Below are 62,106 nucleotides of genomic sequence, written 5' to 3' on the forward strand. Positions count from 1 at the left end.
AGTTTCCTCTTCTTCATTCTCCACTACTTCTTGCATATTTTCTAACATAATTGTTCCAAATTTACATTTCTAAAGAACTGGGAACCAAAGATGAATGTGTTCTTAATTATAATCAATAAAGAACAGCCCTTTGAAGAGTATGAAATAGCATTAATATGAGACATGACCTCCTCCTAAAATCCAAGGAAGTTAGGATATTGCACAATATACTATGCACTTGAGATTGTAGACAATCAAAGTAGATTTTAAGAATAAAAGAGAAATGCCCTGTGAGAGAAAAAAGAGGAAGATGAAATCTCTGAACATGGTAATGTACCTGTAGGAGAGATCCTCAAGACAGGTGCGAGGAAAAGAGAGAAGGAACCAACATCATCCTCCAGTTAATCCTCCACATTTTACCTAAGTTACCCACTCTCAAAAAAGCCTTCACTGCACTCAGTGTATTGGCTGATAACAGTCTCTCCAAAGACTTTCTAATTCTACTACACAGCTCTCTGTGTGTCTACCTAACGTCGGAGTTCCCACTGAATTGTAAGCTTCAGGCAGACTTGCAGAGGCCAGTGAGCACTTTTTCATCATTATTTCTGTAGCACAATATCTGACAGATAGCTGCCACTCAAAACATTCGTAAATGAAAGACAGGACAAGTAGGTAATTGTTAATTCCACTCCTCATCAAAAGTCCTCATGTTAGGAGGACAGGAACAGAAATCACACAGTTTATGTGGCAGTTAAGGATAGAGAAATGAGACTCAAACCCATGATCCTTATAAGGAAACTGTGAATGTATACATTAAGTCCTTGATCAGGCTTTCCTGACAAGCGGTCTATTAATGGGCCTCTGGTGCAGCATGGGGCCAATACAAGGCATTGTAGGGAAGGCTTAGCAAAAGCAGGTGGTACAACAATCAGAAATAGGCAGTAATATATCATCGATAGATTTATTTATGTATATCTTATTTTTCTCATGGAAACCCTTGACTCTTGTCCTGTTCTATGGTATTAATGAAATATCAATAGAAAAGTTTCATAGTAGTGCATGTTCCAAAATCTGAGTTATTTGATCTTTTACAATGCCAACTTGTTTTCACATAAAATCATTATTTACTCTATACTAGAGTGCCTAAATAAATAGAATCTTTCAAGGGCCAAAAGGATGAGGGCAGAGACTTGTGAAATCTGTAATCAAAGCCTTAGACTTGCAAGGGAATTTAGGAGGCCTCATGTAGGAAAAATAGACTAGGACAAGAGATAGAAAAGGAATGGCTTAAAGACAGCCTCATTCTGCATGCCCACCTATCCAAAAGACGCTCATGCCCTCTATCCAGATCTTTATCCATGCGGAGAATGAACAACAAAAGCTCAAGAACTGTATTAAAACCAAAACCACGTTCCATCAGGTATTCTGCAGTGCTGAGTAAAGGGAGAGCCCTCGCGGAGAGCAGAGTTCTTCCTTTGCGCACCACTGAGCAGGACTAGTTCAGGAGTAATGGCCATATGCCAGATTCATATCAACCCAAATGAGACCCACCCTCCCAATCCAGACCAAATAGGCAGGTGGAGAGCTAAATAAATACATACATGTTCATGATGTGGGGAAGGAAAGAAGATCATCTTAGTTTTACCAAACTAGGCCCTAGTATTAGGAAAAGAGTAAAAGACAGACTGGAAGAGTTAGAGTAATGAGTGAGTGAGTTCTGCTGATAGGAAAGTGATGTCTTTAAATAAATTTATCATTTTTTTCAATTGTTTTGCATTTTTATCTATAGCTTATATATGTAACGCTAAGAGTGCTTGATACTAGGGAAGACTAAAGCAAGAGTGAATATGTATATAAACATGTAGCCATATAGTATGCATAAATCAGAATGAAAGAGTCCTTTGTAATTTTAAGAGGCTGCATACGGTTTGGAAGCTGAAGGTATTAAACAATTGCTTTCTTTACCCTTAGTGACAATGAAATAAAAATAGAAAATGTATTAAATTGATTTGGAAAAAATTTGAGAATGTCAAATTTTTTGGATATTAAATACAAAAATTCTGAAGTAAGGAATCACATGATAAAGTTCGGTAGAATTAGGCTACAAGAGAGTTAGAAATGGGAAGAAACGGAAGAGAGAGAGAGGAGGAAAGACAGAATGGGGAGGGGGAGAGGGAGAGGGAAATGAGGCAAAACAGAACAGAGTGGGGAAAAAGAAAACAGAAGGGAGGGAAAGAAATGTAGTAATACCTCAACAAAATAAGTTGTTTGCTTAGGTTTTTTAAATTTTCCTTATCATTAAAGGAGGTGTGCTTGTTGTGAAAAAAAGTGATAAAACACTAAAATATGCAAAATTATCTGAAATTCTACCAATTAGAATTTTAATATAAAACATTTTAGTTTATGTCTTCCAAAATAATATTTGTATCATATATAAATGTGTATCATCAATTTAATGAGGGAATTTAATCAATAGACCAAGCTCAAACCTTCCCGGCCTATATGTTTAAACACATACAGCAGTCAAGCCTATACCCAACTTACCAGCTTCAGAAAGTGCCAATACTGAAAGGATCTACAATCCTGACCAATAACTGCTCCAAACATGTCTTAGCATTGAACTGGGGTTCAAGGAGAAAAGTTTATACTGAGATTGAAAATCCTTTCCCTGAAGGGGAGTACCTGCTCTTCTGGGGTCACATGGGACGAGGACATGAACAACAATGAATTCACAAGTTCTCACCATTGGTTTATGGGCAGAAAAAAGCGCAGGGGCAACAGAATCCCTTGGGACTTTCAAGTTTCTTCCCTTAGCTTCCCAATTTGAAAGAATTTCTCATTCTCTAACAACCCACTCTTTCTAATTATTCTCTTGCCATCAGTCCCACAAGAATAATATCTGAGCCAAACTATAATTTCTCCAACTCATTACCCATGACTGTTCTATACTCTAATGATTTTGACACTCTTTTCCAGAAAATATCATTTACTTGATCTAGAAATTAGGTTAGCCACTGAGCACTTATTTAAAATTATGTGGTCAATAATGTTTTGCATCTGTAAATCTTTACCCCAAGAAGCTTACATTCTGGTTGCATAGTTAATACTAACCACATATGAACATGCAAATAACTAAGTTTTAACATTTATGGGGCCAACTTCAGAACTACAGCAATTCAGGAAACCGGTGAGTTTTCTAGGCTTCCTAACTCAATTTTCTTTAGGAGAGGCTTAGAAGGTGGCACAATAAAAACTGAAAAGCAAAATAGAAACATACATCATTTGAGGACATCACAGAAAGGTTATGTATTGTGTTTAGCCTGGATATGTATAAAATCATGAGAGATTGGTTTTCTTCTGAGAGAGAAAAGAGCAGTTCTAATATCTGTCAGCTGATAGCTGTCCTGGCACAAACATCTTGATTGAGGATGTCCACTTAATATAAACAATTTCACTAAGCATGAGCATCTTGAGAGCATCTGCTCCTGAAAAATATCCCCTAACAAGTCCAAATCCAATATCCAGCCCTTCCTTGAGCACTCTTACTGAAACCCCTGACATTTCACCACTGCATGTGGTGTCTCCTGTTACAGCAGGTGATGAATCCTCCTTTTTTAAAAACTATAATCGTATTCCTGGTGGTTGTTGGCTAAAGAGCTTTGATACTCCCTGTGTATAAGACTGTCAGTTGGTCCACATGCTCACCAGTAATTGGCATTCTCAGGATTTTTTCATCTGAATAGGTTCTAGTGCTGCCTCACTGTGTTTTAGTGTACATTTCCCTGAAGTCCAGTGAAGCTGTGCATCTTTTTACGTATTTATTTGCCATCCATATAATTTTCTTTGGTGAAGTGCCTGTTCAAATCATTTGCCCATGTTTTAAATTTGGTCGTTTCCTTATTATTGAGTTTGGAAGTTCTTTATGTATTCTGGATACAAGTCTTTCACGACATATGTGTTTTGCACATGTTGTCTCCTGCTCTGTTACTTGTTTTTTCCTTCCCTAAACAGTGGCTTTTAAAGAACAACAACAACAAACAATTATTTATAAAGGTTTTGGTTTAATTTCAGTATAGTTAACATACAGTGTTATATTAGTGTCAGGTGTACAATATAGTGATTCAACATTTCCATACAATACCCAGTGCTCATTACAGCAAGTGCCCTCCTTAATCCCCATCACCTATTTCACTCATCCCCCCAACCACCTCCCCCCCGGTAACCATCAGTTTGTTCTCTACAGTTTAGAGTCTGTCTCTTGGTTTGTCTCTCTCTCTCTCTCTCTCTCTCTCTCTCTCTTTTTTTCCTTTGCTCATGTGTAATTTATTTCTTGAATTCCACATATGAGTGAAATTTATGGTATTTGTTTTTCTCTGACTAATTTCACTTAGCATAATACTCTCTAGCTTCATCTGTGTTGTTGCAAATGGCAAGATTTCATTATTTTTTATGGCTGAATAATAATCCATAGTATATATATTTACCACATCTTCTTTATCCGTTCATCTATCAGTGGACATTTGGGCTGCTTCCATAATTTGGCTGTTGTAGTTAATACTGCTATAAACATTAGGGTGCATGTATTCCTTTGAGTTAGTGTTTTTGTACTCTTTTCATAAATATTCATAGTGAGATTACTAGATCATAGGGTTGTTCTATTTTTAACTTTTTGAGGAACCTCCATCCTTTTTCCACAGTGGCCACCAAGTAGGTTTAGAGGGAACATACCTCAACATAATAAAGGCCTTAGATGAAAAACTCAGAGTGAACATCATACTCAATGGGGAAAAACTGAAAGCTTTTCCCCTAACGTCAGGAACAAAACAAGGATGTCCATTTTCACTACTTTTATTCAACATGGTACTGGAAGCCCTAGCCACAGCAATCACACAACAAAAAGAAATAAAAGGCATCCAAATTGGTAAGAAAGAAGTAATATTTTCATTATTTGCACATGATATAATACTATACATAGAGAACCCTAAAGACTCCACCAAAACCCTACTAGAACTGATCAGTGAATTCAGTAAGGTAGTAGGAAACAAAATCAGCATATGAAAATCTGTTGCATTTCTACATACTAATAATGAAGCAGCAGAGAGTGAAATTAAGAAAACAATCCCACTTAACAATTGTGCCAAAAATAATAAAGCACATAGGAATAAACCTAACCAAAGAGGTTAAAGAACTGTACTCTGAAAACTATGAAACACTGATGAAGGAAATTGAAGATGACACAAAGAAATGAAAAGACATTCCATGCTCACGGATTAGAAGAGCAAATATTGTTAAAATATCCATACTACTCAAAGTAATCTACAAATTTAATTCAATCTCTATCAAAATACCACGAACATTTTTCACAGAACTGGAACAGACAGTTCTAAAATTTGTATGGAACCACAAAAGACCCCAAATAGCTAAAGCAATCTTGAAAAAGAAAAACAAAGCTGGAGGCATCACAATTCCAGACTTCAAGTTATACTACAAAGCTATAGTAATCAAAACAATATGGTACTGGCACAAAAATATACACATAGATCAATAAAACTGAATAGAAAAACCAGAAATAAACCCACAATTATATGGTCAACTAATCTTCAACAAATGAGGAATGAATACACAATGGGAAAAAGAGTCTCATCAACGAAGGGTGTTGGGAAAACTGGAGAGCTACATGCAAAAGAATGAACCAGATCACTGTCTTTCACCATACACAAAAATAAATTCAAAATGGATTAAAGACCTAAATGTGAGGTGAGACCTGAAACCATAAATCCTAGAAAAGAGCATAGGCAGTAATTTCTCTGACATAGGGCATAGCAACGTTTTTCTGGATCTGTCTTCTGAAGCAAGAGAAACGAAAGCAAAAGTAACCACAATTCTGATTTCTAACACTTGCCTACAAGGAAGCAAAAGATTAGCAGCACACCTGAAACCATTTTTTCTCTTCCACCCTTTGTGGCCCAGGAAAAAAAATTGATCTAGCTAATTCCCTTTATAAGTATACTAATAACTAGACATCCTGGTAAGGATAAGTCATTGGTATTGGTTTATGTGAATCTGATTTGACACATCAGTCCTTGTGTTAGCACTCATTCTTGAAATTAAATCAACAAGTATATAGATGTAGATACATGTGTGTATGTTTTTTCTATCTGGCTCATTTGTTGTTTATAGTCCTAGTTTGTTCATTCTCATTGGTACATAGTATTTCACTGTATAAATATATCACACCTTCTTTATGCATTCTAGTATTAATGTACATTTGAGCTGTCTCATTCATTGTTACATATAGTGCTTCTGTGATCATTGATGTACATATCTTCAAATGAATTTATGTAATGCTTTTGCTGGGTATATTCCTAGAAATGAAATTTTGAGGTCATGGGATATGCACATGACTAGCTTTCTGTGATACTGCCAGTTTTCTAAATTGATTTTACCAATTTACCTTCTCACTAGCAATGTCTCAGGATTCTAGATGCTCTACATACCTGATGCTGCTTAACATTTTTAATTTTATCCATTCTGGTCAATACATAGTGGAAGTGCTTGGTGATTTCAAATGTATTTTCCTTATGTCTAAGGAGGTAGACCATCTTTTCATGTTCACTGGAAATACAGATATCCTCCTTTTTGAAGTCCTCATACAAGTCCATTGTTAATTTTTCTATGTGGTGGTATTCCTTTTTCTTATCTATTTATAGGAGTGTTCTATATATTCTGTAAGACAAGTCATCTGGTTTTCCTATTTTCTCTGTTAATGATGTATTTGATGAAAGATATTCTTAATTTAAATATACACTGACTAGTCAATATGTTCCCAATATTGTTAGTATATCAATATGTATGCACTTGTGTCTTATTTTAAGAATCTTTCCTTATTATAAGGTTCTGAAAATATTTTCTCCCTTTTTTTTTCCCCTGGAAGCTGTATTTTTCTTTTCAAGTTTACATCTACAATTCATTTGGGAAGGATTTTTTGTGTGATGTGGTATAAACATCAAGATTCATTACTTTTTCATATGACTCTCCAGTTGATCCAGTACCTTTTATTGATAATATCTTTTGTCGTTGTAGTGCCGTGTTATCTCTGTCATAATTCAAGCAAATATGTATCTGGGGGTCTGCTTCTAGACTCTGTGCAGCTTTATTGGACTGGTTTTCTACAATTGCATCAAAAGCACACCATCCAATTACTATAGCTTTGTTATAGGTCTTTTCTATAGCTTAAGAGCAGATCTTGTGTTCTGACAGAAGAAGTCTTCCAACTTTGTTCTTCAGGAAAAACTTAGCTAATCTTGGCTAAACACATATATATTTGGTCTGTTTCTTGTCCATGTGTATAATATTATTCCAGATACTCATGATTATGCTGAGGTAACACCCATCGTCTCCCAAATTTCAGTGTGTTAAAGAGGCAAAGATTTAATTCTTGTTTATACTACACAACTAATAGAGGCTTTGGGGGTGGAGAAAGACTCTATTGTAGTCACTCAAGGATCTATTGTGATGAAGGCATCAGAATTTTATGACATGGCATATTAACAAAACCTTTCAGGGTACACAAGAGTAGGGGGAGAGAAATGGAGAAGCATATAATCACTCTTAAATGTTTCCTCTCAGAATTGATACGTGTCCAGTCACTTTTATAAATATTTTATTTGCCACACCAAGTCCCGTGGCCAAGTCTAACTGAAGAGTTTGTACACATGTAATCCTCCCACGTTCCTGGAAGAAAAAGAAAGCTGGAAATGTCAGCGAACACTAGTAATGTCTAACCTAGGTGTGCCAAGCAAATATTTTTAACTTTAACTTTCCAATTACTAAAAACCACATTTGCAAGCTATAGATTCTTCCTCAAAATCTTCACAGACTTTTTTTCTTACTGAGATTATTTCATCCAAAGGTCCAAGTTGCTATAGATAATGTTATTAATTTTTACATTTACTTAAGTCTAAATATGATATCATTTTTATTTGTTAGTGTACCAATAGATAAGCTCTCTGTTGTCTATTTGGATGATTAAAGCTTTGTTACTTTATCTATAAAGTAGATTTGTTAATTTGTTAATTTTGTTACTATACAGGCTAGCTTGACAATTAATTTGATGTCTCTTTATTCAATTGCCCTTTTATATTCTCTTGGTCTACTAGATTTTCTAAATACAAAAATTTAACTGTAGTATATGAATTTTGCTAACAAATATTGTATATGAATTCTATGCTGTCCCATTTACAATATTTTTGCTAGAACTAACTACAAGATTTTAGAAGGCAGTTTCTAATTTTTTTCTCTATGACATTTTCTGATCATGCAGTAAAATGTCCATGCTCATAAAGTGATGAAAAATCAGAAGTCTTAAATGAAGTAAAAGAGAACATAACTCTGGCAGACTCTCTTGAATGTAGTTTCAAATAATATCTCCCCAAAAATCAAAAGAGCGGCACTTGGAGGCTCCATTAGTTAAGCCTCCGACTTGACTTTCGCTGAGATCATGATCTCAGGGTCATGAGATGGAGCCCCACCTGTGGGCTCCACACTCAGTGGGGTGTCTACCAGGGATTCTCTCTCCCTCTCCCTCTACCCCTTCCCACCGTGCACTTTCTCTCCCTCTCCCTCTCTGAAAAAAAAAAATCAAATCAAATCAAAATAACACAAACAAAAAACAAAATCTCCTTTATGACTAGGTCAATAATTTTCCATATGACTATTTTAGAAATTGAAAAAAAGTCAAATACATTTCTATTTTTGTGTGGCTATTTTTAATATATTAGCCCAACATTTGGAATATTTATTTAATATTATTACAATGTTTCTGTAAAGCACCTTCCAATTAAAAGTTAATATGTAATCCTATAGCACAATGTTCTTTGCCTTAATAGCCTAACTGCCATCATGGGTTTCTTACAATATAGGATTCTGTCTTTCTATCTATCACCAAACAGCCACATATAATTTAGCACATGCAGAAGTTAATGAATATTAACTTAATGAATGTATCTTTCACAATTATGTACCATTATTCCCTGCTCTCTTTATTTCAATTCTAAATGCATGCCTTCTATTTCTCTAGATACCTAGAGCCAAAATCTCAATCATGATTTTTTATGGAGAATTTTTTCATCCACAGTTTACTTATATGAAAATGCATATATTAAGAGTGACCGCATCATAGAATTCACATAAGAAATAGGTGTGTTAATGTAAGTAGATTATTTAGAACAGTAAATGCTAATGAGTTCAATAATGTCATTGTTATTATTTTGAGAATTTTGTCACCAAAATTATCTACAATCCCTGAACAAATTTCATTCTGTTGCTTTCACATATCTTCTGATGATTCAGAAACTGGTATAACTCTAAAACCACCTGACTTAAGAATGTACTCCTCGCTAACAGCTGAATTTTCAGACGAATCATTTAGGGATCCTAAGTATCAAACCCTCATCTGAAAACTTGTGAATATAGTAATGACTTTATAGGACTACCTTGACTATCAAATAGTATAAATATAAGCATTTTGTAAAAGATGCAATTCTTAAAAATTATAATATTATTGCTAACAAATTTATTATTATCTGTAAACTCAAAGGATTACAGAAAAAGAAATGCTATTTCTGTTTATATTCATCTTTGCTACTTCTATTTTTTTAGACAATAACCTCCTTCTAATGAGCAAGTGGAGCAAATATGAACTGTAATTCTAGGAATAGGAATGGTTAACTGTCTTTAAAACAAAATCCTCAAAACCCGCTCCCTAATCTGCTTGGTTCTGACACCATAGATTACAGGATTCAGGGCTGGTGGAACAACCACATATAGATTGGCTAAAAGGATATGGATATACTGGGGTATATTATGGCCAAAACGGTGTGTCAAGAAAGAGAAAAATGCTGGTGTGAAAAAAGCTAAGATAACACCAATGTGGGAACCACAGGTGTTGAGAGCTTTGCACCGGGCTTCCCAGGAGGGCAGGCAGAAGACAGTGTAGAGGATCCTGACATAGGACAGAGTAATAAGAAGCACATCCAATAGTAAAATAGACATATCCCCAAGACCAAATATTATGTTGACTTTGATGCTGGCACAGGCCAGATGGGCAATGCCCATGTGTTCACAGTAGGTATGAGGGATGACATGGTGGCCACAGAAGGGCAGCCTCAGGAGAAGAACCACCAGTGGGGTCACCATGCATAGACTCCGCAGGATAGCAATGCCTCCAATGACGCTGATGAGTTTGCTGGTGAGGATCATGGTGTACCGAAGGGGCTTACAAATGGCAATGTAGTGGTCAAAGGCCATGGCCACCAACACAATGCTCTCCATGGCAGTGAAGAAGTGGATGAAGAACATCTGGGAAAGGCAGCTTTCGAAAGATATATCCCTAAGGCTAAACCAGAAGATGCCCAGCATTTTAGGGATGGTGGCTGTGGACAAGCCCAGGTCGATGGAGTCCAACATGGCCAGGAAGTAGTACATGGGCTCATGGAGACTATGCTCAGTCTGGATCACAAATAGGACAACAGCATTCCCCAGGAGTGCAACAAGATATACAAAGAAAAAGGGAAATCCAATCCAGAAGTGCACATCTTCCAGCCCTGGGATACCCAGGAGGAGGAATGAAGAAGGATGGAACTGGGTGTCATTAGGCATAGCTATTCTTTCTGCCACAATTTTTGCACAATTCTGTTGTGGATACAATTATTGACTTCCCGTTAGTGAATTTTTTTCCTCTTCTCCCTTCAGATTTCTGGTAAAATGCAAAAGAACATTTTTTTATTTTTTATTATTATGTTCAATTTTGATCTTCCCTCGTTCTAATTCAGACAGAACTTAATTATTTCAGTCAACAATACCATATTATATACTTCAAAATTGCTAAAAGATTATGTCTTAGGTGTTCTCACTCCAAAAAAGAAATTGATAATTATGTCATGGGATAGGAAAAAACTATGGTGGTATTCATACGGTAATATATAAATGCATCGAATCAAAACACCGCACACCTTGAATTTACAGAGTCCTTTATGTTAATTATATTTAAAGTTTTTGAAAAAGGAAAGAGGGTTAAAGACACTCCTCAGTTTGTCCTGTCCTCTCCTGAACATCGTGTGGTACCAGAAACAGAACCAGACTTAATCTGGTCAATAAGAAAACTGACATAAAGACAAGAGGACAGAAGAATATCCCCATACAGTCGAAATGCAAACTCTGAAGTGTAACCAGAAATAAATGGAAAACATTAAATTCCATAGCCTGTGTATCTGATCGCGTTCCGCAAATTTTTACTTAATGTGCTTAGTGCTGTCTTTGGTATTTGTAATCCCAATCATTTCCCTATTAGGGAATCTAAAAACCCCAAAATGTAGTGTACAAAGTCCTGTGTGGGTGTGTGCATGTTTGTGTTTATACATTCTTATGGGTGCGTGTGAATACTAGGTGGTCTGGTTCTTAGAGTGGAAGAAACAATTTACCTTTGTTTATTCATATGCATGAAAAAACTCTGCCACAGAAAAGTTATCAATTTAAGAAATTCGTAAATAGAGGAACTAATTAAGAAGAGACAGGACAAGAGGCACCTGGGTGGCTGAGTCGGTTAAGCAGCTATCTTCAGTTCAGGGTCTTGGGATCGAGCCCCACACTGGGCTCCCTGCTCAGCTGGGAGTTCTGCTTCTCTCTCTCTCTTTCTCTCTCCCGCTGCCCTTCCCCTCTGCTTGTGTGCTTGCCTGTGCATATGTGCTCTCCCTGTCTCTCTCAAATAAATAAATAAAACCTTAAAAAGAAGAAGAAGAGACAGAACAGCAAACAATTTCAGTGTCATATTTTAGAAAATAAACAACTCAGTTCCCATCATCATTTGTTCTTGAAAAAAATATTATCTATCAGATTTGAAAAATGACTAGGAGAGGGAGGTACTCAAAAAAGAATATTTTATAGTTATGATGAAACATGGATGGAGAGATTATTTTAATCTAGGTAAATTTATCATCTGGAGAGTGTATAAGTAAATATATCCAGTACATAAAATGTACAGATGTAGGCCAGCTGGGGTCTGGGCTAGACAACTTTCAAATATATCTTTGCCTTATATCCATGGGGAGAAGGCAGGAACATCTTAGACATCGTAAAATACAGTTCCTACCAAGAGTCTACCCTAGCTCTCATATCTTTACCGATGTCTCCCTTAAAGTAACATTGAAAGAGGAAGTATCAAGTGATTTTCTTTTATAACACTCTTCCAGAATATGTGGGATCTCTGAACTTATTTATAGTAAATTAAAATTTTAAAACAAAAAAGGAAGAAGTTCATTACTTCACGGTTTATTTGGGAAAAACTAGTCCTCTAGAAATTGTGGAACTGACTGAATGTGATGTGTGCAATTGTGCAGAAAGCTTTAATTTAACTTTAGGAATACTTGGGTATTGGTGTAAGTCAGAACTGACAGGCATCCATTAGGGACAAAAGCATATAAAGGTCAGTACATTCTATTTTAAACCCATGCTGAGGTAAATGGCTTGCTAACTATGTCCATTTGAAACCTATGAAGAGTAACAAAAAATGAGAGATAATTTCATAATTGGGGAAATTCAAAGAATAGATCTCTGTATGTGTATGCATGTGTAAGTTAACTTGGTCTACTAGGCCAGGGAGGAGAAAATTGAAGTTCTCAATTTTTGTATTGTGAAACTATCAGAGACAGTTTTCTGCCTTTGATTTGTGGAGAATATAGAAGGTAAGGGGAGAGGTACTCTTCAGAATTTATTCCATCAAATATTTAGGAGGTCCTCTATGCACCAGCATTGATTAGGAAATATGAATATAAGTTTGAATAAAACTTGTCACATACCTTCAAGGAGGCAATTAAATGGTAGGGGAGATAAAATTTCAAGATGAAATTTAACACCTGCATTGCAAGTGCTGTGTTAGAAGTGTGCACAGAATGTTGTGGGTGCGGAGGTGGACATAGTGGATATAAGCGGTTACTTCTGATGCTAAGAACTCACAGAACAAATTTTCAGCTAAAGAAGGAAGTGTCTTGGTCACTCTTGGGGTTCCATATAACAGAAACCAAGAAAATAAAATAGGGCTACATCCCTAGAAAATCAACTTATCCTGCGTATTTCTGTAGATTTTTTAGGAAGGCATGAAAATTGATGCCTCTGAAAAAACCTCATTTTCTGTCTCTAAACATTGGTCAAAGCAACCAATCACTTATCATTCTGTAATTACTTCAACATCTATTCATATATATTCCAATCTCTCCTGGGTTTAGAAATAGACTGGGTCCCAGTCCCTCATTTAACCTCTTAACTCTAAGGTGCTACATGGGATTATAGCCACCTATCCAGCAGCCATTTCCTCCATGTGCCATCCCCTTACTTGACATTCCATCAACCCCTACTACCCCCCAGTATCCACTTTCCCATTTCCTGGAACTGCCAGCAGAAGGAGAAGAGATGGTGGATACCTGCTTTCCCATCCTTACCTAATCTTGCAGTCTCATGGCCATCCTGCTTTCATGCGCCTTTTTGTTTCCTCAGATGCTTCACCACCCTAGGTCTCGTTTTAAAAAAAAGTCTATCCTTCAGGGCCATACTTCAAGATTCATTTATTCACAAATCCATGAATTCAAAAACACTGATTAGTCACCTTTACTATACCTGACACAGTTCTAGAAACAGAGAGAGCAAGTCCTCGCCCTCCTGATACTGACATTTATGCACCTCTATGAAGAGTCAGAAACAATGGGTGTTATACACAAGTAATGAATCATGGAATTTTACATCAAAAACTAAGGATGTACTGTATGATTACTAACATAATATAATAAAAAATATTAAAAAAATAAAAAAATAATCACCTTAAAAGCTAAAAAAAAAAAAAGAAAGAAAAGAAACAATGGGTAAATTGATACAGGATGCATTTGTCCATTTCCTTCCACATCTCACCTTTTAGTTTTGCATGTGAGATTTTGCACGGTCATAAGTACAAAGACACAGGTAAAAGTGTAACCTCAGGAGGTTAGGAGTAAGAGTGTGCACTCTCTCTTTATCTTGTTTTCATTTTCACCTTTCCTCCATCTCTCCATACTAACTTGCCATAAGCTTTCCCCCATTCCTTTTGCTGTTTTTCACAATTTAATCATGATATGACTTACGTTGGTCTCTAAATCTCTAAGAAACATTCCATGGTATCTTCTAGGGACATGTCTCTTATTATGCTGAACAGAAGATATTTATATTTTTCTTACAGCCCCACTTCCCCTGAGATGGGGATAAGTCGTATCCTGGAGATCCATTCCCAGAGAACTGTAACTATTCGACCTATCTGGCAGCTGCCAGGAAATACCCCCCTACAGGGTGCACTTTATTTGACCTGACTCAAAGCTCATTTACTATGAGCAGCCTTTTCCCTGGGCTATTAGTGAAAAACAAGTAATAGAAATTATTTAACATTGCAGCTCCCTGAAGCAGGAATATTAGTTGGAGCTAAAAAGAGATTGACTTAAAAGGAAAAATTGGCGAGTGAATTGGCCATACAGAGTTTTTCAAAGTTCTGAAATATTCCTAAACTATAAAGCCATATGCATGTATGTGATTATGTACATGTCCAGGAAGGACATGAGAAATCCCTAATCTGTCATCTTTGGCTGACCTTGAGGAAATAATATTAAAATACAGAATACAGTTCATTACACTAGAAAATATCTGGTGCACTCAAGAAGTCATTTCTCCCCCCCATCTCTCTCTCTCTCTCTCTCTCTCTCTCACATACACACACACACACACAAACACGGGGTGGGTGGGGTTGTTGTTACATTGAAGAATCTAAATTTTTTTCATAAAAAGACTACAGAAAAATATCCCTATGAATATACATTAAAAAAAAAAAACTACTAGCAAACTAACTGCAACAGCATAGTAAAAGGATTATATACCATGACCTACTGTAGTTTATCCCAGAAAGGCAAGGTGGTTTGAGAGAATCAATAAATATATTACCTAACATTAATGAAATAAAGAAAAAGACACATGACCCTCTCAATTGATGCAGAAAGAACATTTGACAAAATCTAGAAAGCTTTCATAATAAAAATACTTGACAAACTAAGAATGTAAGAAAATTTCCTCGACATGATAAAGGGCATTCATTGGGGGGGGAAAAAACAACAAACTACAGTTTGTGTCATACTCAATGGTGAAAGACTGAAAACCTTCTCCCTAAGATCATACCCAAAACAAGAATGCCTGCTTTCAACATTGCTGTCTAACATTTTACCTGGAGTTCTAGCTAGGAAATTAGGCAAGAAAAACTCATTCAAATATGAAAGGAAGGAGTAAACTATCTCTATTTGTAGATGATAAAACCTTATATAAAGAAAATTGTAAAGAATACACAGATAAAATTATTAGAGCTAATAAATGAATTCAGCAAAGTTACAAAATGCAATTTCAACATACAGAAATCAGATGTATTTCCATATACTAGCAATGAATAACCTAAAAAAGAGATTGAGAACAAAATTCCATTTATGACACCCTCAATATAATAACATACATAATTAGGAATAAATTTAACCAAGGAAGTATGATATTTGTATATTAAAATCTATGACATACTGCTAAAGGAAAGCAAACTATAATCTCTAGCTGTATCTGGAGTTTAGAAATGGGACTACATATTGGAAATCTACAGGATTAATAAATTACACTGAGATCATTCTGAGCTTGATATCAAGACTGCCTTTGTGTCTATCACAGAATGACCCTAACATCCTTCTCCAAATTTTCTAAAATCTTGAATGTAAACAGTGTAGAAAGCAAGGTAAATTTTACTTAGAATTCAATTGAAACTAGGCACAAAACACATACAATCGGGGCGCCTGCATGGCTCAGTCCTTAAGCATCTGCCTTTGGCTCAAGTCATGATCCCAGCATCCTGGGATCCAGCCCCGCATTGGGCTCCCTGCTCTGCTGGGAACCTGCTTCTTCCTCTCCCACACCCCCAGCTTGTGTTCCCTCTATCTTTCAAATAAATAAATAAAATCTTTTTTAAAAAACACATATAATTATTCACATCTAATATGACTTAGCTTCAAGTGAGAAAATATCATGTATCCTATCCTAAGCTGCAGTCTCTCACATTCCACGATTCAGAGACACTGAATTTATTGGATTAACAGTGAGGAAGGGAAAGAGAGGAAGAGAGAAAGGGAGGTAGAGAAAGACAGAAAGAGGAAGGAAACTTGGAGGAATCAGGTTAGAAAGAAGAAAGGGAGAAAGAATGACAATAAGAACAAGACAGGGGAACATTTAAATAAAGATAATGTTATTTTTAAAAAATAAGTAATGACTAGAGAAGGAAGACAAAACTGGATTAAAATACAGAATATAAATCTATGGAACAGATGTTCTAATTTAAACATTGTCACTAAGCCATGGCTTGACTTTCTTTTCTTCATCTACAAAATGACTTTATGGATCAGCGTCCCTTCAGAGGCTAAGCTTACCTACAGAGAAGACACAGAGAAATGGGGAGAGTTCTCACCTTTTCCCACCAGCCATTCTATTCCCAAACCACTGCTGCCTCCAGGCCACCTTCATTTCCCATCAGTGCTTTCCCTTTGTCNACCACTGCTGCCCCCAGGCCACCTTCATTTCCCATCAGTGCTTTCCCTTTGTCCAGCGACATGGGGTGGGTGAGCAGAGTGGGCAGCAAAGGTAGCTTTGCCTTATCTGCCAACCCTAAATGAATTCCAATAGAAAATGAAAATCTGGCACTGCTACCTACTCTAACAGGAAACCTAAAGCAGAGGCGAGATTATTAAAATGGGGGTGGTGTGTGCCTCTATTTTCCAAGTGTTGACACAGAACTCTTACTTCTGTACAAATATCTTCACAACTCTCTCTCGGATCTGCTTGGTCCTGACTCCGTAGATGACTGGATTCAGGGCAGGGGGGACAACCACGTATAGATTAGCCAAAAGGATGTGGATGTAGCAGGGAATGTTTCGACCGAAACGGTGTGTCATAAAAGAAAAAAATGCAGGTGTGTAAAAGCACAGCATGACACAGACGTGAGAACCACAGGTATTGAGGGCCTTTAGTCGGGCATCCCGAGAAGGAAGGCGGAAAACAGCTTGAAGGATAAGCACATAGGAGGAGGCAATCAGGATCACATCCACAATGATGTTGGAAATCACCATGAGCCCATAAATGATGTTGACCTTGATGGGTGCACAGGCCAACCGGGCAAGACCCATGTGCTCACAGTACGTATGAGGGATGATGTGATGCCCACAGAAGGGCAGCCTCAGAATGAGAAACACGAACGGAGTCACCAGAATTAAGTTTCTTCCAACAACAACAGAGGCCAGGAGGCCGATGGTTTTATGGGTGAGGATCGTGGTGTACTGGAGAGGGTTGCAGATGGCAACAAAGCGGTCATAAGCCATGGCCACCAGGAGAACAGTCTCCATGCCTGTGAACATGTGGATGAAGAACATCTGGGCAAGGCAGCCCCCAAAGCTGATCTCTTGGAGCTTGAACCAGAAGATGCCCAGCATTTTGGGGATGGTGGATGTAGACAGACCCAGATCGATCACAGACAACATGGCCAGGAAGTAGAACATGGGCTGGTGGAGACTGTGTTCTGTCCTGATCACAAAGACAATGGTCATGTTCCCTACGAGGGCAATCAGGTACACAATGCAGAACGGGAAAGCAATCCAGATGTGGACAGTTTCCCAGTCCTGGGATTCCTAGCAGGTGAAAGAAGGCGGGATGGAACTGGGTGTCATTGATGGAAGTCATTCTCGCAGGAAGTGTCATTGAATTCCTGTTGAATTCCTGTTAAGGTGTAGGGAATGTTACTCTATGTTCTTTTCTTATCGAGGTCCTAGAAAATGAAAAGAACTTCAATCGCTATGCTAGAGGTAATGGCAGGAGTAGTTGATCGCAAACATTAGTCTCTTCTTTCCAGACGGTAATTGAGTAAAGTAACTCTCTTAATACACATTATTGTTCTGAGATTCTTCATAGGCGATACTATCTGTGCCTTTAATTTATAATAATATGAGATCTGAAGGAACTGACAATATTTTACATTGTAGTACATACCTACTCTCCTTCAATACCGTGTCCTCCATGATAGTTTGCTGTATGAAACATTCAGATATGATCTCTACATCTCTTGTAATTTCCTACTAGTGTGCACTGCTATCATAACATACATTTTTTTTTCTTTTGGTTTAGTCTTTCCTATCTCTTCCATTTTCCCCCATTTTTAAAAAATTTTTATTGTGATAGAATACACGTAACATAAAATTTACTATCTTAACCATTTTTAAGTTTAAGGTTCAGTAGTATTAAGGACATTCATATTGTTGTACAACCATAACCACTATCTCCAGAACTTTTTCATTTTGCAAAAGCTGAAAATCTGAACCCATTTTCAGTAATTTCTCCATGGCCCCCTCTCACCATCTCTGTCACTACTATTCAACTTTTCTTTATCTCTCCTATTCACCCATGTGCCGGACTCCGGTAACCACTATTCTACTTTCTGTTACTGTGTGTCTGGCTTTTTTTTTTTTTAAGATCCCATATAAACCTGAGATAATGTAATATTTGTCTTCATGTAACTGGCTTATTTTACTTTAGTATTATGTCCTTAGATTCATCCATGTTGTTGCAGTGGCAGGATTTCCTTCTTTTTTAAGGCTGTATAATATTCCGTCACATATATAGATCACATTTTTAAGATTTCTATCCCCAAGTAGGAATTTAAGATAAGTTGGCAAAAGTGAATATTAATCTGTGAAGTCTCTTCCCCATATGAAGTTCTTTTTCAGTAGCTGTTAATTTCTGTAACTGATGAGAAATGTGACAGCAAATCTGATCTGGTGCCTGAAGCTGGAAGAATGGGAAGTGGTTGCTTAATGGACACAGGATTTCCTTCTGGAATGATGAAATTTTATAGCACTACATAGTGGTAACAGTTGTATAGTGTTGTAAATGTACTAAGTGCTACTGAACTGTAAACTTTAAAATGGCTAAAATGGTAACTGTTATGTATATTTTACAATAAAAAAATTGCTCGTTATATATATACCCAATAAAGTCCATGGAATTAGTCCAAGCATTTCATAGACTGAAAACAGAATAAGGAAGAAGGAAGGAGAGAAAAAGATAAAATATTACCTATCATAAATATTATGTGAAATAACAAGAACTGGCAATTGATAGAGTAGCAGACAGCAAGCTTCCTGAAATTTCCCTAGAGCTTCTCTTCAGCTGGTGTAATGATCAAAGGGAGTTCCTATTCATTTTCATTTCAATGCCTCAGATTCCTTGGCACCTGGAGACTTCATTACAAATCCCCTCAACACACACACAACAAAATTTTGTTAATACCTCTTAGTTCATATTGAGGGTGTATATATACATATGTAGATTTCAGTTAAATTTGGATTTGCTAAACGACTGCCTAAGATGGAAGATAGAGAACTTGGTAAGTTTTTTCTGATCAGTGAGTCTGCAATGTATGCTTCAGATTGCAATTGGTTTCACAGAAATTGAGTTAAGGCTTAGAGTATTGGGGTAGGGAATGAAATGGTAGAGATCACTGGTCTGGGGAGGTGTAGGAAGAAGACTAAGATGGGAAAAAGTTGGGGAGGAAATATCTGCTAGGCACCTACACTGTTTCAGGCATAAAACCTCATCCAGCAAGAATAGAATCAGGACTCCATTCCAGGCCATGATGCCAGTGATATGAAATGCTGTCTACTTTTCTTCTTTTTCCAATACATATTGCCTTGATAGTGAGACACACACACATACAAAAAAACTAGCCATAGTAGGCAAATAAGGATAGAGTAATGAGCTTGAACTCCCTTATAGTTAGACTGATTCCACACATATTCCTGATATGAAGAAGGAGACAATATGGTGATCAGCTGTTGTCTCTCTCTATGCTTTATATTTCAGAAGGATTAAACTGAATTCAAACTTGATTATTGGGAGACCTGACTTTATGACTGATACCATGACCCAAGGTAAGCCAAGAGGTGAAAGGTATAGCTACAGCAAAAACAAAAAATATCTTTGGAACTAAATGAGTAGGTGTATAGTAAGGAATTTTGCCTAACCTAAGAGAAGTCTGGCCTTTGTTCTTGGCTTCTAGGAAGTTATCTGTCATATCTGACAGGAGTTTAGGGTGGGTACTGGTCAAACCAGATCTTAGTGTAAGGGGACTGGCCATACCATAAATAACAACAATATAACTTAGGGTGACGACTTTGGGTCATGTGGCATCAATCAGTCTGAAGATTGAGTTCAACCATCTGTGCAATTAATCAATCATGTATACATAATGAAACTCCAGTAAAAACTCTGGACACCAAAGCTCAGGTGAGCTTCCCTGGTTGGCAATATTAACTCTATACAGATTGTCACACATTAAAGCCCGGAGGTAACTCATCCTGACTCCATGGGGGAGGACAATGGATGCTTCCTATTTACAAACCTCACACTCTGCCCTCAGCACCTTTTCCTTTGTCTGACTTTAATCTTTCCCTATAATAAACTGTAACCATGAGTATAATAGCTTTCAATGAGTTCTGTGAGTCCTTCTAGTGGATTATTGAACTTGGGGGTAGTTTGGGAAACTTCCTTAACTTCCAGTTGATATCAGAAGTGAAGACAGTATCAGGAACTGTGCCCTCAAACTTTGCTGCGTAGCCAGCTCCAGAGCACAGATCAGAATATAAAGCCACATTTCCCTCTCGACAGTTATAGAAGTCAACATGTTCTTCGGAACGAATATCTGGGGAAGATTACCATTCCTCCTTGCCAATTTATCTTAACTTCCTACTTGGGAATACCTTAATTTTAGGTATCTGGACCCTAAGAATTATGTGGATTTGTTGCTAGATTCTCAGTTCTGTTCCATTGTAACACTGCCATAATCATCCCAGTTTTGTAGAAAATCTCAACAGCTGATATTGCAAATCTTCCAGATTCTTCTTTGAGGTAGTTTGGTTATTCTAGGGCCTTTATTTCCCTACTCCTTAATTTCTTTCTCCCTCCTTTCACTACCTCCCCTAACAAGTTTGCAAAGATAGGTCCACATCAGTGTCACAAATCTTAGTTTTGCCTAATTTCACATCTTGATTCTGCTGCTTATTAGCATAGTAAGCAATGGGAAGTTAATGAACTTATCAAAACCTCTCTCTTCCATAAACCAGATACCAGCAGAACTTGTGTTATGGAACTGTAGGGGAGAACTAAATGAGATAATATTGCAAATAATGACAGCAACAATGTCTGAAAACTCATAGGTACCCATTTAATGATAGGCATGATTATTGTGGTGGTTTTTATTATTATCAATTTTATTATCTCCTAATAGAATTTATTTAGTGCATTTAATTCCTCTGAACCCATAATTTCAAGAAAGACATGGTGTTAGCTTCTACATGGCACGTTAGCCTCTCAGACTTGTGGTGCAGGTCAGGAATGATACTAGGATTATTTATGGAGAGCTGAAAAAGGGGAAACAATCAAAGTCCTTTAGAAAAACGTATTTCCTTTGTTTGGAAATCCTTTGTTAGGAAATATTTTTATTTTTAATTTTTGTAGATCTCAGTTTAACGTGGATGAATTGTCCAATGGGAAATAAGACAACTTTTGAAAATCATGCCATTGTCAGCCTACAGAAGAATGTCTTCTCTCAATGTCACTGAATCCCACCCTTCTTCATTCCTATTGCTGGGGATTCCAGGGTTGGAAATTGCACAAATCTGGCTTGGATTTCCCTTCTGTGCTGTGTATCTGATTGCTCTTGTTGGAAATGTTATCGTTCTGTTTGTTATCTGGACTGAACATAGCCTTCACCAACCCATGTTCTACTTCCTGGCCATGCTGTCAGTGATTGACCTAAGTCTCTCTACTACCACCATCCCCAAGATGCTGGGTATCTTCTGGTTCAACCTTCAGGAGCTGTGCTTTGGGTGCTGCATTGCTCAAGTCTTTTTTGTACATTTTTTTACAGTCATGGAGAGCATTGTACTTCTTGCCATGGGTTTTGATCGCTATGTAGCTATTTGCAACCCCCTCAGGTACAGTCTGATCCTCACCAACAGAGTCATTGGTGTGATTGCTGTGGTGGTAGTTCTAAGAAGCTTATGCATGATTGCTCCCATCATTTTTCTCCTCCTGAGGCTGCCTTACTGTGGACATAGAATTATCCCTCATACCTATTGTGAGCACATGGGAGTGGCACGTCTAGCTTGTGCCAGCATTAATGCCAATGTCTACTATGGTCTTGGGAATATTTCTATCTTGTTTCTGGATGTGATTCTTATCATTATCTCTTATGCTAGGATCTTATATGCTGTCTTCCACCTCCCCTCCCAAGATGCCCGCCTAAAGGCTCTGAATACCTGTAGCTCCCATATTTGTGTCATCTTTGCCTTCTTTGGTCCAGCTCTCTTCTCCTTCCTCACTCACCGCTTTGGTCATGGCATCCCCCAGTATATCCATATCCTCCTGGCTAATCTCTATGTAGTCATACCCCCTGCCCTCAACCCAGTCATTTATGGCATCAGAACCAAGCAGATTCAGGAACGGGTACAGAATCTCTTTGTTGAAAAAAGATAGAATGAGGGGTAATTCCTTCAGGTTACGAAGGTAAAGAGTCTGAAAAGACCAACATTTATGATAAAATTAATATAAATTTCTTTCACCAAAATTAATTGTGTGTGTGTGTGTGTGTGTATTCAGAAAAACATATTGTCTGTAATTGTTGGAGGCCTGTATGTGTCTGTGTGTCTGAATGTGTACTTGCAATGATATCCTCTATTGACCCCTGGCATAGAATATTACATACAAGAGTAAATTTCAAGGGGGAGAACTTTGATTCACTGAAATAACTTTCTGCTAAAACTGTATGGTGTTCTAGATCTCTTACAGGTAATAATAAGCTTTCTTTAATAGAGGTGTTCAACTGGAGATCACATACTCAAGGTCAGCATTGACTGAAATGCAAAATGTTTCTATAAGTAATAAAATACTGACTAAAAATAAGTAGTATAATTTTTACTGAAGCCTTTGCAAGAAAAAGGTGGAAATTAGACTAGATCTTTTGTTTTTTTCCTCCTTTCTGTGCTCTCAAATTCCTGGCTCTGTGAAGCTCCTTATAAAACTAATCCCTGTATCACACACCCTCATTCTTGAACTGGCAAATTTAATACTGTGTCATCTGGATAGCCCTTCGTGGAGTTAAAAAATGCTTACTGAACAAATGAAATTTTAAAAGGGAATATTTTTCAACAACTAATAAAACAGTTTGGTTTAAAACACAGACAATAAAAAGAGATAATTTTACCTAACAATTGGAGTCATATTTTGGAAAGCGTAAAAGCTGCATTCAGTGGTCTGATGTTTATTGTATAGAAAATTGAGTAGCACTGGAGTCTATGAAGTGGTGAGTAAAATTATTGTGTGGAATTTTTTAAAAGTCTTGTCTCACACTAGATTTAGAAAGGATAAGATATCGACAATTAGTGAAGCACAAAGTTAATTTTCAGATATCTTTATGACTCAAGAAGAACTAGAATTTAGATGGTGGTAATGCAAATAAAGACAAGGTATCTGGTGTGAAACAGGAGAGAGTCATAGGGTATCCTTTAGTTACATAGGAGCAAGAGACAGCAAGGATGAATACTTATTTATCTGTTTTTAACAGGATAGCTTTTGTTGGGCATTGAAATATGTAAGAAGAAAAAAGAAAATTATTCGTGAACATCAAAAATGCAAATATAAGAAAGGGGATGGAAAAAGAAATTGGATTGTAAAGAACCTTAGAAAATTTGGTTTCTGAAGTGGATGAAATCAGTATAAAAAAATGCATTCTTGGTTTTCAAAAATGGCAACAGGAAAGAAAGAATGGTAAATAAGATTAAAATCAGTCAGATTTAACTTCAGAAGTTACAATACTAATCACCCAATTCACCACATTCCTGGTGATTTTGTTAATTTAATATACAAAACAAATGTTTTTGAAGTATATTATTAATGATGATTATTCAATCTCAGTGAGAAGAGTTAATATTGAGGTAACAGTAGAGGAGAAACAATAAGAACTAACATGTCCACAAGTTTTTATAATCATCCAATTAATTTCACATGTATGATTTAATTTCATATTCTTCATCCCTTAAAGTAATGAGGTACCAAATACCCCCTGACTTAGCCATGGAATCTCTCTGGTCACTTCCTAGTAGGACACTAAATCATACATGGAATTTATGCAGCCTTAAAAGAAGGAAATCCTGGGGCGCCTGGGTGGCACAGCGGGTTAAGCGTCTGCCTTTGGCTCAGGGCGTGATCCCTGCGTTATGGGATCGAGCCCCACATCAGGCTCTTCTGCTATGAGCCTGCTTCTTCCTCCCACTCCCCCTGCTTGTGTTCCCTCTCTCGCTGGCTGTCTCCATCTCTGTCAAATAAATAAATAAAATTTAAAAAAAAAAAAAAAAAAAAAGAAGGAAATCCTAATTCTACTCCTGAAACTAGTATGGCACCGTATATTAACTAAAATTTAAATTAAAAAAGAAATTTTAAAAAAGAAGGCAATCTTGCCATTGCAAGCACATGGATGTAGCTGAGGACATCGTGCTAAAGTGAAATAAGCTAGTCATATAAAGATAAATGCTGTGTGATCTCAGTTTTATACAGAATTTAAAAAAAAAAAAAGCCAAACTCACAGTAACAGAAAGTAGAACGGTGGTTACCAAGGGTTGGGGCATGGGAGAAAAGAAGAGAGAAAAAAAATTAAAACTAGAATGGCAGTTGGCGGGAGATAGGGTGAAGGGGTTATAGGGTTATAGGGGATACAAAGTTTTAGTCTTTGCAAAATGAAAAATTCTAGAGATAAATGGTGGTTATGGATGTGCAACAATATAAATGTACATAATTCTACTGAACTGTACACTTAAAAATGGTTGAGAAGTAAATTTTATGTTATGTATATTCTACCACAATAAAAAATTGGGAAAATACTGGGACAGGTAGAAAACACATAACCCAAGGGGAAAAAATGTGTATGTTATAATAGCAGTGATATAAAAATAAAAGACATAGAGATGGTATCTGGATGCTTTATAAAGAAGGCCATCATTGAGGACATGGGAATTGGGGGAAAGTTGAAGGAAAGTAGAAATGAACAGTAGTTATTTCCGAAGTAGGACTTTTGATCTCCTAAGACAGTGTAATGTTTCGGAGAGTCATGAAGTAGAATTAAAGGGTGGTTGGGCATTCACTGAAGGACTTTGCCAACAATGGTGTTTATACTTTATCATATAAAGCCCAGAGTGTATAATGGAGAAGCAGAGGGCATAAAAAGAAATATTAAGTAGAAATTAGACAGTCAGATTTGATTTGGAAACATAAATGTTGATACAGTGGGGAGGATGGATACCATGAGGGAATGATCAGAGAGAGCCTAGGGAGTAAGCTTTTCATTCACCAAAAAGAGAAACAATGCAAAGGAGAATATATCCAATCTAACCGGAATTCTTTTGTACCACTGACATTATCTTCACTTTCTTAACCACTCAAAATCATTTGAACTTAGAAGATAAAAAAACTGGTTTTCTAATGTCTTCAATTGTCCCCCAGTCTTCCTGTCCGTACTCAGGAAAATCCTGAGCTAAGGCGTGCCTTGGGAATAGCAGGTCTACTCCATCATCATCCAGGGCGGGAGACTCTAAGAAAACTAGACTGTGAGCTCTAGCTAGATTCTGTCTTCTCAGGAGAATGTAGAGTTTTTTTCACCTTCTGCCAAAAGAGATAAAACACATGAAAGCCCCTCTCCAAAGACTTTACCTTTTTACAATTACTTATAGGTCGTAAGGAGACTCTTGCTGAGTTGGAAGAGAGTTGATAATATTATCTACAGGTATAAACCCTGTTAAAGATGTGGTTCATATATGCAATGGAATATTACTCAGTCATGAGAAAGGATGAATATCTACCATTTGCATCAACATGGGTGGAACTGGAGGGGATTATGCTAAGTGAAATAAGTCAAGCAGAGAAAGACAATTATCATATGGTTTCACTCATATGTGGAACATAAGGAATAGCATGGAGGACATCAAGAGAAGGAAAGGAAAAATGAAAGGGGGGAAATCAGAGGGTGAGAAACACCATGAGAGACTCTGGACTCCAGGAAACAAATTGAGGGTTACAGAAGGGTGAGGGGTGGGGAAATGGGGTAACTGAGTGATGGGTATTAAGGAGGGCACACGATGTGATGAGCACTGGGTGTTATACGCAACTAATGAATCATCAAACACTACATCAAAAACTAATGATGTACTATATGTTGGCTAACTGAACATAATATTAATAATAATAATAAATAGTAATAATAAAGAGTTGCTGCTGCAGAGTCTAATGTATCTATTTTAGGGGTCCTCATCTTTTGAAACCACAGTCATAACCCCAGACTGCAGTAGGATTCATATATTTATATTAAACAAAGTAGAAGAGTGGCTAACAGCAGTTTCCTAAGAAGTCACACTTTGAAGACTTAATTGTGTAGAACTTAATATTTTCATGGCTTCTGAAGGGAGCAGAATCAATATCATCCTCCACACAGACACCCCCTCAGGATATTTACCTTCCTAACAGCTCAGGAGACAAATCTCTCCTGAGCTAGGAGTTATATCCGGTCTGGTGATCTATCTCTGCAGATGCAATAGAGAGAAACAAGAGTTAGATGGGCTTAATGACCCATGAGTCCCGGTTTATGCCCAGGGGACTCTGAAGGAAAAGCTCAGGGATTCTGGACATGCCTAGACTTAGGGCGTTCCTCCTCATTATAAAGATTTTCTGCATGTGGCAGGATAGATTTGGGACCGGAGGCTTGAAGGGGCTCCAATCACCATGTGTAAGCACCTAGGCTCATGCTGTGATCTTGCTCCAAGCAAGGGCTGGGAGAGGAAATATTAGAAAGGTAAGGATACATGGACAGGGGAGATGAGACACTACAGTGAGGAGGAGAAGAGGTAAATGAGGATAGAAGGGGACAGTGGCCTCTCCTCTGCTCAGGAGTTGTCCAAAGCCTCATTGTCCATTCTCTTCACAAAAGAACACAACAGAACACATGGGATTCGAACAGACCTCAGAGGTTGAGCACAAAGATATGCCAATAGGTAATATGCAGAATTTCTCTCTCTTGTCTATGTCTCCCTATCTCTGTCTCTCTCTCACTCACATACATTCAGCTCACATAGTGTACTCCTCACAGCTAGAAAGCCACAAATAGTTTTACAGTAGCATAACCACATCTGCTATCACCAAAGAAATGAAGATTGCTCGGAGTAGCAAATTGTTGGTAGGGAAGCAGACGCAGCAACTAGGCTTGCTCTGGTTCATCTGGAGTAGAAAGAGGCAATCGCATGCCACTGTCGTATGTTTGAGGTTAGATGTGGAGGGGTGACTGATGTCATATCCAAATAAAATGATGTAGGCATTATACATTTGGTCTGCATTATTGTGTTATTTTTTCTCCAACATAATCCTGGTTTAGAGATTGTCAATTCTAATTTGGCCACCTCGTGGACCCACTACTTTATGGTAACATATCCAAGCCTTTCTTATTGGAACCCAATACATCTGCTAGCTCAGCCATATCCAATGCACCCCTCTAATTTTCTGCCAAGTGGCCCATTCATGACAGTGCCTGAAAGATGGTACCCACTCCCATCAACGGCTTGATCCCACCCAGCTTGAGAAATCTGTAAGAATGACAGAGAAAACAGTTTGCTTTCTAACTGAACTGCTTTGGTTTATGTGTGCATCCACGGAGTTCTAGAAATAAGTCTAAATGTGAAGCCCCGTGCTACTCATTCCCTTTGGGATATTCTGTGTCATCCCCTCCTCCATACCTCCTTCATCTCACCTTATAGCCACCATGAGTTATTTATAAATAATAAACTCTTTACAATCAAGTAAGTTATTTGCACTAACAGGTGACATCTTTAGCTGTTCAGAGTTAAAAGAAAAATAAAATTTGGGGAAAGACTAATAATGTAAATAACTACCATTTATTGAATATATCTTAAGAGCTAGTCCTTTACATGCATTGTTCTCATTTGTGCTTAAAACAAATCAATCACATTAGATAGAATTTATTCACCCAATGTTGCAGAAAATAAAAATGATTTAGAAAGTAGAGAAATTTGTCCAAGGATCTCCAGTTACTAGATGGCATAGCAAGATTTCAAGACATGTCTGAATGAAATCCAAAGTCCATATAAATCATCTAAAATAGTCTAGTATTAGAGGCAAAGGAAAAAAGGCCAACAGGATAAAAGAAAACTCACAACTTCAATAAATTGAGAGTTGGTGGGCACTAAAAGGGAAAGATCTCTATTATCAACTGAGTTTTTAAAGTGGACTCTGGGTCTGGGCTTTTTGTCAATGTACACATCTAGAAAACAATGAACTTATAGTCTTGCCCTCCAGGAATAATCCTTGAGCTTCTTGGCCCCACACTATCTGCCATTATTTGTGGCACACAGCTGCAGCAGAAAGAGGGCAAGCTTTCTGACCAAAATTATAAGAGGGTTGATGTCCTGTTGAATTTGAACTCTACGGTCAAAAGAGAGTCCCCTCTGCCACTTGCCTGGAAAACCCCCTCAGCTGGCAAAAAGTCTTTGTAAAACAGCCACCCTGAAAATGGGGCTGACTCCAGACTGTAAATCTTATGGTGTGTCCTCCTAGCTACTTCCTCAGGCTCTTCTAAGCTCCAGCAACCATTGCCCTCTGATTTCTCAGCCTTGCACCCACCCCTCAACACTGGAGAACACTGTTTTCTCCCTATACCTGAACAATTTTCTCTCCACCTTCTTTGGGGACCAGAAATGCTTCTCTTTCTCACAGAGAATAGGAGATTATTAACTTGCTTGCCTGGGTGTTACTACTCTGCAATAGCTAGCCAGCAGAGTTATATGCAACCACATACAGAAAAAGAATTAGTTTTAATAACTAACCCACTCTCTATCTCTCTATCTCTCTCTCTCTCTCTCTCTCTCTCTCTCACACACACACACACACACACACAAACACACACACAAATCCTGATTCTATTCAACAGCTAAATTCAGAGAAACTGGGAACCATACCCTCCTATGGCAGTCTTAGGGATACTAAGATGAATATCCCCAGGTTCTTTGGCCCCAAGCAGCAGCATTTCTATTGGTACAGAACAGGTAAATACGTTAAGTCATGTTATATTGGATGCGACAGAATTGTACAATATACTCACAACACAAAAGTTAAAAGAGAACAATTTCCTTTATTCACTTCAGGGATCAAGAAAGAATCATTCACAAAACCTTCATTTTGGTGTCATTGAAAAATGTTAGTTATTTGATCTATTCACACTTGAAGCTAGGCACAACTTCAAGACAAGGTGTAATTCTGTATGCTCATTATTCATGTTATACATTGTAAGGAAGATGAATATAATTTAACTGATAAGGAAAGGCAATTTATTAGAATAATATCAGGACAGAATAAACTGGAGTCTGGAGGTGTGGGATGGGAAAGCAAGCTGTTCCATAGGATTTGAAAGTATCAAAAACAACAATGGTCTCAGAGTAGAGATAGAATGAGGAAAATTCAAAGACCATCTGATTAACCTCCCTTATGTCATGTGACTGTATGAGATCCATGAGGCAAATCCCTACATTTATATTAGATCGAAAGACAGACAATGGTATAAGTCAGCCATTCTCATTTGGAGTTTGGATTCTTTAACAATTTGTATAGCAATTTCCCAAATGTAAACAATGGACTATTTGGAAAAGAAATGGAAAAGAACACCAAAACAGGTAAGTATACACTATAATGTGAAATGCTACCCGTTCCTTCAAATATCTCACATTATGACAAAACCTAAAGGCACAGATAATATTGCCTATGAAGAATCTCAGAACAATAATGTGTATTAAGAGAGTTACTTTACTCAATTACCCTCTGAAGAAACTCTAATGTCTGTAATCAACCACTCCTGCCATTACTTCTAGCGTAGTGATTAAACTTCATTTCATTTTCTAGGACCGCGATAAGAAAAGACCATAAAGAGAGTAAGATCCCTACACCTTAACAGGAATTCAATGACACTTCCTGCGAGAATGACTTCCATCAATGACACCCAGTTCCATCCCGCCTTCTTTCACCTGCTAGGAATCCCAGGACTGGAAACTGTCCACATCTGGATTGCTTTCCCGTTCTGCATTGTGTACCTGATTGCCCTCGTAGGGAACATGACCATTGTCTTTGTGATCAGGACAGAACACAGTCTCCACCAGCCCATGTTCTACTTCCTGGCCATGTTGTCTGTGATCGATCTGGGTCTGTCTACATCCACCATCCCCAAAATGCTGGGCATCTTCTGGTTCAAGCTCCAAGAGATCAGCTTTGGGGGCTGCCTTGCCCAGATGTTCTTCATCCACATGTTCACAGGCATGGAGACTGTTCTCCTGGTGGCCATGGCTTATGACCGCTTTGTTGCCATCTGCAACCCTCTCCAGTACACCATGATCCTCACCCATAAAACCATCGGCATCCTGGCCTCTGTTGTTGTTGGAAGAAACTTAATTCTGGTGACTCCGTTCGTGTTTCTCATTCTGAGGCTGCCCTTCTGTGGGCATCACATCATCCCTCATACGTACTGTGAGCACATGGGTCTTGCCCGGTTGGCCTGTGCACCCATCAAGGTCAACATCATCTATGGGCTCATGGTGATTTCCAACATCATTGTGGATGTGATCCTGATTGCCTCCTTCTATGTGCTTATCCTTCAAGCTGTTTTCCGCCTTCCTTCTCGGGATGCCCGACTAAAGGCCCTCAATACCTGTGGTTCTCACGTCTGTGTCATGCTGTGCTTTTACACACCTGCATTTTTTTCTTTTATGACACACCGTTTCGGTCGAAACATTCCCCGCTACATCCACATCCTTTTGGCTAATCTATACGTGGTTGTCCCCCCTGCCCTGAATCCAGTCATCTACGGAGTCAGGACCAAGCAGATCCGAGAGAGAGTTGTGAAGATATTTGTACAGAAGTAAGAGTTCTGTGTCAACACTTGGAAAATAGAGGCACACACCACCCCCATTTTAATAATCTCACCTCTGCTTTAGGTTTCCTGTTAGAGTAGGTAGTAGTACCAGATTTTCATTTTTTATTGGAATTCATTTAGGGTTGGCAGATAAGGCAAAGCTACCTTTGCTGCCCACTCTGCTCACCCACCCCATGTCGCTGGACAAAGGGAAAGCACTGATGGGAAATGAAGGTGGCCTGGAGGCAGCNTTGCCTCCTTCTATGTGCTTATCCTTCAAGCTGTTTTCCGCCTTCCTTCTCGGGATGCCCGACTAAAGGCCCTCAATACCTGTGGTTCTCACGTCTGTGTCATGCTGTGCTTTTACACACCTGCATTTTTTTCTTTTATGACACACCGTTTCGGTCGAAACATTCCCCGCTACATCCACATCCTTTTGGCTAATCTATACGTGGTTGTCCCCCCTGCCCTGAATCCAGTCATCTACGGAGTCAGGACCAAGCAGATCCGAGAGAGAGTTGTGAAGATATTTGTACAGAAGTAAGAGTTCTGTGTCAACACTTGGAAAATAGAGGCACACACCACCCCCATTTTAATAATCTCACCTCTGCTTTAGGTTTCCTGTTAGAGTAGGTAGTAGTACCAGATTTTCATTTTTTATTGGAATTCATTTAGGGTTGGCAGATAAGGCAAAGCTACCTTTGCTGCCCACTCTGCTCACCCACCCCATGTCGCTGGACAAAGGGAAAGCACTGATGGAAAATGAAGGTGGCCTGGAGGCAGCCGTGGTTGGGAATAGAATGGCTGGTGGGAAAAGGTGAGAACTCTCCCCATTTCTCTGTGTCTTCTCTGTAGGTAAGCTTAGACCCTGAAGGGACGCTGATCCATAAAGTCATTTTGTAGATAAAGAAAATAAAGTCAAGCCATGGCTTAGTGACAATGTTTAAATTAGTAAAATATAAATTAAAAAATTTATATCTATTTTAGATATAAATCTAAAAATGGATTTATATTCCACATGTTAATCTTCAAGGTTTGTCTTCCTTCTCCAGTCATTACTCATTTTCATTTTAATGTTTCCTATCTTGTTCTTGCTGTCATTGTCTCCCTTTCTTCTTTCTAATCTGATTCCTCCCATATCTGTCCCTTCCTCCGCCTCTCTCTCCCTTTCTCCCTCCCTCTTCCTCCTTCTTTCTCTCCTTCTCTCTTTATCTCTTTCTCTCTCTATCTCATCTTCACTGTTTCCCCAATAAACTAAGTATCTGTGAATTGAAGAATGTGAGAGACTACAGCTTAGGCATTAAGGTTACATGGTATTATTTTCTCACTTGAAGCAAAGTCATTGATGTGAATAATTGTATGTGTTCTGTGTCTTGCTCCAATTAAATTCTACCTAAAATTTCCCTTAAATGCTACACCATTTACCTTCAGATATAAAAGATTTCAGAAAATTTGGAAATGGAAATCAGCATCATTCCTTGGTTTAAGCACAAAGGCAGTCTTGATATCAAATTCAGAATAATCTCAGTATAATTTATTAATCCTGTAGATTTCTTATACATAGCCCCATTTCCAAACTCCCGCTTTAGCTGGAGAATGTGGTTTGCTTCAAACTAAATCAAAGGAGAACTGAACTTTAATTTGTGACTGACCATGGCACTCTTTCCAAGAAATCAGAAGTTTCCATCATATCCTCTGTTTTAGAACCACTCTCTAGTGCTCAAAAGCATACCAGGGTGGAATAGCAGAAAATCATTGCAGATATAGCCAGGAATACAGGGAAAGCAACGATACCTATTGCAATTTCTGTAAGCTGGGCAATTTCTCTGAAACTGGGCAGCTTTTGGCCTGATATTTGACACTGGCAAAGCAAAATTCTTGCATCTTATAGCACCCTATGAAATTTCCTTAGTCCTGTGAGCATGAATAAGTGGCTTGTTCATTTAGTTGGGGTTTTTTCAGCCTATCTCATGGACCTAAAATTTTATGGGAACAAAGTATTTTGAAGTTGGAAAGACATTAAAATTCTCCTAATCTTTCCCTTTTATTTTACAAATAAGAAAACCAAAGTCCAATGAAAAGCAGGAACCTGTGTACATAAAGTAAATGCACTTTCAACATCATTTTGATGTAACAAGAGTAGATCACTGATGTAAATCTCTTTGACCACAAACTCTTAGCTCTTGTAAGATATTTAAGTTGAAAACATTTTATGTTTGTATGTGAGGCTCAACTATTGGTCCCAGATATCTACGAAAGAGGGAGAGAGAGCAAGTAGCCTAGGATTGGTATTGGTGATGAGAAAAAGGAGACTACAGAAACTCTAAGCGCAGGAGCAAGTAGAAAAGCTAACAGAGTGACTGAACTTGGTATAGTCTTCACTGGTGTGGGCCATCAGTGGTGAGTGGTAAGGATTGGCCAGCTGCCTGGTCATCTGTATCTGTTCCACATATAAGGGAGAGTTTTTTCTTCTGTCAATGATATGAAGGACATGTGTAAAGTAACTTTCTGGTTAAATCTATATATGATATTGGGAAAATTCAATGTAAAAGTAATAGTGTACACAATGTGGATTGGGATTCACAATAATGCTGGTCCTGAGATGGGTCATAAGAAAACCACTTAGACCTCACTCAGCAGAGTCCCTGTCCTAGACGCCCTTCCCAGGGGACCTCTGTGCTTTGGAGTAGCTTCCTCAAAATTTTCTAAGTCTGCTCTGGTACATGGGGCTGGCTAGGAACAGCAATGCTGTTTGGGCAGGGTGCCCTGAGCCTAGACAAAACATATATGGAGCCAGTCCTCAACTTTCCTCTTTAGAGAACTCTATTAATCTTTTTCCTATACTCACCAGCTTGTGAAATCAGTCATTTGCCCTACGGAGCTCTGTGACCCACATCTATGGAGTTGTCCTGAGATCTCATGGCTCAGACCTGGTTTCAGTAGAGTGGCTTGGTGAGCAGGTAAGATTTTTCTAGACAGCAAAGTGTTTTCTTTCATGGAATTACCTGAGATGGAGCCACCACAACAGTGCTGCCATGCTGACTCGAGGTGACTCTCACTCATCACTTATGCCAGACATGGGAGGAGTTCAGGGCTCTGGTTTAACCTTAGGCTTGAGCTATGTGTTAAAGCTGCTCACTGACTCCCACCCATCTGTGTTCAACAGTTCATGCTGTCTCACAGTTACAGCACCCAAGGGTGGCAGCAGGAGCAGCAGATATCCTCTACCGCACTGCCTCCCCTACCTTGGCATTGGTACAGACTGGTCATCCCACCCCCTCCAAAAGCTCCACACCACCCATCAGGTATTTACTCCTTCAGAGGTGGTTGCATCTATCTACTCCAGTGGCTTTTGAGACCACTGTTCTGCAATGCCACCAGGTACTTTCAGTCTATGTCTTATTTTCTCTCCAATTGATAGGATGACATGCTCTCCTGAGACAATGTTAAGTAATGTCGGATGAGGTAGGTGCATTCCTTGTATGAAGGGGAATGTTCTTCTCACTCTGCCCATGTGCCTCACCTATACTCCAAGCTGGTGACACTGTATGAAAGGGAGCAGTGCAATCAGAAAAGATCACCTTCTAGACAGGCAGTGATAGTTCCTAAATACTTCTGGTGGCTGAAGGATGTGTTTTTCTACATTAATGTTACAAAACTGAAAAAAAAATAAATTTAACATGAACAGAAAAAAATTGTCATTCACATTTTCCTGAATGATCTGGTTAAGTCTGACATTTATGATCATCACCAATGAGGGACAAAAAGAACCTTCAAGAGAGTCATTGGAAGCTGGATGATGCAGCATCCTAAGTAAATGTGCAATCAGCATTAAGTAAATGGATTTTGGAATTGCTAGAGGCAAGACAATCTACATTGTTCTGAAGAGCCACGGCATTGTAAGTAATAACAGTGTTAGAACCTTCTCTCCGTAGCAGGAGAAATGAAGTGGCCAGAAATGGCCAATTTGACAATTATAAAAAAACATGGATAGTTCATGAAACTGAAGAGAAAGAAGAAATTACCTGGAAACTACAAAGAATCTTCATGTGCAGTGATTGGACAACTACAAGTGTGTAATTAATTCTCTACCCATTACCCTAAATCTTCACTGATAAATTATTGTATATCACATAGGTCCATGAATTTTATAATACATTTGTAGTCAAATTGTTAATATATTCAGGAACCCCACAAAAATATTTGTCCAGGCCCTGCATACAGTGTAGGGCAGGCCCTGCGTACATTTTTACATCCAGCCTCAGTGAGCCCAGTTTCTAACTTCCTTTCTCACTCTTGTGATCTGTGTCAAAGTAATATTGTGCTGACCTGGAGCATGGCCCCAGTATCCTGGGAATAATCTGTATGCAGTCTGAGTATCAGTTTGTGTATGAAGCTGTGTGTATGTGTATGTATACACACATGCTTATGTTTGTGTTAAATATGGTACACATTCACTCATGTCTGCGAGTATTAAACACATTTACACACAGGCTTAATGGTAAATATTTATGACATGAGAAGAAAAAATATACAAAAGATAAAAATAATTGAGGAAATAATGAGAAAAATATAACTCCACCTTTAATTATATTTTATTAGATTAAATGTTAAAAGACAATGCTATTTTCTATAAACCTTCTCTGCTGTCCCAGATACTCCTTTCCTCAGGAACCCTTTATGCATCCTGGGTACTTTACAGAATGTAGAAACGGTCTAGAGCATTGAATATTAGTGCTTTTTATCGCTAACACTGTTGCCTGTCTGCACCTTAGGAGCAGACATAACTGTTTCACATAAAGAAGTAAACTTTCATGAAATTTAATCCAGATACACTGTCTTCTCAAATCTGTTCCAACATTGACCTACTAAGTGCTTTATCAGTCCAAAACTCATGATATTTAGTCAGAGCTTTGATATTATCCTGGTCCAAAAAAAAAAAAATCCAAAAAACAAAACAAAGCAAAAACTTTAGAAAAATTCCAAATGCCTAGACACCCTTCCATATTCCACATGCCAAATTTTAAGAAAATTCTCAACAGCTTTCCTAAGTGGTTTTGTGATCTTTATACTTCTACCAACAAACACAAGAATCCCAAATGCTCCACATTCTCACTTTTTGATCTTTTTGGTCTTTTGAATTTTAGCTACTCTCGTGAGTGAGAATCAGTATCTCCTCAGGGTCTCAGTTTTCCTTTCTCCCATGACTAATAATGTTGTTCCTATGCTCAGCACTTATTGACCATTTTTGAATCTTTTGTGAAGTATGTCTTAGTTTTTTCCAACAACTACAAAATTAGCTGCTTTGAGACATATTTGGGTATAATTCAAACGTCTTTGAGAAACTGGGGCTCAAAGGAAAAACTCACATCAAAAGTAAAAAAGTAAGACCTGTAAAATTATGTATATATATGACATATATACATATGTTAAATATCATATGTTATGTATTATGTATGGTATATTATTATATAAAGTAAAACTAAGTTTAAACAGACAAATCTTCAGGAAAAGATAGGGCTGCTTATTGGCTATATTAGTTAGAGTTTTGGAAAAAATAGTTGGCAAACTCAGGCTGAGCTCCTTACATTGCAACAAACCTTAGGCACAATGTAGGGAAACCACAAGGAGTAATAGGGATAGCACAGGTGAGGGATATTTACAACTTCTTGGCCTGAAGACAAGAAGTGGTTTCTGGAATATAGAGACTCAGACAGCATTATGAAGAAGGCTACCTGACAGGAGCTGGGATTTATTTTGAAGGACTCAACCAGCCCATGATGAATGGCAAGTCACCTGCAAGGAGAGAGCAGGTGGAAGCCAGAATATCCTGACTTTACTCCTGTCCTACTCTCTGATAGTGCTTTCTCTGTTTTTTTTTTTTAACCCAACGAGATGCCAAAGGGCAAGGGAGGATATTGATGTAGTGCCTACTTGTGAGTCCTCCAGGATAGAGTTTGGAGTGGTCCTGGAGAGGCAGAGAAGACATCCAGCACATTGGCCCACAGGAGCTGGAGGAAAATTCTGGACAAGATCTTGAGAACCTGAATTCTTAAATATTCTCCTTTCAATTACTACTCTATATTCTTTTTTCAGGATTATATCTGTGATATTAGATACTGTATCTTTTTGTTCCCCAGGGTCTCCTTTAGAAGAGATTTTAATTTCCTTTTATCCTTTTAGCAAAATGAAGAGTTATCCAAAATAATGTTGATTTTTTAAAAAATCATGTGGACAGATACACTTTGAAATCAAATCTAGTATGTTTCCCTTGAGGGTTAATTTTTTTTTAAAAGGAATGAAATAATCATGTAATTGTCTCCCATGTTCAATATTTGTGTTCCTAGGTATTCTCACATAATTTGAGTACCACAGCAAGATTTAAAGTGAGGCAGGAGGCCATTAAGCCTCTGACTGGCTAGTAATCTGGGACCTGTTTGAGGATGGTACTTGCTGGAGGACACAGATTACAGATCATCTGTAACCAGAAGGTATCTCTGACCAGAAAACAGAGAGCTCTACCCTCAGGGATATGGACATTTTCTGTCTCATACTCCAGATCCAACCCTTCCCAGGGGACTGGGTTCTTGTATAACTCTTTGGCCCTGACTATTGGAAACTCAGTCACAAGCAGCTTGCAGTCTATGGCATCCAGTTCTTGGCAAACGATTTTTCACATGCTGGCCAGAGGTAGGTGAGTCAGTCCCTGTTTATACTGGAAGAGGGTTCACAGTGGCAGGAAGAGAAGTGGTCCTTGGGACAAGGGAACTCTGGTGGCTCAGCCAGAGTCTCTGTAGCTGGGGCCACCTCCAAGCGGTACAGCAAGAGAGAGGAGTTGTGGTGAGAACAACCTGGATTCACAGCTGCACATCAGTCACTCACACAAAAATACACAGCAAAACACAGTGCTAAATAACTAACGGACATCAGTGAACCCCAGAACCTGTATGTAGGTGCAAACATTTAACAAAGAAGGTCAAATGCAAACATGAAGGAAAATACCAATGGTAAGTCTCATTAGCTGGCCCAAATGAAGTCTTTCCTACCCTACGTCTTTCTATTTTGTCATCTCAGAGGGGAAACTCTTACACTGGGAACAGGCATCTTAGTGGGAGGTTACAGCATATCTGAGAAAGGGGAAGAGACAGGTGGAAAGATGGGAAGCCTGGGAACCTTATACAGAAGTTATTTAATTCTGCAGCAAAGAATAAAAGCCAGTCCCTGGTAGAAGCCCAACAGTTTACCAGAAAGTTGAGTCTCTGAAAGGAAAGAGAAGTTCAGACAGCAAGAGGAAGAGAGAGCCCCAGAGAGATACTGTGAAGATAAACTTAGAAAATTTACATGGAAGTGCTCATTAAACAGAAAAAATGATTAAGCACACAAAAGGGGAGAGTGACTGCATAAATAATGATCATGGTTATAGTAGAGGCAATGACCTAAACAGAAAATAATTTTGCCAATGACAATAAATTTAATGACCAGGAACATTCTGAATCCATAGTATATTTAGAATACCAAAGCACATTTTGGAGTTTCCCTATAAAGATTAGTTAAAAAAAAAAAAAAGGAAGGAAAACTATGACAATAGAAACCTTGTGTTAATCAAGAAGCAAAATACTGGCATTACTAGAATTTAAGTTCCATGAAATTGGGGCCTTCAACTCAGTCCCTGTTGCATGCCCACATCTGGAGCAATGCTTGGTGGATAGTAAACACTCTATAAATATTTGTCAAATGAATTAAAGGATCCAGAACTGGGAGGGAACTTCTATAATAGATGAGGGCAGAGAGTACTAGTAGTGGTAAGTTTGCAGATGATATTAAATATAGAAGGTTAAAAATTGGAAGAAGTTATTAGAACATGAAACAATCTATAAGATTTGAGAACCTTGATCCATAAGCTTGATCTCTTATTACAAGAATAATACAACAGACCCAGCTAGGTGAAATAACCTTCATTCCCCTGCCCATGCTTAGTGCCACCCTGAGGAGTGGATGGAGGACTTCTCAAACTGTATATGAGCCCTCAGTCCCTTTCCCCTAGTCCTGCACAGATCCCCTTGCTGCCTTCTCTTAGGATGTGAATCACTGCGTCTCAGTTACATTTTATTAACATGATTATATTAATTAGATACAAGTTTTTCAACAGGAAAAATATTGAGAGCCATTGGTGAAGAGGGATGAATTACCAAAAAAAAGTTAAGATAGAAGATTATGGAAGTTTTAATCTACTCAGTTGTAAAGGGGAAGAAAAATAAATTTGACAGCTGTTTCTGAGGACTAACCCTATTAAACAGTTATAAAGTTGACCTACTGAAACCTAGCTCCATCACTAACAGCATGGTACAGGATAACATCATCCCTAACCTGGATGTCTCTGATAAACTTCTAGCTGACCTGACTACAAATGCACTTGCTGCCTTTAATAGTACATTTTTGACAGTGAACCAGAGTGATTTTTTGAAATGCAAATCAGATCATGTTTCACTGCACTTTGTAATCCTACAGTTTCTTCTCATTGTTTCTAGGATGAAGAGAAAAACTCTTTAAAATTAACCACAAGGGCTTACACGATCCCATCACTCAGTTTTTTGTACCACCTGTTCTCATTAACTAGAAATATTTTTCTTCACTCCTCTCCCTCTTCCACTCACTATTACTGGACTCTTAGGCATCAGCTATCCATGTAGTTAACACTTCCTCAGGAGAGCATTCCCCGCGATCCCTGGCCGGGTTAAATAAGCTTGTAGTGTACAGCGACTCTTCTTTGAGCCCAACTGTTACTTTGCACTTATAAATGTATTTGATTAGTGTTGGTCTCTCTCATCAGACTACATGATCCATGAGAGCAGGGCCTGGATTTGATTTTGGCCACCCAGTACTTTAAGCACTAATACTAGGCACCTAGTGGGCTCAGTTGTAGTTAACTGTGTTCAAATGGGGAGTTGTCAGGAGTTGATGATGGGTTCTGAAGCATGAGGGAATAGAGAGAAGAGAAAAGTACTTAGGATATCTCCAAGGTCTTTTGCCTGGGATACTGTGTATATAGCACCATTACCTAAAATTGAGGAAAAGGAGGAAAAAAAGTTTCAGAGTAGAGATGAACAACTTACTACAGAGCTTGTTGGAAAGGGGGGCTTCAGCTATATGTGGGGGACACATCCTGTAAAGTACTTGGAGGTATATGGAGAATTGGGGAAGAAATTTTCTAAGAAACCTCTTTTTGAGAATCACCAGGAGAAAATGTGGCACTTGCAGTTAGGAAAGTGAATGGAATCATCCTTAGGAGACACCTGTGTGAGTAGAGACTACAGATAAGGACAGAATACTGCTTAAAGGAAAGACGAAGGAAGACAGGAGTAAGCACATTTCAGAGTATTCTGAGAGTTAGAAGGAAGGAGTGTTTAAAAAGCCGAGAGAGAACATTTCACGAAGATGAGAAGGATGTTAATAGATGAAGAATTTATCACTCCCTGGTTGTAGCCATGCCACACCCAGTTATTATCCTTCATTATTTCTAGTCTCCAGACAATGGGACAGCTGGACTTATAAGGTCTGCATGAAATTCAATCTCAAGTCCAGAAAAAAACAGGATCAAAGCATGCATTCTCAAGCTACAGTTACTTGCAGTGAACTTAGATTTGTAAGCCTTTCTGCAGTATACTAAAATGTGTGTGTGTGTGTGTGTGTGTGTGTGTGTGTGTGTGTGTATGTGCCTGAATTGGGAGTGGGGATTATGTCTGGTGCATTACCGAAGGATTTTTTTTGTTGAACTAGGAATAAACATGAATTTTATTCCAAGCCACGCCAGTTGCAAATTAAAGTTTTGTTCCAACCACAGAAATACAGAGAATAATTTGCAAGTGGAGAAAGAAGACAAAGTGAAATGTGAAGTTCAAATGCGGAAAAATAAGTAAGGAAACACTAAGTTTCCCAAGGCTAGAGGATAAGATAAGGCCAAGGGAGAACAAAGGCACAATGCCATCTGTAGTATATACTATGGTATCCCTCCCAGATCTGCTTTTTAAGACCTGTCCACCTTTCCCTCAACTGCTGGAGATACCAGATGCTAAGAGTTCACATCTGCACCCCTTCCTGGAAGGACATATCTCATCCAAAATTGTGCCCCATCACACAGGGTGGCCCATGGCCAATGACTAGATACCACAGCAATACAAGTACCTGGCTCCCTTGCCTCACTGTAGGTTAACTTAGAAGGGCTATTCAGCTCCAGATGCAACCATTGGGTTGGAAGCTGCATGCCACAAAAGACACGTTTATCGTCACAGGAACCAGTGGATATATAAAATGAAACTTGGGTACAAGTTTTGGTCCTTTTGCTAATTCTTTCCCATTGCATTCTTATTTCCACCAAATGAAGGTATTCCTTATTCCATCCTATTTCACTGATAGATAAAATCATTTAGCCAGTAGTTTAAGTTTTGTACCAACAAAATTTTCTCTATAGTTTCCTAATTAATACTATTGTGATATATAACCTCTACTTTTCTTTAATCTTTCAAAATAACCATGGAGGAATTAAATATTTTTAAACTAATAATAATTGCATTCCACATTTAGGGGTATGATTATCATATTGGTATTTATGGTTGGTCCCTCTAGAAGCATCAGATGGGAGAAAACACAAAAACTGAAAAAACAAGTAAGACAATGTGGTAATAGGTCAGTTTCACAATGTTGGTCAGTCAAGGCATATCGACAAAAATAAAAATAGGGAGAAACATAGGAATAAAAATGTAGTTAGAAATATAAATATGTAATCAGAAGGGGGAATGAACCATGAGAGACTATGGACTCTGAGAAACAAACTGAGGCCTGAATAGGGGGAATGGGATAGGCTGGTGATGGGTAGTAAAGAGGACACGTATTGCATGGTCACTGGGTGTTATACACAACTAATGAATCATTGAACTTTACATCAAAAACCAGCGATGTACTGTATGGTGACTAACATAATATAATAAAAAATATTATTATAAAAAATATAAATATGTATAAATTTCAAAAACAGAACCAACAGGGCTTAATAATTAATTAGAAAAGTATTTAGAGTGAGTAAAAATCTATTCAAAATTTTCAAATATTTGTAACCGGAAAGATGTTTCATGTTAATAGAAATAAGAAATACATTGCATGAGAAATAACAGGAAATTAGTGGCAGGAAGTGGCAAGTGGCATAGAAAGAGGTGGTCTCAGGAAATATTTCTCCTTGTCCACCACTTCCTCCTCAGTGCTGACAGTTATGTAGATCTCTGTGCAGGGCAGAGAAGGGGTAACACACGTCCACAACTTTGCATTCTCAGACCAGCCCACATGATCAGTGTTGCCATTCCCAATTTACATATTTTAAAAGTTGATGATTAATAGCAGCAATTATTGATTTGGATGTAGTTTTTAATCCCTTGGCTGGAGCCTCATTTGCCTCCTCTCTAAATGAGGACAATAGTGGTACCAATCTCAGACCTGTTTTAACCTCTATAGAAAATAATACTTGCAAAGCACTGAGCAAGTACTTGGTGTATAATAATGTTGGCCAGACATTTTTCTTCCTAACAACCTGAGTTATTTTTCTTCTTATTAGAAAGCAAAATGAAAAGAATTCTCTGACAAACGAAATGTCATGCAGGGAGTAGAGGTGCATAGAAAGGTGAATCTAGTTAAGTGTCATTGAGGGGTGGATGGTGTGGATACTGACTTCCATGGGATCAGACCCCATTAGAAGGAAATGACTGGACCAACACAACCCGGGGCTGAACACCTCATAACATGTTTTCCCTTTTTCACCAGGATTGTAGCACATCTTTGGAAGCAACTCCACAGTTAATTATTTTTAAAAATTAGACACAGTGTGAGGAAATGGCAGTCCAAATGACACATCCACAGCAGTTCTTGAGGCCTCTGTTAAAGCCATGTCATGAGAACTTTATTTCTTTAAAATTGGTACCACCATATTAGAACTCATTGCACTCGCAGGAACATCAAGGCAAAACATACAGCCCTGCCTTAGATGTAGCATTGCCTACACTCGACAAGCCCAGTCCCTGTAGGTATTCCACCCATGGCCCAGCATGCCCCAGAGAATGCACCTGTAACAGCATAGTTTCTAATGGTTGCACACAGGATCTGCCATGTCATAGCTCACATCCATGGCACCGGGCCAGTTACAACCCAGACTCAACCACAAGGCACACCAGACAGATTCGACTGCTACAGTAAACAAGGCTGGTGCCAAATTCAACACATTAGCTTCTGTCACTATATCAGGGAAACTAGCTGTAGCACTAATATAACCTGCACTGTTCCCAAATGGAGGCAAATGTCTGGCCTTGGTATTGCTCTAATTTTAAGAAAGATAGACATATCGTCACTATCCAGGCAGCATGAAGGATTACCCATTAATACAATGCAGCCTGAAGAAGGCAGAAAAGAAGATTAAAGGTCACAAAAGGCCCTTCAAAATATCTGGGAACAACCAGAGTTAAACTGTTCAGGAATGGGATTGTAATATAACCCAGTGAGTGATAAGACTTGGTAGTTCTAGGAGGGGTATTTCTTCTCTGGAATCACATAGTGGTCTCCCAATGTGTCTAAATTTCTTAATTCCATTCCTTAGCTCAGATCCAAACACCAGTCATCCAGTCTTCCACCTTTATGGGGTTCCCTCCCACATAGCATCTCCTTAATATTTCAGGTCTGCTTTGCAAGTATCATTCCCCTGAACCATCCACTTCACACACTCCCAGTCCTGTCCAGCACACACATGCACACACACACACACACACACACACACACCATCTTGTTTATGCTTCACATCTTGATTAACAGATACAACTAATAATAAATATTTGCCATACGCAGGTTCTTCCTTAGAGACTGAGGGAAAAAAGATGGGAGACATGCAGGAATTTCCTGTATTTGGATATGTTCTACATGATTTTCTATGTGGGTCAGACAAGTACTTTGAAGTGAGAGTGTCTTTTTAACTGTGCCTCATGTTGCCTCTCTAGATTTCCTCTGCTATATTATGGAATTAAAGAATGGATTTTCTGTTTCTCCAGAAAATAGGCAACATGCTATGAAAGAGGTCAGGGTCCCTCCCTGGAAGCAAGAAAGGTCCTTCAAGAAATGTGTCTATAACCAACGACCAGCGATATGCTTCATTTCAACAATACACAGTTCCACCCTCCCTCCTTCCTTCTGATGGGGATTCCAGGGCTAGAAGAGGTGCACATCTGGATTGGCTTCCCCTTCTTTGCAGTGTATCTGATAGCCCTCCTGGGGAACATCACTATCCTGTTTGTGATCCAGACTGAAAATAGCCTCCACCAACCCATGTTTTACTTCTTGGCCATGTTGGCCTGCACTGACCTTGGCCTGTCCACAGCCACCATCCCGAAGATGCTGGGCATTTTCTGGTTCAATCTCAGGGAGATTGGGTTTGGTGCTTGCATCACACAGATGTACACTATCCATATATGTACTGGCCTCGAGTCTGTGGTGCTGACAGTCATGGCCATAGACCGCTACGTTGCCATCTGCAACCCCCTGAGATACAGCATGATCCTCACCAACAAGGTGATAGCTATCCTGACCATAGCCATCATCGTCAGGACCTGGGTGTTTGTGACTCCGTTCATATTTCTCATCCTGAGATTGCCTTTCTGTGGTGTCCGGGTTATCCTTCACACCTACTGTGAACACATGGGCTTGGCGAAGTTGGCTTGTGCCAGTATTAGGGTCAATGTTGTCTATGGCTTGATTGCTTTCTCAGTGGGATACATTGATCTTTCTGTGATTGGGTTCTCCTATGTCCAAATCCTCCGAGCAGTCTTCCACCTCCCCTCCTGGGATGCCCGGCTCAAGGCACTCAGCACATGTGGCTCCCACGTTTGTGTCATGATAGCTTTCTACCTGCCAGCCCTCTTCTCCTTCATGACACATCGCTTCGGCCACAACATCCCTCATTACATCCACATTCTTCTAGCCAATCTGTACGTGGTTGTTCCCCCTGCTCTTAACCCTGTTATCTATGGGGTCAGGACAAAACAGATAAGAGATCGTGTACTAAGGATGCTTAACCCTAAAGGCTATTGACATTTAGCCCCAAGAGGATTTTCTATGACAGTTAAGGAAATAATAATAAGATCAAAGCAGAACTAAACACTGGAAATATTTTTGTAAAACTGCAGCACTCCCACACAGGCCAGTCACACTATATTTCCCCCATCCCTCCTATTTGTACACCCACTGCAAGGCATAGTTCAAAGCTTCCAAAACTATCTCTGCTTTGCCACAAGGAGAATACAAAGCAAAACAAAACATAACACTCACATTTAAACCACACTGATATTACAAAATTCCTAAAGGGAGAAAAAGGTTTGCAAAAAGGTGTGGCCCCAGGAACTGCCTTGAATAATTTCCTTCCACATGGAGTTTCTCTTCATTCACATGTCAGAAGAAGTTCATGTCTTAACATGAGGTGGGATCTCATCAGTTTCGAGCAGGATACGGTGGCAAGAGAAATTAACCTGGAGTCATAGGATCTAGGTTTAAATTCCGGCTCTGGCCTTGATTGGAAGATTTACCTGAGAATTTCACTTAGAGCTCTTTGAAGTATCTTTGCCAATAAAATGCTATAAAGCTATATTAATCTGGCACTGTGAACTCAAAATAAATAAATAAATAAATAAACTTGAAAAAAATCTTTGCAGTTTGTAAAACATGAAAAGATTTGGAAATAAATAATGTATTTCTAGCACGGTTGTTACTTCTAGCATATGTAGGTTTAGCTTACTAAACCCAATTCTAATATATAGTCACTATCATGAAGTAAGGGCTCCAACTCCAGATTACCCCAATGCTTGGGGCCCTTTAGGACCCTCAGCCCTTACCTGGTCAGAGGGTCTGTCTGTCAGGAGACTGGAAAGCCCAAAGAATTAAGACGGCCCAATCTAGAACACCCTGACACTGTTGGTGGGAATGCAAACTGATGCAGCCATTCCTCAAAAAGTTAAGAACAGAACTACCCTACCCACCAATTGCACTACTAGGCACTTACCCAAAGAACACAAAAACACTGATTTGAAGGGGCACATGCATTCCAATATTTATAGCAGCATTATCAACAACAGGCAAATTATGGAAAGAGCCCAAATATCTGAGCTCATTGACTGATGAATGGATAAAGAAGATGTGATGTGTGTGTGTGTGTGTGTGTGTGTGTGTGTGTGTGTGTGTATTCCCTATATATAATGGAATATTACTCAGCCACCAAAATGAAATCTTGCCATTTGCAATGACCTGGATGGAGCTGAAGTGTATTATGCTAAGCAAAATAAGTCAGAGAAAGACAAATACCATATGATTTCATTCCTATGTGGAATTTAAGAAACAAAACAGATGAATATAGGGGAAGGAAAAAAAAAAGAGAGAGAGGGAAGTAAACCATAAGAGACTCTTAACTATAGAGAACATACTAAGGTTTGGTGGAAGGAGGTGGGTGGAGGATGCACTTAAAGGGTAATGGGCATCAAGGAGGGCACTTGTGATGAGCACTGGGTGTTATATGTAAGTGATGAATCACTAAATTCTACTCCAGAAACCAATATTACACTATATATTAACTAATTAGAATTTAAATAAAAATCCAAAAAATGAGTAAATAAAATAAAGCCGTTTTGATAAATTGAAAAAAAAAAAAAAAGAGGGCCCTATCTGGACTTGAGCCTCAGGGAAACCCCATCACCCACAGTTCTTATTAGAGTGAGCTTTAGGGCAAGATGTAATAGAGTGGCTGCCGACATAATATAAGGTCATTCTTACCAGAGTATGTAAGCTAGATAAGACCATTGATTTCTTTGGGTATTCTGGGAGCCACAAAAATATGAAGTCGCCTTCTGTTTGGAAATGGGACCCTGGCTGAAACTCAAGGTAGGGCGAGCAAGAAAAATGCAGAGAATGGGCCACGGTGATAGTAATGTAACTGAGGGAGGAAGTGAGTGGAGGGAATGATATTTTGTGTCAAATGTACTTGAATAAACAAATAAATGAAAAAGTGATCAAGATTTAAAAAAACTAAACGGATCAAAATGGTGATGAAGATGACAAAAAGGTCATCACAGGTTTTCTTCCAAGTAGGATGCCAGACCATGATAGTTTTTCATGTTTCTTATACTATGTTAACTGTTTTGCAATACTAAAAAAACTGCAAACCTTTCAAAATCATTTTAGAAAATAACATTATCAAAAGGCAAATAGAGAAGAAAGAAAATACAGAAAAATTCAGGACAAAGAAAAAAAACAGGTCAACTGCACATACAAATGCGGATAAAAAAGTATAAATAAACTTGAAAAATAAATTTGGTTATATATTTCAAAAATAAAATAATAGATATTATTAGAAGAGTACACACTGAGCGCTGAGTGCTTTATTTTCATTACCTCATTCAATTTTCAAAATACTCCTAAAAGATAGACACTAGTATTTATGTCAGTTCAGGTAAATGAAAATTAAGAGTTCAAATGATAAATTTTGTCACTAATATCACGCAGCTAATAATTGTCTCTGTAATTTCACACTCCAAGTTCTATACCTGTATCATAAACTGCTTATATGGAATAATTACAGATGAGAACAATGGTTCAGCATTAGAAAATATATAAATTAAATCCACGATATCAATAAGTTAATGCATCACTATTATAAATTCTGTAAGTTTTGAGGCTAATCAAAAAGTTCAAAATACTGAATTTTTTTAAGAATGTACAGTACATAAAAAGGCAGTCTACAAATCAAGGAAAACCACAAGACATGGCAACCTTGCCCTGGTCCCCTGGCAACGTTTTAGTCTTCAGATACACTGATCATGATACTGACAAGAGGTGCTCTATCAGCAACCAAACGAGAAATAGGAAAAATCAGTCCAAACCTATGAAATGCTACAGTAAGAAGTACATAGAATGGCACTGCAGACAAAACTTAATTCGAGATGATTCCAAAAACTAAATGTAAGAGCTAAAACTGTAAATCTCTTAGGAGAAAACATACGGGTAAATCTTCATAACCTTGAGTTAGGCAATGTTTTTAGTTACAGCACGAAAAGAACAAGTGATGAAAGAAAAAACAAATAAACTGACTTCATCAAAATTTAAAACTGTATCCCACAAAGGGATAAAGGAAAGTACAAAGATAACCCACAGAATAAGAAAATACTGCAAATCAAATACATGATAAGGTTCTAGTACCTAGAGCATTTAAAGTCTCTCACAGATCAAGAGTAAAAACCATACGGGGCACCTGGGTGGCACAGCGGTTAGGCGTCTGCCTTCGGCTCAGGGCGTGATCCTGGTGTTATGGGATCGAGCCCCACATCAGGCTCCTGATGAGCCTGCTATGAGCCTGCTTCTTCCTCTCCCACTCCCCCTGCTTGTGTTCCCTCTCTCGCTGGCTGTCTCTCTCTCTGTCGAATAAATAAATAAAATCTTTAAAAAAAAAAAAAAGAGTAAAAACCGAGTAACCCAGTTAAAAATGGGCAAACATATTGTGGTTTAACAAATGAATTATTTTTCAGCCACAATGAAATACTGATACAGGCTACAAGTAGATGAACCTTGAAACATTATGCTATGGGAAAAGCATAAGGGCCATATACTGTATGATTCCAATTAATTTTAAATGTCCATAATAGGCAAATCTACGCAGATGGAATGTAATGTAGTAATTACCAGGGACCGGAGCAGATTGCGGAACCTACACTTGGGTCATTAACTTGACAGGTTGGAGATAGGCCCGTGGGACTGGGTCTCACAGCTCTGAGGAGGGTGCTGCCTTCAACTGGTATTGCTGTCACAGAAGCTCAGAGGACATGCTTTCAGAGCTGGGACTAAGATCTCTGAGGGTGGGACTCTATCCTGCTGCTGCTGGTACCCCAGAGGAAGTTCAGTGAGGCTGATTGGATCCTGGGAGTTCCAAACCCAAATCAAATTCAAACCCAACACCTACCCAACCAACCAACAAATCCTGGAGACTAGAATCAACTCCACTCCCAGGAGAAGAGTCATTGCTCAGGGTACTGAAAAGACAGGGACAGGAAGAAGCAAGTATCCCCTGCCCTGCTTTAGGCTCCCAGTCTTTTCCTGCTGTTCTCTGTGGGTAGAAACTAAAAGGCAGCCAGCTGACAAAGAAGAGTCCCAGAGTCCAAGTCCCAGCATCCCAGCAGATCTGGATGGTGGGTCTGGGGCTGAGAGACAAGAGTTCATGACTGTGAGGCTCCTGTCAGTTCTGAGTCTGAGGGCTTGTGACCACATGAGGGACAACTGAGGCAGCACCCTGCAGCGCTCCCAGCGAGTGGACACAGACTCAAGTCCTCCCGTACGGGTATGCAAAGAGACATGGCATCATAACATAATGTCACTGGGGCAGCTTTCATAGCCGNTTCAAAGCCATGGAAGAGTCTGGAGCTAGCTCTGAGCAGGATAGAGAGTGACCACATTGCACTGCAGGGATTCCCCAGAGTAACTGCAGCTCAGGGCTGCTGTGGGCTCCAGGGCAGACTCTTCCAAAGCCACACTCAGTAACAGCAGGAAAGGAAAATGACATCCATTTGCCTACAAGAAGGGGCTCTTACTACCCTGAGGGTAGTACCCTGGCTGTAAGCCAGAGCCACAGGTGCGACTCAGCACTTGTCATTTTCCACAAGAGAATTCTCTCACAGGGCTCGCCTCCATCTCACAGCTGTTGGAAGAGTTTATCCACCACCACCTTCCTCCTGTCCCTCAGAGGACTGAAGGGCCAACTTCAACACTGAGGACCTAAAATGATACTAATAATCTCAATGTCCTTACATACTGATAACAGTGATAGTAATGACAATGACAAGGAAAGCTCAAATGTTTGGAGCACTTGCAATATACCAGTATCTGTGCAGGATAACAATTTTCTTTTTCTTTTTCTTTTCTTTTTTTTTTTTTTGGTGCAAAATGGTCATTTATTAAAGAAGGGGGACAGGACCCTTGGGCAGGAGTGGCTGATTATATACTCTTGGAATTGGGGGAAATAAAGGGAGGTTTCAAAAGAACTTCATATGCTAAAGAGAACCTACAAGATAATGGAGGCCTTGCCATTGTCAAGTTAAGGTTGTTTACCCCTCTAGCAAGATATTAACATGAAGATAGTAGGGAGATTCCTGGAAGAACATCACACTTGTCCCACCCAGGAATGGGGGTGGGGGAGGCTGCAGGGTGTCAGCTTGTGCTTTGTCTGCAGCCAGCCTTCTGCTCCCTCATCCTTTCCCTCCTGAACAGTTTTGACCCTTACATGTTGAAGGTGGAAGGTCTCATCTTCTGTAACGTCTTCCTGCTGAATAACATTAATTTTCATAAGACCCTTGTGTGGACGATTATAAAAATTAGTTTTAAGATAAGTGCAAACAGCCACCGTAATTATGAGAAGCTGGACTCAAACTGGGAGTGCACGGTTATAGAAACTACAGCTTGTGTTAGGGATCTGTAAGGGATGTAGGGGCCTGCACACCTGTTGTCATCCCTCAGAGTGATGAGCACAGCTTCTGGCACTTCAGGGGGCTCAGCAAACATCCCCTTGCTTATGATATTGAAGTGACTAAGAGAGAGTTAACCAACAGTGTCTACAATGCATCTTTCGTTCTAAGTAGTAGAGCCCTACGTATAAGAACAGACGTGGCATGAACTTGAGGTTGGCTCTCCACTTTGGTCCTTGGGAGACAGGTTAAGAGGATGACAGTTTCTCACAGAATTGTCAAGCCCAGTGCAGGCGGCTCAAGGAACTGGACATAGTGGTTCTAAGACAGATTTGGGGTGAGTCTTCATACAGATAAAGGGGATGGAGAGACAGGATTACCCAAAGAGCCAGATCTTGAGGGGCAGACACAACTTTGCCATGAAGTTCTCAGAGAAAGAAAAAAAAAAAATGTCCTCTTAGTACAGTCTTTGAACATGTCTTGTTGATAGCATCAAGTAGTGTCAAGTAAAGCCATATCAAATTGGTAGAGCACAGATGTTTTGTCAGTTTAACTGAGAAAATCTGTGGAGTCACTTTGCTACCGCAGACTGACTATGGTCCAGTTGCACTGGAAAGAGGTGTATTAAAAACATGAGGAGGAAGGGAGAGGCCAACCACTAGCCACTCAATCTCACTCGCTGGTTTGCGTGTTAGTCACATTAGAATGAGGAATCTTCACAGGGAACACAGCCTCTTGAGAAAGAGATCTGTACATTTTGAACCAAAAACTACTATTGAACACTGCCATTCAGGACCAATGAAGATTAAATCAAGACCCAGTAGCAAGAGAGAGCAAAAATTAAGTATCTGGAAGAAAAAGTGAGTCTATGCTGGTGACCAATGCTCAAAACAAAGCCATTGTCGAAAACACAAACTATGCTTTCCATATACGACAAAGCAGAGTTTGGGCGCTTCCTACTTACTACCTAGTCACCCTGATCTGCTAACTCTAAGCCTATGGGTGTTAGCAATGAGAGCTGTGACCTCAGAGGCCCCGGGTGGGCCATGAAGACAGCGAGTCTATAAAGCCTGGAATTACCGCCAGGAGTAACGAAATACGTCGCAGCTACAAGTCAACACTGCTCTCTTGTGGCTGCTTATGGGAATAGCAATATGGGATGAATTCAGTTCTCAACCTCTGCGTGGTGTTTTAAAGGTGACTGGCAACTCTGTTATGAAGACTTCTGGGATCTCCAACACTTAGGGGAGGGTTAGTAAGTGGCTTCAAGAAGAAGATACAGAAGGGGGAGGTTAAGATGGCGGAGGAGTAGGGGACACCTTTTTCAGCCGGTCCCCTGAGTTGAGCTGGATAGGTACCAGACCAGCAGGAATATCCACGGAATCAGCCTGAGACGCAGGAAGATACATCTGGATCTCTACAAATGAACATCTCCAGCGCTGAGTATCGAGGTACGAAGCGGGGAGCCGTGAAACCGCGCACAGATATCGGAAGCTAAACAGAAGGGGGAGGGAGCCGCCGTGTCAGGGCGCCGGGAAGCGGTAGCCACCTGCAAGGGGGAGTGGACAGACCGCGGACCCGCACGCTTGAGACAGCAGGCTGAGAAGGGAGCTCCGGGAGCGCACGCGGGACGGCTGGCGGTTGGCGGGCCACCTGCACGGGGGAGCAGGCGGACTCGCGGACGGCACCCGCGAGACAACAGACTTAGAACGCGAGCTCCAGGAGCGCGCGCGCAGGGCGGCTGGCGGGCCACCTGCACCGGGGAGCGGGCGGACCGCGGACCCGCACTCTGGAAACGGCAGACTGAGTCCGTGAGCCGGGAGCGTGCACCACCAAGCATCTCACGGAGCTCCGGAGCTCCGGTGTGCTCACTGGATCGAGGCTGAGACCGGGAGCTCCGGGAGCGTCCGCGGGGCGGCTGGCGGCTGGAGGGCCACCTGCACGGGGGAGCAGGCGGACTCGCGGTCAGCACCCGTGAGACACCAGACTGAGACGGGGAGCTCCGGGAGCCCGCGCGGGGCGGCTGGCGGCGGGCGGGGTTGGAAACACAAAGGACAGAGACGTGCCGGCCCTGGAAGTGAGGGCTGGGACGCCGGGTGTGGGGCGCACAGCCCGGGATGCTGCAGGGTTGAGCAGCACCAACAGAAACAGAGTTAAAGTGGCCAGAACATCAGTGGAGAACGATCCGCGATCCCTCTGTTCTGAGACAGAGGCTGAATTTCAGCCGCTGCTGCTCTCTCAGAAGAGGCATAGCAAACCGCCAGGGAAAGCCGCCAGAGAACAAAAGCCCGGAAATACCGGCTCACAGGGTGCCCATCCCCATCCCCCCTCGCAAGGGACACAGAGACTCTACCCAAACAGGGTTTTCTGAGTACCTGCAGGCAGGCCCCTCCCCCAGAAGGCAGGCTGAAAAATCAAGAAGCCCACAACCCGGAGCGCCTGAGTGGCGCAGTCACCAAGCACCTGTCTTCGGATTAGGGTGTGATCACAACGCTCCGTAAGGAGTCCTTCATCGGGCTTCTCCACCGGGAACCTGCTTCTTCCTCTCCCACTCCTCTGCTTGGGTTCCCTTTCTTGCTGACTGTCTCTCTCTCTCTCAAATAAATAAATAAACTCTTTAAGGAAGAAGCCCACATCCCTAAGATCTCTATAAAACAAGGGCGCACGGCCTGGGTCCCAGTCAACACTTGGGCTCTGGACAACCCTGCAATCTCTCTTCATCAGAATGACGAGAAGGAGAAGTCCCCCCCAGCAAAGAAAAGATAATGAGTCTGTGGCCTCTGCCACAGAATTGGCCTCGGCCACAGAATTAATACATATGGATGTATCCCAATTATCAGAAATGGAATTCAGAGCAACAATGGTCAAGATGATGAGTAAACTTGAAAAAAGCATCAGAGAAAGCGTTGCTGAGAATATAGAATCCCTAAGGGCAGAAATGAGAGCGAATCTGACAGAAATTAAAAATTCTATGAGCCAAATGCAGTCAAAACTAGAGGCTCTGACGGCCAGGGTCACCGAGGCAGAGGAACGCGTTAGCGAATTGGAGGATGGGTTAGTAGAAGAAAAAACGAAAATAGAAGCTGGTCTTAAAAAAATCCACGCCCACGAATGTAGATTACGGGAGATTACTGACTCTATGAAACGATCCAATGTCAGAATCATCGGCATCCCTGAAGGGGTGGAGAAAAACAGAGGTCTAGAAGAGATATTTGAACAAATTGTAGCTGAAAACTTCCCTAATCTAGCAAGGGAAACAAGCATTCGTGTCCAAGAGGCAGAGAGGACCCCATCCAAGCTCAACCAGGACAAACCTACGCCACGGCATGTCATAGTGCAATTCGCAAATATTAGATCCAAGGATACAGTATTGAAAGCGGCCAGGGCAAAGAAATTTCTCACGTACCAAGGCAAAGGTATCAGGATTACGTCAGACCTGTCTACAGAGACCTGGAATGAGAGAAAGGCTTGGGGGGGCATTTTTAAAGCTCTTTCAGAGAAAAACATGCAGCCAAGGATCCTTTATCCAGCAAAGCTGTCATTCAGAATTGATGGAGAAATAAAGACGTTCCAAAATCGCCAATCATTAACCAATTTCGTAACCACGAAACCAGCCCTACAGGAGATATTAAGGGGGGCTCTATAAAGGTAAAAAGGCCCCAAGAGTGATACAGAGCAGCAAGTCACAACCGATACAAAGACTTTAAAGAGAAATGGCATCATTAAAATCATATCTGTCAATAATCTCTATCAATCTAAATGGCTTAAACTCTCCCATAAAACGCCACAGGGTTGCAGATTGGATAAAAAGACATGACCCATCCATTTGCTGTCTACAAGAGACTCATTTTGAACCCAAAGATGCATTCAGACTTAGAGTAAGGGGATGGAGTACCATCTTCCACGCAAATGGACCTCAAAAGAAAGCTGGAGTAGCAATTCTCATATCAGATAGACTGGATTTTAAACTAGAGGCCATAGAGAGAGATACAGAAGGGCACTATATTATTCTTAAAGGAAGTATTCAACAAGTGGATATGACAATTATTAATATATATGCCCCCAACAGGGGAGCAGCAAGATACACAAGCCAACTCTTAACCAAAATAAAGAGACATATAGATAAGAACACAGTAATAGTAGGGGACCTCAACACCCCACTATCAGAAATAGACAGAACACCCTGGCAAAAACTAAGCAAAGAATCAAAGGCTTTGAATGCCATACTCGACGAGTTGGACCTCATAGATATATATAGAACACTACACCCCAGAACCAAAGAATACTCATTCTATTCAAATGCCCATGGAACATTCTCAAGAATAGATCATGCTCTGGGACACAAAACAGGTCTCAGCCAATACCAAAAGATTGAAATTATCCCCTGCATATTCTCAGACCACAACGCTCTGAAATTGGAACTCAACCACAAGGAAAAACCTGGAAGAAACTCAAACACTTGGAGGCTAAGAACCATCCTGCTCAAGAATGACTCGATAAACCAGGAAATCAAAAAACAAATTAAACAATTTATGGAGACCAACGAGAATGAATACACAACGGTCCAAAACCTATGGGATACTGCAAAGGCAGTCCTAAGGGGGAAATACATAGCCATCCAAGCCTCACTCAAAAGAATAGAAAAATCTAAAATGCAGTTTCTATATTCTCACCTCAAGAAACTGGAACAGCAACAGAGGGACAGGCCTAACCCACTGACAAGGAAGGAGTTGACCAAGATTAGAGCAGAAATCAATGAATTAGAGACCAGAACCACAGTAGAGCAGATCAACAGGACTAGAAGCTGGTTCTTTGAGAGAATCCATAAAATTGATAGACCACTGGCAAAACTTGTCCAAAAACAAAGAGAAAGGACTGAGATTATTAAAATTATGACTGAAAAGGGAGAGGTCACGACCAGCACCATTGAAATTGCAAGGATTATTAGAAACTTTTATCAACAGCTATATGCCAAAAAACTAAACAATCTGGAAGAGATGGAGGCCTTCCTGGAAACCTATAAACTACCAAGACTGAAACAGGAAGAAATAGATTTCTTAAATAGGCCAATTAACTATGAAGAAATTGAGTCAGTGATAAACAACCTTCCAAATAATAAAACTCCAGGCCCAGACGGTTTTCCTGGGGAATTCTACCAAACATTCAAAGAAGAAATAATACCTATTCTCCTAAAGCTATTTCAAAAAATAGAAACAGAAGGAAAGCTACCAAACTCATTCTATGAGGCTAATATTACCTTGATCCCCAAACCAGGCAAAGACCCCCTCAAAAAGGAGAATTACAGACCGATTTCTCTAATGAATATGGATGCCAAAATCCTCAACAAGATCCTTGCTAATAGAATCCAACAGTACATTAAAAGGATTATCCATCATGACCAAGTGGGATTCATACCTGGGATGCAAGCATGGTTCAACACTCGCAAATCAATCAATGTGATACATCATATCAACAAGAAAAGACTCAAGAACCATATGATCCTCTCAATTGATGCAGAAAAAGCATTTGACAAAATACAGCATCCTTTCCTGATTAAAACCCTTCAGAGTGTAGGAATAGAGGGTACATTTCTCAATCTCATAAAAGCCATCTATGAAAAGCCTACTGCAAGCATTATTCTCAATGGGGAAAAGCTGGAAGCCTTTCCCTTAAGATCAGGAACACGACAAGGATGCCCACTCTCGCCACTATTATTCAACATAGTACTAGAAGTCCTTGCAACAGCAATCAGAAGACAAAAAGGGATCAAAGGTATCCAAATCGGCAAAGAAGAAGTCAAACTGTCTCTCTTTGCAGATGACATGATACTCTATATGGAAAACCCAAAGGAATCCACTCCCAAACTATTAGAAGTTATAGAACAATTCAGTAAGGTGGCAGGATACAAAATCAATGCCCAGAAATCAGTTGCATTTCTATACACGAATAACGAGACTGAAGAAAGAGAAATTAGGGAATCCATCCCATTTACAATAACACCAAAAACCATGCGTTACCTTGGAATTAACTTAACCAGAGACGTAAAGGACCTATATGCTAGAAACTATAGATCACTTTTGAAAGATATTGAGGAAGACATAAAAAGATGGAAAAATATTCCATGCTCATGGATTGGAAGAATTAACATAGTTAAAATGTCCATACTACCCAGAGCAATCTACACTTTCAATGCTATCCCGATCAAAATACCGAGGACATTTTTCAAAGAACTGGAACAAATAGTCCTTAAATTTGTATGGAACCAGAAAAGGCCCCGAATCTCCAAGGAACTGTTGAAAAGGAAAAACAAAGCTGGGGGCATCACAATGCCGGATTTCGAGCTGTACTACAAAGCTGTGATCACAAAGACAGCATGGTACTGGCACAAAAACAGACACATCGACCAATGGAACAGAATAGAGAACCCAGAAATGGACCCTCGGCTCTTTGGGCAACTAATCTTTGATAAAGCAGGAAAAAACATCCGGTGGAAAAAAGACAGTCTCTTCAATAAATGGTGCTGGGAAAATTGGACAGCTACATGCAAAAGAATGAAACTTGACCACTCTCTCACACCATACACAAAAATAAACTCCAAATGGATGAAAGACCTCAATGTGAGACAGGAATCCATCAAAATTCTAGAGGAGAACATAGGCAACAACTTCTATGACATCGGCCAGAGCAACCTTTTTCACGACACATCTCCAAAGGCAAGAGAAATAAAAGATAAAATGAACTTATGGGACTTTATCAGGATAAAGAGCTTCTGCACAGCCAAGGAAACAGTCAAAAAAACTAAGAGACAGCCCACGGAATGGGAGAATATATTTGCAAAGGACACCACAGATAAAGGACTGGTATCCAAGATCTACAAAGAACTTCTCAAACTCAATACACGAGAAACAAATAAACAAATCATAAAATGGGCAGAAGATATGAACAGACACTTTTCCAATGAAGACATACAAATGGCTAACAGACACATGAAAAAATGTTCAAAATCATTAGCCATCAGGGAAATTCAAATCAAAACCACACTGAGATACCACCTTACGCCAGTTAGAATGGCAAAGATAGACAAGGCAAGAAACAACAATTGTTGGAGAGGATGTGGAGAAAGGGGATCCCTCCTACATTGTTGGTGGGAATGCAAGTTGGTACAGCCACTCTGGAAAACAGTGTGGAGGTCCCTTAAAAAGTTAAAAATTGAACTACCCTATGACCCAGCCATTGCACTACTGGGTGTTTACCCCAAAGATACAGACGTAGTAAAGAGAAGGGCCATATGCACCCCAATGTTCATAGCTGCATTGTCCACAATAGCCAAATCATGGAAGGAGCCGAGATGCCCTTCAACAGATGACTGGATTAAGAAGCTGTGGTCCATATATACAATGGAATATTACTCAGCTATCAGAAAGAACGAATTCTCAACATTTGCTGCAACATGGACGGCACTGGAGGAGATAATGCTAAGTGAAATAAGTCAAGCAGAGAAAGACAATTATCATATGATTTCTCTCATCTATGGAACATAAGAACTAGGAGGATCGGTAGGGGAAGAAAGGGATAAAGAAAAGGGGGGTAATCAGAGGGGGGAATGAAACATGAGAGACTATGGACTGTGAGAGGCAAACTGAGGACTTCAGAGGGGAGGGGGTGGGGGAAGGGGATAGCCTGGTGATGGGTAGTAGGGAGGGCACGTATTGCATGGTGCACTGGGTGTTATACGCAACTAATGAAGCATCAAACTTTACATCGGAATCTGGGGATGTACTGTATGGTGATTAACACAATATAATAAAATAAAATTAAAAAAAAAAAAAAAGAAGAAGATACAGTACTGTCTGCTCATTAGCCACGTGGGGATTTGAATGAATAACTTAAAAAATAAAAGGGATATAACACTTATTCTGTGATTTTTCTCTTCCTCAGTAATACCGAAGATCAATATCAAATCAATGACATGGCCCAGGTATTCATACTTACCTATATCTCCATATTTAATAAGATGTTACATTAGTACTACTGGCCAAGGACTATTTGTAATAATAACATTTATTAATATCTTCATCTTCTCAACCAAAATTAGTTATTGAGTGCTTTATATGTGATGAGCACAGAACTGATTAGCATAAATAATTACCAAGAGGTAGACTACTTTCAGAGTGATTATCGTCAGAACAGCCCGCGAATTATTATTATTCTCATTTTTTGCAAATTGGGCAATTGAGCAAAAAAGCTAGCAGTCATTCAGCTACCAGGGACCAGAAACAGGACAGAGAAATCAGGCATACTTGCTAACTAAATCCATTTTTCCTATCATATTGTCTAGGGGTTGACCTACATTTTTGGACTTCACCTGGACAGATTTGTAGTTTTCTGAAGTTTTTCGTGCTCCAGATAATAGATAGAGAGGCAGTGCACATCAAAACCCATCGTATATTGAATTCGTCAATGTAAGTAAAGTTAGTTACTACCACAAAGATATCAAAGTAACTTCGCACAACAAAAGTTTATTACTCATTCATATCCTGTTCCACCACATGGGGGCTTTGCTTCATGCCAACATTTCGGGACGCAAGCTTCTTCCATATGTGGATCTTCCACGTATTAAGCCCTTAGGGATCTCCACAGATATTTCTGCGGGCTGTCATGCGAGGGAAGGGAGACAGTGTTCAGGATCTTGGAGGAGATTTATTTAAGGGGCTCAAATCTGGGAGAGATTTATATCACTTTTTCTATCATTCCATGGGCCACACTGCTCACACAGATCCAGCTGCCTACAGGCGAGGCTGGGTCACTGAATGTTCATTTCTTAAGAGAAATGATACAAGAGAGACGCTTGCATGTAAATAAACTTACCCTCTTCCCCAGGGAGACCACCCGGGCTCTCACAAAGTCCAAGATCCTGAGCAGTGAGTGTCTTCTCCATCAGGTCCTGATGTGATTCATCATGGACCAGTCGTTTTCCACCTCTCACCGCATAGGTAATGGTGGAGCAGACACTAGAACCCGTCATTAAGATTCCCGTTTGGAGGTGAGGCATGGAATTCGTTCAGCAGGAACTTGTCCATGGTAATGCTGGCACACTTTGGGGGCGGGCACTGCCACATTTTTACCCACTGAAGTGGTGGCAGTTCCCTGACTACACACTGGCTACGTTCTCTGGGAAGAACTTGCCATTGTTTCTATGACCCCTTGTTCTGACTTTGGGGGTGGGGGGCACATGTCTTCCTCATTGTCCCCCATGGCATTATGTCACACAGGCACTGGAACATGTGACTTCTTTTGCAATACTGCATTTGGAGCCTGCTTCCAGCTCATAAAATACTAAGATCAATAATTGTTTTAATTCTTAATCAAAAACTTTCTTTAAATGCCAAGCTCAGGTGTCTTTGTCAATAAACACCCTCAAAAACCAAACAGGTTTCTCATCTGTTGTATTTGTATCAGGGCAGTTCCATGCACTAATAATCACACACACATATTTTCTTAAGCATAATTTAAGTTTTTTCTTTTGTTTCTTTATTGTCTTTTCCAGTTCACCATGCCACTCCTTTTTAGGTAATGGTGTCTGTCTAAGGCCATCAGACTTGAGTAAGACCACTATACACATAATCTACTCTTCTCAGCACTGGTTTCTATGAGTCTGTGTTTTTCAAAGATGATCTAAAGCTTTCTCTTAACCTTTGACCTCCCAAGCAGTAGGACAATTTTTCAAGACTTTTTATTTATGGACTTTCTCTATTATCATTAATTTCTGCTTGAAAACCAGCCAACTATCTGTTAAGCTCATCTACTTATCATAATAACTTGTTAATGGAATCAGCAATTGCAAATGCACACAATTATTTTCAGTTGTAACCAACCATTTCCCCTAGACTTACTGTTTAGTAGACACGTCAGCTTTCATTGTTGAGTGATCTTTCTAATATTGGTTGTCGATTTTCTCAGTCAACTGCAGTGTTAATCAGGATAACTCGCTGGTTGATGAAACAAACAGTTCCATGTATCAGTGGTTTAACATGTACAATTTAATTTTTTGAGGAGATCCATACAATGCATGTGGAAGAGGAGGCTTTCCTCCATGCTTTCTTTTAAAAACTTAGCTTCCCCCATTGTGTGGTTCCATCATTTCTAGGCCTTCATGTCTTCAGTGGACTGAGGCAACTGGCCAGAGGTGGGGAGAGAGTGTAGAGGACATTAAGGAGTCTATAAAGGTTGTGTCTAAAAGAGGTGTGTGCCATCTCCTTGGCCAGACTCAGTCTTATAACTCCATCTAACTGCAGGTAAACCTGAAAAATGTAAATTTATCTGTGTGTCTAGGAGGAGGAAGAGCTCAGTTTAGTACACTTAGCCTGTCTCTGTCATTGATACTCACTGATTATAAGCTGAACTCCAAGCTGTGCAGTGGGAAGGGTAGGAGACCTCTGGAGATTTTGTGGCTCTCCTGGTCTTTCTGAGACAGTCAGCCCTGGAGCCTGACCTGCTGCTTGTTTTCCTCCTCCAGGTGATTAGTAAGTAGATCGTCAGGTTTTATTTTAGACTCATAAGAGAGAAGCAAAGGGGCCCTTTTGAGTCCCTTCCATGTTTTGCAGTCATCCCCATACCAGTGGTAAGAATGAAGAGAGGGGCATTGGTACGCTGCATCTCAGGACTAGAAGCTCAGTGGATTGATGCAGGAATCTGAACCCAGATCCCATCCCTAGCCCAGGACTGTCCACACATATTCCTGGAACCCTCCTTGACATTTGCTAGCATGACATCAGGAGCCTGACATGGGATTTAAATGAGCAGTGCATTCTCTGCTCAGTCCTTGAGTTTGTGCAGAGTTCTTGTGGTCTGTCAAAAGACACTGTTGTTAGGACACAGCGGGTGGGGGACCTGATGAGTTAATATTCCAGGGAAGGACAGACCTTGCTGGATTCCCTCCACAAAGTCACTGAACTTATTGCCTTTGATGTTTATAATAGAATTAAGAACTGTGTCCTGTTTGAGAAAGAGGCTGTGAGTTTCCTTAGACCTATGCTTCTTCCTGAAAAAGTAAATATTGAATTGTCTGTAGATGGAGCCAAATGAGGTCTGTTACGGGTCCATGTGCTGTGCTTCCTCAGAGCTGGGGGAGAGCAGTTTCCTTGACTTCCCAGGTATGCTGCTGCCTTTGGAGGAGTCTGAGGAAGTCGGTACACTGTGTTTATCCAGCCAACGACTATCCGCTAGAACATATTTCTGAGACTGTAAGATCACACTTCTCTGCATGTCTTTTTCCCGCTGTGGGGCAAAGACTGCTTTGGTTAGCATCAACACCTTCCCTTTCCTTTTGCTTCATGTTCTAATGACCACCATGCCTCACTCTTCCGGGTCCCCACACAGTGAGGGAATAATCCATGTGTCCAAAGGCTCATGAGAAAGAAATTCTGACACTCACTTTTAGCATAAAGCATCTTGGATATCAAGTGTGAA

General features: G+C 39.7%; 5 protein-coding genes across 5 annotated transcripts; 3 read left to right on the forward strand and 2 right to left on the reverse strand.

The window, feature by feature from the left end:
- Nucleotides 1-9,714: 9,714 nt before the first annotated feature.
- On the reverse strand, nucleotides 9,715-10,650 carry LOC100479455 (olfactory receptor 52E8). Its single transcript, XM_011217418.3, has one exon. The coding sequence runs from the start codon at nucleotides 10,636-10,638 to the stop codon at nucleotides 9,715-9,717; it is 924 nt and encodes a 307-aa protein (XP_011215720.3). The 5' UTR covers nucleotides 10,639-10,650.
- A 6,212-nt stretch (nucleotides 10,651-16,862) lies between these two features.
- Nucleotides 16,863-17,805, reverse strand: LOC100477689 (olfactory receptor 52E4). The gene is given in 2 exon segments (XM_002930584.4): nucleotides 16,863-17,732; nucleotides 17,734-17,805. Coding segments are annotated over 2 exon segments (936 nt in total). The 5' UTR covers nucleotides 17,800-17,805.
- Nucleotides 17,806-21,708: 3,903 nt separating this feature from the next.
- LOC100477944 (olfactory receptor 52E8) lies at nucleotides 21,709-22,647 on the forward strand. Its single transcript, XM_002930585.3, has one exon. The coding sequence runs from the start codon at nucleotides 21,709-21,711 to the stop codon at nucleotides 22,645-22,647; it is 939 nt and encodes a 312-aa protein (XP_002930631.3).
- A 7,541-nt stretch (nucleotides 22,648-30,188) lies between these two features.
- LOC100478196 (olfactory receptor 52E4) lies at nucleotides 30,189-31,130 on the forward strand. Its single transcript, XM_002930586.4, has one exon. The coding sequence runs from the start codon at nucleotides 30,195-30,197 to the stop codon at nucleotides 31,128-31,130; it is 936 nt and encodes a 311-aa protein (XP_002930632.4). The 5' UTR covers nucleotides 30,189-30,194.
- A 13,163-nt stretch (nucleotides 31,131-44,293) lies between these two features.
- Nucleotides 44,294-45,235, forward strand: LOC100479705 (olfactory receptor 52E5). The gene has a single exon (XM_002930589.3). It carries the CDS (start codon nucleotides 44,294-44,296, stop codon nucleotides 45,233-45,235), a length of 942 nt encoding a protein of 313 aa, XP_002930635.2.
- Nucleotides 45,236-62,106: the final 16,871 nt, after the last annotated feature.

Source organism: Ailuropoda melanoleuca, chromosome 8, assembly GCF_002007445.2.
Source record: "Ailuropoda melanoleuca isolate Jingjing chromosome 8, ASM200744v2, whole genome shotgun sequence".
Classification (NCBI taxonomy): Eukaryota; Metazoa; Chordata; class Mammalia; order Carnivora; family Ursidae; genus Ailuropoda; species Ailuropoda melanoleuca.

What these genes read in the sequence shown, in the direction of transcription:
- LOC100479455 (XM_011217418.3), bottom strand. Translation starts at nt 10,638, where the DNA reads ATGCCTAATGACACCCAGTTCCATCCTTCTTCATTCCTCCTCCTGGGT.
- LOC100477944 (XM_002930585.3), top strand. Translation starts at nt 21,709, where the DNA reads ATGTCTTCTCTCAATGTCACTGAATCCCACCCTTCTTCATTCCTATTG.
- LOC100478196 (XM_002930586.4), top strand. Translation starts at nt 30,195, where the DNA reads ATGACTTCCATCAATGACACCCAGTTCCATCCCGCCTTCTTTCACCTG.
- LOC100479705 (XM_002930589.3), top strand. Translation starts at nt 44,294, where the DNA reads ATGCTTCATTTCAACAATACACAGTTCCACCCTCCCTCCTTCCTTCTG.